The sequence below is a fragment of the Choloepus didactylus genome, chromosome 7, assembly GCF_015220235.1.
Source record: "Choloepus didactylus isolate mChoDid1 chromosome 7, mChoDid1.pri, whole genome shotgun sequence".
Classification (NCBI taxonomy): Eukaryota; Metazoa; Chordata; class Mammalia; order Pilosa; family Megalonychidae; genus Choloepus; species Choloepus didactylus.
The window spans coordinates 122,699,013-122,771,101 of NC_051313.1; the positions used below are offsets into that span (position 1 = coordinate 122,699,013).

Sequence of the window (72,089 nt, forward strand, 5' to 3'; positions counted from 1 at the left end):
TACTAGTGAATTTTTCTTACTCCCTTGAGATGCTGCTTGAGAAATGTATTCTGAATATTGACAATATTGGCCCTTCTTTTGAGTCAAGGTCAACACTTCAATTACTAATTTCATCATGTTGCAGATAATTCTTAGACATTCATTATTTATAATGATCTTTATTAACTCCCCAAATTAATTTGGAATATCATTGACTGAAGTTAAGATTTCCTTATCTGATGAAAATAATTGATCACTTTTGAATAAATAGGCTGACAATGATAACAAATCCACAGCTTGCTTTTTCTAGGTCTAAGCTCTGAATATCTAAGAATCATAAATATCAATAAAATTAAAAATATTGAAGTCACACCAAGAAATTTCTCAAATTACAGTGGAATGAAGCTAGAAATCAATAACAGAGGGAGAAAGGGAAAATTTACATGACATGGACATTAAATAGCACAATCTTAAACAACCAATTGGAAGAAATTATAAGGGAAATTAGAAAATACTCAGACATGAAAGAAAATGAAAAACAGAGTATACTAAAACTGATGGGATGCAGTGAAGGCAGGGCCAGGAGGAAAATTGATAACTATGAATGACTACATTAGAAAAGAAGTAAGATTTCAAATAAATAATCTAAATTCACATCTTGAGGAACTAGATAGTGAAGAGCAAAGTAAACCCAAAGTTAGCAGAAAGAAGGAAATAATTATCATTTGAGTGGAGATAAAAGAAATAGAAAACACATGAACTATTGAGAGAATAAGGAAAACAAAAAGTTGGTGCTTTGAAAAAAATCAATAAAATTGTCAAACTTTTAGCTGGACTAATAGAGAAAATAGGAAAAAACATGGAGATAGCTAAAATTAGAATGAAAATGCTGATATCACTAATGACCTCAAAGAAGTAAAAAGAATTATAAAATAATACTATGAAATACTATGAATGATGGTATACTGACAAAGTAAATGATTTAGAAAAAAAGGAAAAATTATTAGAAATAAACAGCTTACCTAAATTGACTGAAGAAGACTTAGAAAACCCAAACAACATATCACAAGGATAGAGATAAAATAAATACTCAAAGCTTTCACCAAAGAAAAGTTGAGGACCAAAGTGAATTCTATCAAATATGTTTTAAACGATTAATGCCAGTTCTTCTCAAACTCTTTCAAAGATTTCAGGAGAAAGGAACACTTCATAATTCATTCATAAGGCCGGCATTACTCTGATAACAAGGCTTTGTAAAGAAATCACAAGAAAAGAAAATTAAAGATCAAGCTTCCTTATGAATATATATGCAAAAATATTAGTAAAATACCAGCAACTGAATCCAACAGCATATTAGAAAAGATTAGACACCATGACCAAGAGGCATTCATCCAAGGAATGCAAGGATGGTTTAATGTACAAAAGTCAATGTAATTCACTATATTAAACAAAACAACAACACAGGATTATCTCAATACATACAGAAAAATCTGTATCTATTTTGACAAATCCAGGACCTTTTCTTGATTAAGAAAAAAAAAAAAACACTCAGAAAAGTAAAAATTGAAGGAAAATTTCTCAACTTGAAAAGGCCATTTATAAAAAGCCCACAGCTGACAACCTACTGAATGGTGAAAGACTTAAACCTTTCCCCTAAGAATAGGAATGAGATATGCATGCCTGCTTTCAGTGCTGCTACTCAGTATTGTACAAGAAGTTCTAGCCAATGCAATAGGCAAGAAAAATAAAAAAAGTTATCAAAATTGGAGCAGAAGATTTTATATTATCTCTATTTGCAGCCCACACGATCTTTTATATAGAAAAGAATCCCCAAGAAAACTCTTGAAGTTAATAACCAGTTTAACAAACTGGCAGGGCACACAGTCAACACACAACTGTGTCCCTATACACCAGCAATGAACAATCCAAAGAGAAAATTAAGGAAGCAATTTTATTACAATACATTCTAAAAAATAATATGTCTTGGAATAAATTTAACCAAGAATATAAAAGATTTGTACTATGTAAAAAACAAAACACCGGTGAATGAAATTAAGACCTAATTAAATGGAAAGACTTCCCATGTTTATGGATTAGAAGAATTTATCTTGTTACAATGTCAATATTACCCAAAACAATATAGAAATTCAATGCAATACTTATCAAAATTCCAGCAGCCTCTTTTGCACAAATGTAAAAAATGATCCTATGTAACTGCAGGGGACCCAGAATAGCCAAAATAATTCTGAAAAAAGAGCAAAGTTGGTGACTTACAATTCCTGATTTCAAATTATAATCAAAGCCACAGTATTCAAGACCATTTGGAATTGGCATAAAGATAGACAAATAGGACAAAGGAAAAGAATTGAAAGACCAGAAATAGACACACACATCTATGGCCAAATGATTTTAGACAAGGATGGTATGCACATGCAGTGGGGAAAGAATAGTCTCTTCAACAAATGGTGCTGGGAAAACTGGATATTCACATGCAGAGGAGTGAAGTTAGACCCTACCTCACACCATATACAAAAATGAACTGATTATGAATCAAAGACTTGAATATAAGAGTTAAGTCTGTAGAATTCCTAGAAGACAACATAGGGGCAAATCTTCATGGCCTGGGATTTGACAATGAGTTCTTAGATATGACACCAAAGTACAAGCTACAAAAGAAAAAATAGCTAAATTTGATCTCATCAAAATTAGAAACATTTTTTGCATATCAAAGGAAGTAGAAATTATCAAGGAAGTAGAAAGAGAACCTACAGTATGGGAGAAAATAGCTGCAACCACATATCATATAAGGGCTTAAACCAGAATTCAAAAAAAAAAAAAAAAAAACCAATTTAAAAAAATGGGTGAAGGACTTGGAATAGACATTCTTCCAAAAAAGATACACAAATAGCCAGTAAGCATATGAATAGATACTCAACTTCGTTAGCAGTTAGGGTACTGCAAGTCAAAATGCCACTGAGATAGCAGTTCACACTCAAAAGATGGTTACTAAAAATCAATAGAAAACAGAAAATACAACTGTTGGAGAGGATGCAGAGAAATTGGAACTCTAGTGCATTGTTGGTGGGAATGTAAAATGGTGCAATCACTGTGGAAGGCAATATGGTAGTTCCTCAAAAAGTTAAATAATGGAATTATCATACATTCCAGCAATTTCACATCTATGTATATACCCAATTTAAATGAAAACAGATTCTCAAACAGATGCTTTTTATAAACATGTATAATGTCTGTAGCAGCATTATTCCTAATAGCTAAAAGTTGGAAACAACCCAAATGCCCATCAACAAGTGAAAGGGTAAACAAAATGTGGTACATATAGATAATGGAAAATTATCAGGCCATAAGAAAGAATGATGTTATGAGGCATGTTGCAATGTGGAAGAACCTTGGAAACATTATACTCAGTGAGATAAGCAAGGCACATAAGAACAAATATTAGATGATATCACTTATAAGAGGTCAGTAGGAACAGCAAATTTGTAGAGAAAGTAGAATAGAGGTTACTGAAACATGGGGGGGGAGATGGGGAAGGGAAAGTGTTTGTAAATACAAATAAAATTAAAATGTAGTCCCCTCTAGCAACAGTATTATGGGGAAAAGGGAAAAAACTTTCCTAAATTGGCTTTTCTTTGGACTGCCAAAAAAATTAAATAATTTTTAAAACCACTCAGGAATATAAAAGGGTAGAATATTTGAAATGGAGTGCAAGACTTAAAATAAAGGAAAAGGAAACCAGTCTTACTCTGGTAATTCCTCTAGAAAGCATAGCCAGAATCAAGACCTTCATATCAATACTTTATTTGGGAGGTGCACAACCAGGTGCTGAGAGTGAGGTACAAAATGGGGAGCAAAACAAGGAAAATAGGGAAGCAATGTGAGGCAAGAACAAGCCGAGAGGAAGCATAGAAAGTACTCAGAGGACATATACAGAAGTGCGAAGAGTTACTTGCAAAAACAACAGCAAGGAAGATTTATTAATCCTAAAACACACAAATCTCTAAAATCACACAATAGAAAAAATGAGTCATGATAAAAACAGTCAGTTCACAGAAAAGAAAACTGGCCAATAAACAAGAAAAGTTAACACAGCCTCCTTGCTAATCAGTAAATAAGCATATTAAAATAGCAACAGGGAGGCAGGGCAAGATGGCGGCATAGAGAGGAGTGGAAGCTAAGTAGTCCTCCTGGAACAACTATAAAAAACCAGAAACAACTAGTAAATAATCCAGAATAACTGCGGAGGGACAAACGAGCCCATCCACTCATCATACACCAACCTGAATTGGGAAGAATGCCCAAGAACACAGCATAAAATCTGTAAGTAAAACCTGCAGATCCAAGTCATGAGACCCCCTCCCCCATAGCCTGAGCTGCAAAGCCTCATGGTGCCAGAGAGAAGCTCTCTCCCAGCAAGTGAATATAGCTCAGTTGAGCTCCAACTGGGGTTTTAAGTAGCGAGTGTGAACTGCTCACTACAGGTACGCAGCCCCAAAAAACAGACAGAAGCTTTGGGTGACGACTGACCTGGGAGAGCCGGAGGGTCGCCTTGGACTGGGTCTGAAGGGGACTATATGTTTCTTTTTTGGCTCAGTGGAGAAAGCCCCAGTCATTTTCAGTTTCCAGGGCTGTGAATCAGGGAAGGGTGGAGACAGCACAATCAGAGAGCGAGACCATTGAAATGCTAATGACCTCCACCTGGGGGGTCTGTCTTCTCTAGGAGAAAAGGGGTGGGACCCCTTCCATTCAGAACCAGACCCCAGAGCCTGGGGGAACACGGCCATACCTCCTCACACCAGTCAAGAATTACAGGCTAACAGGCATCACCTGTTGTGCAGAAAAGCACAGTGACCTGAGGCATCAAAGGGTAGAGCAATTTTCTAATACACACCCACAGGGAAACCAGATACTGAATATTTCTTCCATCTGGGACATGAGCCTGTTCTGTTCTGGGAAAACCTGATTTGGATAACCAAGGAAACCATGCCTAGACAACAGAAAATTATAACCTACACTAAGAAAAATAAAGTTATGGCCCAGTCAAAGGAACAAATGTACACTTCAACTGAGATACAGGAATTTAAACAACTAATGCTAAATCAAATCAAAAAGTTTAGAGAAGATATCACAAAAGAGATAGAGGCTGTAAAGGAAACACTAGGCATATATATGGCAGAAATCAAAAGTTCAAAAAAACAACTAGTAGAATCTATGGAAATAAAGGGCACAACACAGGAGATGAAAGACACAATGGAAACATACAACAGCAGATCTCAAGAGGCAGAAGAAAACACTCAGGAACTGGAGAACAAAACACCTGAAAGCCTACACAAAAAGGAGCAGATGGAGAAAAGAATGAAAAAATATGAGCAACATCTCCAGGAACTCAAGGATGAAACAAAGTACAATAATGTATGTATCATTGGTGTCCCAGAAGGAGAAGAGAAGGGAAAGGGGGCAGAAGCAATAATAGAGGAAAAAATTAATGAAAATTTCCCATCTCTTATGAAAGACATAAAATTACAGATCCAAGAAGTGCAGCGTACTCCAAACAGAAGAGATATGAATAGGCCTACACTAAGACACTTAATAATCAGATTATCAAATGTCAAAGACAAAGAGAGAATCCTGAAAGCAGCAAGAGAAAAGCGATTCATTACATACAAAGGAAGCTTAATAAGACTATGTGCGGATCTCTCAGCAGAAACCATGGAGGCAAGAAGGAAGTGGTGTGATATATTTAAGATACTGAAAGAGAAAAACCGCCAACCAAGAATCCTATATCCAGCAAAGATGTCCTTCAAATATGAGGGAGAGCTCAAAATATTTTCTGACAAACAGACAATGACAGACTTTGTGAATAAGACACCTGTCCTACAGGAAATACTACAGGGAGCACTACAGGGTGTTAGAAGACAGGAGTGCGTGGTTTGGAACACAATTTTGGGAGATGGTAGCACAACAATGTAAGTACACTGAACAAAGGTAACTATGAATATGGTTGAGAGAGGAAGGTGGGGAGCATGTGAGACACCACAAGAAAGGAGGAAAGATAAAGACTGGGACTGTGTAACTTGGTGAAATCTAGAGTATTCAACAATTGTGATAAAATGTACAAATATGTTGTTTTATGAGGGAGAACAAGCAAATGTCAACCTTGCATGGTGTTAAAAATGGGGAAGCATTGGGGGAGGGATGCAATCAGCATAAACTAGAGACTGTAACTAATAGAATCATTGTATTATGCTTCCTTTAATGTAACAAAGGTGATATACCAAGGTAAACGCAGATAAGAGGGGGGGATAGGGGAGGCATGTTAGACACTTGACATTGGTGATATTGTCTGATTCTTTATTCTACTTTGATTTAATGTTATTTTTCCTTTTGCTGCTTCCTAGCTGTCATTTTTTTTTTCCTCTTTCTTTTGCCTCTCTACCTTCTTTGACTCTCCCTCCTGCCTTGTGGAAGAAATGTAGATGCCCTTATATAGATAGTGGTGAAGGTGGTGAACACATAAATGTATGACCGTGCAGAGAACCATCGATTATTTACTTGGGATGGAATGTATGGTGAGTGAACAAAACCATATTAAAAAAAAATGGGTTGATGAGAAAACCTTGAGGGCAATATACTGAGTGAAATAAGCCAGACACATTAGGACAATTATTGCAGGGTCTCACTGATAGGAACTAATTATAGTATGTAAACTCATAGACATGAAATATAAGGTACCAAGATATAGGATGAGGCTTAAGAATGGGGAGTGGTTGCTTAGTATAAGCAGAATGTTCAATTAGGACGAACTTAAATGTTTGGAAATGAACAGGGGTGTTGGTAGCAACATGTGAGAATAACTAACAGTGCTGAATGGTGTGTGAATGAGGTGGAAAGGGGAAGCTCAGTGTCATATATGTCACCAGAAGGCAAGTTGGAGGTCAAAAGATGGGAATGTATAAAACTGAATCCTATGGTGGGCAATGTCCATGATCAACTGTACAAATACTAGAAATCACTTCCATGAACCAGAACAAATGTATGACAATACAATTAGAAGTTAATAATAGAGGGGCATATAGGGAAGAACTATATACCTATTACAAACTATATACTACAGTTAGTAGTATTTCAACATTTTTTCATAAAGAGTAACAAATGTACTGTATCAATACTATGAGTCAACAATTGAGGGGGGTTGATAAGGGATAGGGGAGGATTAGAATTCCCTTTTCTTTTTTCTTTTTTCATCTTTCACTTCATTTCTTGTCTGGAGTAATGAAAAGTTTCTAAAAATTGAACAAAAATTAAGTGTGATGGATGCACGGCTGTGTGAGGGTGCCCAGGGGCAGGTACACTTTGGATCTTTGGATAATTGTGTGGTATCTGAACAATCTCAATAAAAATGAAAAAAAAAAAAAGAAGAAAACCTCTGAGTGAGCACATGTTGCAATAACATTAATACAGTGGTGATTTTTTTTAAATTTGGTTTTGTTAGGATTTGTTCACATATCATACAATCATCCATGGTGTACAGTCAGCTGTTCATGGTGCCATCTTATAGTTGTGCATTTATCACCCGAATCTATTTTTTGAACATTTTCCTTATACAAGAAAAAGTAAAAATAAGAATAAAAAATAAAAGTAAAAATGAACACCCAAATCATCCCCCCCCCAAAAAAATAGCAACAAAACAGATAAATTTCACAGCCATCAGATTGGTTTAGATTAACATCTAACAAGAGCAATAGCTCCAATATGGAAAAGATACTTCTCACATATGCTACAGTGGGTATAAATGTGTTCAACTAATTGGACAGCAATTTGGCAATGTTCAAAACTCATACCCAAGAATTCTCAAAATTTTAATTTTGATGAAATCAGATTTATCAATCAAAGGGACCAGGATCACCTGGTGCAAGCAGGGAACCGCACTAGGTCTGCCACTGGAGCTGTGGCCAAAGAGGAGATGCTACCACTGCTAGAGAAACCTCCTGCAGCATAATGGGAAGGAAGAAATACCCTGGCTTCTTCTTCCTCTTTCATTTCAGTCTCTTGTCAGTGTCCCTCACTTGGGAACAAGCTGATGTGGGGGAATAAGTAAAGTAGCTTTATGAAGTCAACCCTCCTGCAATACTGAACAGATCTGGAAAAGGGCCATCAGTTGCTCTCAGGGCAAACAAATCCAGGGTCAGCATGCCTGGAAAATAATTTTACCATATTTGACACTATATATGAAACAACAAATTATAGAAGGAAACCAGAAGAGTCTCTGCACCCATTGTTTCCAAATGTTTACTGTCATGTACCCCATCAGGAAATAGATTGGGACATGGGACCTCAAAATATCAATATCTTTATATACAAATCATATGCAGGTATTACCCTATGAATATATGCAGAACCTTTGTAGAATGTAAACTAAAAGATAAACTATAAAAGATTGAAAATAAATGTACATAAAATTTCTAATATGTCTTTTTTACTCCAATGGATGTTTTTGCACAAAATCTGGAATACAAGCCATTTCCTTTGGAGATGACTTTAGAAAATCATTGCCTATTCTTTAAGAAATGATACAAATATTGCATAATTCCTGTGCAATGTGCATGGATTACGTTTAACAATTCTCAAAAAATTTAAATGAATTTGCAATTCCCTCCATCTTTTTATACTGGATAACACATTTCACTTCCTTTTCATCAGCTTCTTTTTCACAGTATCCTATAAATAGGTTCTTGGATCCTTAAAAATTGTATTTTAGCTTCATGCATTGACTCACAGATATGTCCATGTCTGCACACATGTACAACACATAGTTCACTAAAAAATGTGAAAATCACTTATTAAAAACATAAATATTTTAAGAGGCTATCAAAATAGTATTGACAATTTTAACAGCATATGTGATGGAATGTAGGTGAATGACATTAACTGGCTTTGTGAAATTCATTATGAGTAGTTCTCACTGTATGGCATTTTAATTGCTCATTTTGCTATGGATACCTTTACCCAAAAAGGCATGTGTGCATGTATGTGCATGTATGTTTAGAAGGTGGTATACAATTGTTTGCATTCCAATAGAAATGGAACCACAAGCCTCTGTGGTTCTTCTCTCTCCAGAGACCAGTGCCCTCTCCAATAGAGCAATGAGAAGTTGCCTGGGAAGGAGAGCTCCAGAGACATATGCTGAGTAAACAAACTAAACATCATCCACCTGAAGCTAGTTTGAACCATGAGACTGCAGGACAGAGTCTGAGCTAACAGGGTATCCACACATGGTCCTTCCACTGCCTGTCATCAAACTGCGACCATAATTGAACTTTGTACCAAAGCTTCCAATATCCTCTATGGCTAAATTGTCATTGTTCCTGGAAGGTAGGGTTTTATTTGTTATTTTATGGAAACATATAAAGGGAATTTTACTTTAAAAGTTAAGAAATCTAGGCTGTTTCCTTTATGCATGAACAGAAGGAGCTTTTCATACATAACCCAACGTTTTACTATATTCATACTCATGGAATATTGGCTACAGAAATGTGAAATGGAGAGAGTGGAGTTGCAGTGTAGAGCCTCCTTGAAAATATTTGTTTATTGTGTACACAAAAACACATGTGGAAAAAGTTATGAGAATGTAGAGTTATAACAGGCAAAATGAGGCTACTCCTCCATGGCCTTTCTTCCAGTAGACGTGGAAACCTTCAACAGCACAGTTCTTTCTCCCTTTACTGTGTAACAGAGGAAATTTAGCCAGCTAAAGTTAATGTCCATTAGAAGTACTTATTTCAATAACTGCATTTCTAAATCTTTGCAAGCTATTTGTTCAAACTTCACTCATAAATTCTACAGGACTTCCTATATGAAATTTCAGTGAGTTACATTGGTGGCTGACTTCTTGGACTCTTGTGATAAAAGACACCTGAAGCATGTGTAGTTTATGTCACTGGGCAAAATATATGGTAATTATGAGATAGATTCCAGAGAGTCACTTTTATTGAGATAATAGACCAATGACTCAAATAACGAAAACATGGCAGTTTTACCTATATTAGCAGATCTGCTTTCAGTAGTTTATTTGCTTCATAGAAAAACAATGAATATTGATAATATTAATACTCGTGTTTAAGTATTTATTAATCTCAACTTGCCTGTCTCCACTTCTATATATCCTCTCTGTCATACTCTTGCTTACTTGATGTATTTTTCAATTTATCTTTTGTATTTATTTTTAAATATCTATGTACGTATTTAGCAATCATTTTGCTTTCAGTTTATTTGTCTTTACACCCTATGCACATTGATGACCCATGTATTTCTTCTTCAGATAGTTTGATATATATCTCAAATATATTTTGTTTTAGGATTCTAACATTCTATGTTTATATATTTCCTTTTAATTCATTATATGTTTTCATGACTTTAGGTATTTGTTCTCTTTCTACATAAAAAATCACTGCATATTTTTATTTTGCATTATTTTGTCTCTGTCCGTTGTTTCTCTCATTATGATTCCATTCTCCACATGTTAAAACTGGAATCAGATTGTTATTTTCCTGTTGGTTAAGGTATGTGATTTTCTTCCCACAGGAATAAAGTAGGAATGACCAAGAAAGGTGACTCACAAAGAAGAAGCAATGAAAGGGACAAATTTGAGCAGCCCAGCAGGTTTTATCCTCTTTGGCTTTTCTGACCAGCCCCAGCTGGAGATGGTTCTCCTCCTGGTCATCTCTGTCATCTACATTCTGACACTGATGGGGAACACAGCCATCATACTGGTCTCATATCTGAACCCCAAACTCCACACACCCATGTATTTCTTCCTCTCTAATCTCTCCTTCCTGGACCTCTGTTTCACAACCAGTATTGTCCCACAGATACTTTGGAATCTCAAGGGCCCTGAGAAGACCATTAGCTACACTGGTTGTGTGATCCAGCTGTATGTTGCTTTGTGGCTGGGATCTATAGAATGTGTTCTCCTGGCTGTGATGGCCTATGACGACTTCAATGCCATCTGCCGACCCCTCCACTATGGTGTAAGCATGAACCAAAGTTTCTTCAGCAACTAGCAGCTGTGGCCTGGAGCAGTGGTTTTGTGGAGTCCACAGTTCAGACTGTCCTTGTTTTCCAATTGCCTCTCTGCAGCCACCACAGGGTGGATGACTTTATGTGTGAGGTGCCTGCCCTTATAAAAATTGCTTGTGTGGACACAACCTTCCTGGAAAACGAGCTCACCATAGCCAGTGCTCTCTATGTGGTTACACCCCTGGGGCTTATTCTGGTCTCCTATAGTTGCATTGTTAGAAGTGTGCTGAGGATAAAATCTGCTGAAGGCAGGAGGAGAGCATTTGGGACCTGTGGATCCCACTTGATTGTTGTAGTTGTGTTCTTTGGGACTCTAATTTCTGTCTACATGCAGCCCAAGAGCAAGTATACACAGAATGACAGTAAATTCTTCACTCTCTTCTATACTGTAGTGACACCCTCACTTAATCCTTTGATCTATACCTTGAGAAACAAAGAGGTTAAGTGGGCTCTGAAGAGCCTGCTTAGAGGAGACCTAGTTAAGGAAAAATGTGAAATATACTCAAGCAATCCCTCTGGTCTTGGGGACTTTTAGGTATTAGAGTATATAATTATGGATTCTCATTTCATTTAGTAAAGCACAGCTAATTCACCTAAATAAAAGTTGGGGTAAAATTTCTTTTCAATGGGATCTGAAGTTTCTACTCTAAATCCTTCTTATCATCTTCTGGAAATGTTACATATTTTTTGTTGGCTAGTTTGTAAAGACCGTATGAAGAAACAAATAAATATTTATAAGTATGTGCAGGTGTATATGTTTTTATATGCCTTTCTAAATCCTAGTTATTGCTCTAGTTACAGACCCAGTTATGTGACAAACCTACTTTTACATCACAGACACAAATCTACCTTTGGAGGCAGAGCTCAGATCATAGCTGTAGAAGTTTAACTGAGAATGTTTTCTACTGATGTCAGTTTAATAGTATTACAGGCAGTGAGAATTCTGTCCATCATGTACATGAAATGTTTAAGCACATTGGGTAGGCCACAATTTCCTGATTGGGAATTTCAGACTTTTGTTCATTAATAGAAGTACCATGTATTCTCAGAAATTTTGCTCATCCTTCCCAGCCACAGAGGAATCCCCAAAAGACTCATGCCCTGAGGATAATGTTTCTCTTTTATTCATCTCTTGTCAGCATAGAAGAGTGCTCAATACCTTTTGATTAACCCTTCATTCTATGCCTGGAATCTAAGCCAAATACGGAAGCATTTTTAGTGCTGTTATTATATCTGAAAATTTAATTTGACAAACATACATTAATTGCTTTATAAATAATAAAAGTATTTAAGCCTTGGTATTTATGTAACATTTATTTTTATTGATATTATAATTTAATAGAATTTGCAAAGTGGTCTTTCTTCACATTGAGTATAAGTATTTTCTCTGATATGTTGACTAACAATATTGGTAAGCTTTTAAACTTAAAATATTGTACTTGATTTCCATTTATTCACAATGGTTATTTATTTACAGAATACTATCAAGCTACTTATGACTTTAATTCTAGATCCTGTTCAGGCATACTTGCATCAAGTTATTTTACAACTATTGTTTTTGAAAAAACATGTATACTTTAACAGAGATTGAGCCTAGAGAATCATTTTAATACAGGTGAACAACTAGCTGAATATACTATGAAGCTGAATTGGGTGATGATAAACCCAGCAAACTGTAGAAGAAAAATATGATCTATTCAGAAGGACATCGACTGGTATCTTAGGAGTTGTCTGTGTATTGTATATTGAAATGATCTTAGTGATCTTGAATCCCCAAAACATTGGAAACATGTTGACCATAATTAAAATGGAAAGAAAATTTGAGAAAAATAACTTTGTGTAACACGTGATAACCAGGCATTTCTGTGAGGGTATGATATGGATGGCCTTGATGCCTCCCAGAGAGACACTGACTCAATAAGAAAGTGTTCTTATTTTCAGTAGATGACCAGAGATGTGAGGCATAAAAATCCAGTACAGATGCCACTTTATTGGACATCAGACAGAGGCAGACTAACATCCAGTTGCCCTGACTCCCAGCTCCAATGCCCATGCTGTGCAGTGAGGTTTGCTGCCATCTTCACCACACCCCAACCACTGCCTCCCACCAACAGCTTCAGACCCTCTGCTGATGCCATGTGGGACCAGCTCCCAATAACTCTCATTGAAAGTTCTCATTTGCCTTGAGTCGGCCTATTGCTCAACAGACTTTAGAAAATCTGCTCTCCTTCACCTTTAAATGTGTTGTGTGCTTTGACCTGGTTATTGCATATTGGTTGCATCAGCAGCTTGTGATTAAGTAAGCAAATAAATTGCATTAAGCATCCCAACTTTTGCCTTGCTGAATCTTCTTTCCAGTCCTGCCGAATCTGTTTTCCAGTCATGCTGAATCTGCTTTTGATTTGTAATGATGATTACATGGCACTAGATAGACCTTGCGTTTCTGTGTTCACAAAATATAATTTGACTGGCATTAACAATTATAAATGAGGTTTTAAATTAAAAACAAATTGAGGGTTAGGTGAAGAGAGAGTTTATTTAAAAGAGTATTCCAATAGGGAGAATGCTATGAACATAAGACCTACAAGTGGCTCAAGATTTAGGAGCACCATTTTTCTTTTTTAGTTAGAGCAAAGAAAGCTAGGAAGAGTTGTAACCGAGAAGTTAGGATTCAAGGTCTAATTATGATTACTGAATCATTGTATAGATATTCGTTTTTTACTTTTTTGTATATTGGGTCAGACAGAGGGAAATACCTGAAACCTGAACTGTAATCCAGCTACCTTGATCTCTGATAATGATTGCAGGGCCTTAATATTGTGCCCTTGTGATTGTAAAAACCTTGTGACTAACCTTCACTTTGCCCATTTATCTATTTTTTTTGGCTTTAAAGTCTTGTGATCACTGAAGACACCCCCTAATGTTTATTAATGAAGGGTCTTGAGTCAGCCCAGAACTAACCCACCACAAGTCCAAAGTTATCTAGATAACTGAAGCTGAATCTAATCAAAATGGGCCCATCTGACATGCGCAGCAACTTAGACTTTAACCTACAAGTCACCTTTACCTCATTACAAGATTAAAAATCATGCCCATCATCATATTACGGCAGCCATTTTCTTACATTCATTCTGTGGCTAAGCCTGCAATCAATCTGCACATTTTCAATAATTAAATCACTTCTAATTGTATCATCCGTGGCCATTGTGCTCATTATCCTAAAACCTATCCATCTTTCGATGCATTAAAACTGTCAGAATTATTGCAGTCCAGGGAGACAGCTTTAGTGCTGATAGGCCATCTGTTCTCCTGCTTCACACCTAGCAATAAAACTCTCTCTTTGAAACCCCAGTGCCTCAGGAATTGGTCATTTGAGCATATCGGGCAAAAGAATCCACCACCTTGGTCCAATAACAGAATCAGTTTTAGAGAAATGGATGAAATGGTGACAAGATCAGATAGTAGATCAGAGACTGTTTCTGCTGAGGCCGGACAGTTTTCTGCTGGCTCCAGGAGATGGTGGCCAAAATTCACGGATATGGGAGAGAAAAACTTAGCCGAGTTTGGTTAGCAATCTCTGTTTTTTTTTTTTTCTTTTCTGATTCCTCAGTGAGGCCACAGTTCAGCTAATCATTTATAAAACAAGAATGGGAATTCAGAAGAGCTGTGCCTGGCATGCCATAGATAAATGAGGGGCATCTGTGAGTCTTACCTAAGTTCTTTGCAGAATTTCTTTGCAGTGGACTGTCCACCCTCCCACCCATCCCACTCCCACCCCCACACCCATCACCCTCACGTACTCATCCACCAATACACACCCAAAGGATGGAGGGATTTCTTTAACCTTTGCCATTTTCCAGTATCTCAGGCTCTAGTGACGTTCAACATAAAGAGTGGCCTTATCAAACTTAAATTTTCTTTAGTGCATTTAGGACAGCTAAATTTCCAATTTCCAATTTCCAGAATCAAACAGACAAGAATAAAATAGTAAACACGATATCCTTAATCCATACTAAGATTAAAAATCTTAATATGTTCTTAACATGCCTTGCATTTTCACTAAGTAATTTAGTTTTTCAATTAAATTATTGTTGACATAAAGCAAACAAAAAAGAAAAGAACAAATCATAAATATAGAGCTCAATGAATTATCAAGATGAAAAGCACTTGTTGTTAACACCCACATCCAGAAACATGTATTGTCAGCACAGTGGAAGCTTTCGCTTTACATTTTAATGGCACTAAGCATGCCACATGTTAAAAATGTATATTAGACAAGGTATTATGTATGGGAGTTTATTTCAGCAGTTTATAATGAATGAACAGAGCAGTATCCCGGTCACACATGGAAAGGAGATCCACTGAGGGAGTGGAAAGGGGAAGTTTGTTTAAGGCAAATGCAGAAGCAAGTGAGGACATGTTCTGATTGGCCGACATTAATTTTCCATTTTACATGGAGGGCTCCTACAAAGTGGAGAGCAGATATGTATTGATTAGCAAGGTATGCTTGTCCATGCTAATAAGCTATCTCTACTGGACCAAAACTGGTTACTGCAGTTCTTTAGGGTGCATTCCATTGTTCCATTTTCTAAGAAAGCCCCTGCAAGTCAATTGCTTTTGCCTTCTGGAAAATCCTTTATCAAAAGGGGTACCTCCTGGCAGTGCACAATGCAGGTGGCTATTTTATTTTACCTAACAGTATATAATTATTTGGTCAAGACTTTCTATTGTTTATATTGTGTTTTAAACTTTTTATTTAGAAATTATTTTAGATTTACAGAAAAGTCCAAAAATAATGCAGCAAGTTCCCATATACCTGTCACCCAGCCTCCCTCATGCAGTAGTATTTACCAAAACTAGGAATTTAACATGGTAGAATATTATTAAATAAGCTACAGACCTAATTATAATTTCATCAGTTTTCCACTTCTGTCCTTTTTCTTTTCCAGGATCCAAACTGTGTTTGGTTGTTACCTCTCAGTCTCTTCCAATCTGAGATAGTTCTTAAGTTTTTCTTGTACTTCACTACCTTCAAAACTTTGAAATGTTCTGGTCAGCGCTTTTATAGAACATCTTTTAATTTGGGTTTGTGTAATTCTGTAATGTTTGCTCATTATTAGACTGAAGTTATGCATTTTGGCAGAATCCCACAGAAGTGGTGTGCCCTTCTCAGTGCATCACGACAGAGAGCACATGATATCCATATCTTAACCTTCAATAAGTGGTTAAGGAGGTGTCTTCAGTGTGAATCCACTGTAAATTTGCTAATTTTCCTATTGTAATTAATAAATAACTTGGAGGAGGTACTTTGAGTCTATGAATATATCCTGGTTCTCTTCAAAATTCAGCTCATTCATTTTAGCATGGATCTTACCTGCAAAACTGTAACTATGCTGTTTCCTAATGGTAATTTTGTATTTCTGTCATTCATTCTACATTTACTAATTGGAATCTTTCCTTCCTTCCTTCCTCTTTCCCTCCCTCCCTTTCTTCCTTCCTTCCTTTTTCAATTGTTTTTTTTTTTTTTTATCAACATGTGTGTTTGTGGATACTTATTTTATTTTATGGATTATAATCCAGTATGTTATTATTTATTTTGTTGTACAAAATGTTTCCTCTTTGGCCATTGGGAGTTCCTTCATGCTGGTTCTTGTGTCATTAGGACATACCCCCATACTTTCTCAAGCCCTTCTTTACTTTCTGGTCTCACAAGATTTTCCAGGCCCATATTATATTGTCCTTGGAATCACCACTTTTCTAGGATCCCTGGTTCCTTTTGTTGGAGAATGGTTTTTAGAAACCAGATCTGGACATAGGTGTTATCTTTCCTGTTGAGATGTCATTGCTTCTACAACCACTCAGGATTCAGATCTAGGAAATATACATATGTGTGCTAACCCAGGCACATATATACACTTATGTTGATTTCTATCTCTTTCTCTCTGACTCTCTATATATGTAATTTATATATATAGTTATATGAAATCTTGACTCATAGAATACTGTCAATTTCTATTCAATAATGCAAGGTTCATTCTAGCCTCCCTTCCTTTCCTTATTTGTAACTTCTTTGACTGACATTGAGAGATCTGGCTCTCCTCTTCTGCAATACCTTTACTTATTTTTGCAATTCCAATAAATACTTAAAAGCAGTTTCAGAATAGCCAACCACACACAAATTAGAAATACATTTACTAAATACATTTCCTAGCACAGTATTTGTGTAGCATTCTAATTTCCTTAGGAACTACACTTTCCAGTCAAAACAGTTTTCCAAAGTTACCCAGGTTAGCACCATTCTTCACCAACTTTCAAAGTTGCCTTATTTTTTTAAATTTTAGTCCATTTGTATTTTATTACAGCTTATATTCTATTTGGGTTCCACCCACATCCAGACTGATCTTAGTTAATTATTTACTTGGGAGAGAGGTGAAACATTACTATGAACCTGAGATCGGAGTCACACAAAAAGATTAACTCAGAAAAATATCACCCCTTCTTCATTCCTACTAACCTGACCCATTCTCTTTTTCTTCCCTTTCTCACTTACCCATTGAAGGAAAAGGCTCTTTTTGGTTTCTTGTTTTTCCTTCCTGTTTTTTTTTTCTTCCAAAATAAGCAGATATACATGCATATTTTATTTTATCACCTTCTTTCTTCCTTGAAGGGTAACCTACTATAGATACTCTTTTATACTTTGCTTTTTTTTAATTTAATGGCATATCCCGGAAAACAATGAAACTCCTTACATAGAGAACATTAAATAAAAGCACTGACTCATATCAGCCTATTATAAATAAAAAATATCTATTGTAATTTTTAGATTAGCCACCAAAAGAATAATAAATAATGTATTGAGAACAACCCAACAGTTAAGGAAGATGGAAAAATAAGATGATATTTGTTTAATAAAAATATATATTTAACTGCAGGAGAATAAAATAAACTACAAATTGGACAAATAGAAAACACACAGAAAGATAGCAGCTTCAAACCCAAGCACAGCATTATTTACATAAATATAAAGGCCCTCAATTCTCCAAATAAATACAAAGATTTTTCAGAGTAGATTTTAAAAAAACAAAACTTGGATACACTTTATCTATGAGGATGCCAAAAATTTTGAGAATAAAGGCAGAAAAAAAGAAAAGAAAAGAAAAGAAATATGTGGAAACACTAGCCAAAAAAATTTGGTAGAACCATAACATTTTAGAAAAGTAGACTCCAAGGGAAGAAAACTTACAGAAATGAGAAGGGACATTTCATAATGATAAAATATTTAGTCTATCAGGAACTTATAATAATTCTGAATTTATATGAATCTGATAACATAGGACATATAACATGAAGTAAAAACTGACAAATAAAAAACATAGATAAATCCACAGACATAATTGGAGATTTAAACACACCACTGAATAATGGATAGAAAAGACATAAATTACTAACATAAATGAGTAAAGATAGATAAAATGTGAATAATACAATTAATAAAAATTACATAATAAGTATACCTAGTATCTGCAGACAAAAGCTTTTCAGGCACAGAGAGACCATGTAGATAATGTTGTCCCTATATTGAATAATAAAGCAAGTCTGAGTACATTTAAAAGTCTAAAATCATAAGAACATTTTACCTTGATTTACATTGAAATCAAGATAGACATCAATAACATATAACAGACAAGGTGTTAGTGTTCTTAATATATGAAATTTTCAAACATAAATAAAGGAGAATGAATAATATAAAATAAACCCATGGGTATGATAATTTCAAATACTTGGCCAATTTTGTTTTCTCTATTTCTCCCCACACTATTGTGCTGAAATCAGCCCAAGTTCAGATTTTCCTATCTTAAAAATGCCTCTTATCTTTGGTTTGTTCAAAATCAGGATACAAAGTTCCATGAATTACATTTTGTCAATAAGTTTCTTAAGTTTCTTAATCTATAACAAGGGTCAGTAAACATTTTCTGTTAGGGCCAAGTAGCTAATATTTTAGGCTTTAAGGCCCATATGGTCTTTGTAGCAACCACTAATCTCTGCCATTGCACCTTGAAAGAAGTCATAGAAAATATGTAAATGACTGAGCATGGCTGTGTTCTAATAAAACTTTATTTACACAAAGAAGAAGCAGGTCAGATTTGGTGCATTAGTTGTAGTGTGCCAACCAAAACCTGGTTTACATTTTGTATGAATAGAGGTTAACCTGCAGAAGCTAATAGATGTTATGATTTCATAAATTTATAAGGTTTATAAAGTGTCTTCATAAGGTTTATTTGAGTGTCTTTGCAAACTCACTTCCTAGTATCTCTTTATTTTCAACATTCCTTTGTCCCCTGCTGCTTCATCCACATTGAATCAAATAAAACTTAGTATTTTCTAAAACTCTATTTGCTTGATAATTTTGTTTTAAGAGAGAACACATTTGTGACTGGATATTTCTGTAAGAAAAGGTAATAGGTATTATTTGGGTTTGATTTAGGATTATTCTCAAATATAAATAAAAAAGTTACTGCTTACAAATCTTATGCTGATTAAAACCAAACGAGAGGCTTTCAAAAGAAAAATAAAATCAGCCAATCCCACAAGTTAGAAAAGGGCCTAGTTACCAGGGCTATAACTTCTAAGCAAAGACCTTCTCTGTAGTCATTTGGTCCTTTTCATTCATCTATATTATGGACAAAAATGCAGGGGAATCATAAATAAAGAAATAAACCCTCTTAGAGACCTTGGGCCTGATGTGCTGGTCTGGAACCAGATGCCCTGGACTGAGTCCTGAGCCCATGTTTTATTTGTTGTGGGGCAAGTTATTTTGCTTCCTGTTCTTCCATCGCCACTTGTGTAGAATGAGGACACTAACAGCACAGGGCTGGTTTTGTAGGTCAAATTTGACAACACATCAGGCAGTTCCTTTACATAGTCAGACCACAATTAATGGAAGATTCATTGTTGCTGTTACAGCTGGTGTGTGAAAATCGTACACCAAAGGTTCTTTGAAACCAATGGCACAGTTCTGGAGGATCAAAGCTACTAACACATTTCCAACTATCTCCAATAATTTAGGAATGTTTAATAGTGAAAATATGGAGGGTAAGTTAGTAATAATGTAGAATTTTAAACTTTGAAAATATGCATGTTTTGTGATTTTTATGTTCACCTGTTTTCAAAACAGTGTATATTTTGCTGATGTAATCAAGTATGAGGAATTATCTCTGTGGGTATATGGTTAGCAGAAGAAAAAAGGCTAAAATAAAATAAATATTTGCATTGATTGTTGGGTTGTATAAATATAAGTTAATTAAATTGCAATATTTATACTCCTGTGTATTTTATCATTTTTCTCTGACAGATTGTTTTATATTTTTTTAAGAAAAATGCCAACAAAATATTTTGCTACTTTTATTATACATGGACTAATGTTTATTGAAGAAATCACACAAATCACTGAAAATATGACTGCATAAGAAAAATACTATTAACATTTCTTTTTTATTCTTTCAAGCTTATTTTAAAGTTCTTTTGAAAAACATGTGGGCACACTATACAAATTGTTTTCTAATATGCTGACTTGTTATAATGCTAAATAAAACATTTATGCCTTTCTAGATTAATAAACACATATAAATGTTCATCTCTAATGTCTGCATATAGTTCCTACCTAAAGCTGTATCATAATTAGTCAGTTATTTTATACTTAGGTTGGTTACATTGTTAATTACTATACACACATGTAAATAAAAACCACAAAGTACTATGTTTAAAGGAATTAATTTAATAAGTTTTGATAACAGGGATATTGAGCAAATGCACATCTTGTTCATTAGTGAGCTTCACTACAATCCAATGATAGAAGTACTACACCTAGAAATATGACATTCTGAGAGAAGATTAAGTCACTTTTTTGGGGGATAAACAAGTTAAATCACAGTAGCTATCAAAGAACTTTTTGTTATATTACAACTAATATGTCATATTACAACTTAAACTCTCACAGTTCAAGGGTTAACATGGAACCTTTCTGAGAATCAGATGTTCAAATCCAAGGCATGCATTTACAGATGCTTAAAACTATTGAACTGTGTTATAACCATGTTCATTTACATTAAGAGCAAGTCTTCGGATGATCTCCATATATATTGAATCAGGATTTAGCTGCACATACATAATGCATTTAAATTACATAAAAATCTTGAAAATTATTTATGTAATTATTTTCAGTTCAATTTTCTTCTTCCATCCTTGGATGTTAATATTCTTTTCCTTTCTTTTAAAACATTTTCACCATGAGATTTCTTTGTAAAGTTTTCCCATATTTTTCTTTTAGTAATCTTTAACAAATATCTCTGAAACATGAGTTTGCTTTTATTTGCATTACATATGTTCATGGTAAATGCAAATCACAAAAATAAATCTTTGACCGCATATTATGTACCAATAGCTAAAAGTTAAAAATAAATGACTAAAACATTTTTTATGGAAGGAAATAATGCACTTCACTAATTTACTAGGGAAATAAAATTATGTGGGATTCTTATGTCAGAACACGTCTGCTAGTGACCAGAGCAGAAGTCAAATGGGCCCCTTCAGAGCTAGAAAATGCCTGAGAGTGGTAGAGTGAGAATTTTCCAGGCTCCTGAGAGAAACAATTTATACTCTGATCCTAGACTAAAGTATTTTGGAATATCTATCATTATTAATCTCATAAAAAATTCCCTTCCAGAGTGTGTGAAAAAGCAATTTAGTACAGAGATGTCCCCAAAATTAATACCACTGTTAAAGTAGTTCTTTAGAATTGGTTGAGGAGTGCACAGTTTTTTGTTTGTTTGTTTGTTTTTTGCTTGTTTGTTTACTCTTGGGTAATGTGTGTATCTTTTCAAAGAGCAGATTTGCATGGTCCTCAAGTACCTACCCATGAGTCAAAATTTTTTTCTTTCCCAGGGTTCTCTGGAGGGCTGCCTTGACTTCCTTGTTCCGTAAACTGTAGATGATGGGGTTGAGCATGGATGTCACCACTGTATAGAAAAGGGCGAGGAGTTTGTCTGTTCCTGGTGAGTGGCTGGCTTTGGGCCTCAAGTAGGTGACAGATGCTGAGCCATAGAAAAGTGCTACCACCAGGAGGTGGGAAGAACAGGTGGAAAGAGCTTTATGGCGGCCCTCAGGTGAGGGCATGATGAGCACAGCAGCTAGAATTCTGCCATAGGAAGCAATAATCAGCAAAAATGGGCTGGATATGCAAACGATGGCCACAACGAAGACCGCAGCCTCATTGTGGGAAGTATCCCCACAGGCAAGTGCCAGGATGGGTGGGAGATCACAGAAGAAGTGGTCTATCTCACAAGGGCCACAGAAGTCCAAGAAGAAAATATAGTTGGTCTGGCCCAAGGCTACCATGCATCCCATCACCCAAGAAACCATTGCCAGATTGGCACACGCCCCACGACTCATTCGTGTTGCATAGTGGAGTGGGGAGCATATGGCCATATAGCGGTCAAAAGCCATGGCTGCCAAAAGGCTGCACTTGCTAATACCAAAAAATGTAAAGAAAAACATCTGCATGGCACAACCCCCTCAAGAGATCCCTCAGGCCTCACTCACAAGACTCTGCAGCATCTTGGGTATAACGAGCAAGTGTAGCCAATCTCCAAGAGAGACAAGTTGGCCAGGAAGAAGTACATGGGAGTGTGGAGGCCTGGGGTGGTCCAGATGGTGAGGGCTATGAGCGTATTGCCCATCAGCGATGCAAGGAACATGAGCAGGATGGGAGTGAACAGGAGGAAACACCATTCAGGGACCTCAGAGAATTTGGCAAATACAAAGCAATTGACATCCATGCTGTTTTCCTGCCACAAGGAGCAGTTGAGGCTCAGGACCTGGAAAAGAGAAAGGTAAAGTCATCAAAAAGAGTCCTACAGAGGAGAGACACAAATTCTCATTATCCTTTTAAAGAACTCTGGTATGTCAGGAAGGTAGTGAGCTTCACAGTTCCTTACCTGCAATTCTATAATTGAAAAAGTTCTGAAATTCCATTCATCATCGTATTTTTCAAACTTGATCCTCTTTAAACTTCACTTTCTCAGTTATTCTTTACTAAATGTACTTATAACCCAAGCATACAATGAAAAATAAATAATAGTTTTGGCTCAATTCTCTTTTCATGTCTCCTTTAATAATTTGTCAAGAACTACCAAATAAATTTTTCTTTATCTCTCATATATTTCCATTTCTCCCCAATTTCTGTTGCCACCTTATTTCATTCAACCATTCATTCAACAAGTATATGTTGAACACAGAGTAATCGGTATTTCATATTCCAGGACCTAAGATACAATAGAGAAGAAAGAAACAACAGTTCTCACTTAAAACTTAACATTTTAATGAAGGAAAGCAGAAGGTAAATAATTCTTCCTTAAATAAATAATTGGTGCAATCCAGAAAATTAAAACCAGAGTCTGTTCATATTGGGTGGTCAGAGAGACAATCTGAAGACAAAACCCTTGAACTGAATTATATGACTTATAAGAAGAGTGTTTCACAGTCATTCATAACATATTTATACTTTAGTACTAAAATAATTTCATCAATTTAACTAATTTCTTACCTTCCATATTTCTCACCTTCAATCCTGTCTGCATCAGAGTGGTCCTTACTAAATGAAAATTACCATTGCCTGCCAGTTAAAATTGAAATTTCTTAATATGGCTCATGAAAATCAAGTTATTGTCTATTACAAAATCTGATATCTCACTTGTTAACCAAATATACATCATGGTACTGCCATGTTAAGCAACTTGCATCTTTCACTTTGTGCCTTGCTCACACAATTCCTTTTTCTTTGTTCTCATTTTCCAGTGGGGCTTGAAATTTGCTCCCCATTTGTCCACCTAGTGAACCACCAATTTACAATCAATTCCAGGGCAGATTCTCCTCTCCAGAAACCCTTCCTAACCCCACTCTCTTCTGCCTCCATGCTGGTTAGTGACCTGCCCTCGCTGCTGTCTTTGCACTGTCCTATTACTACTAAGAAACCAATTATAACACTCTGATGACAACTGCTTACTCATTTCTTCTTGGGGAGTATCCTGATCACAAAGGAATTTTTGCTTGTTTACCTTTACATCCACCACCCTTAACAATTAACATGTAATAAAAAAAATTTCTCATGCTAAGCTTTTCTCTGACTGCCTGTTTATTCTTTCCTTGATGCACGTTCTATTTCTCTGAAGCCAATTACAATAATCTGATCTCCTTCAAATATCTGAAATATGAGTTATTTTCTCTCAATACAATGATTATCAATTCTTGACAAAATATTCCTAGATTTTCTATGGAAGTAGTGAAGTTTTGTTTGTACTTTTTGAACATCTTCAATCAGAAATCTAAGCAGTGTTTTCTCTGAAAAAGGGCTTTAGAATGAGGAGATTTCACTGCCATTGTTCTGGACTCCTTCCTTCTATTAGAATAATGAGAGATCAATATAATATTGTGTCTGACAAAACCCAACACTACTCATGCATTGTCCAAGTCCTCAATAAAAACACTTCATCATTTTCATAAATGTTCCTATGACTCTCCATCAAGGTCCTCAACTCTTAATATCTGTGTGAAGTTTTAGTCCATACTCCACGCACCATAACACATGTACCCATATATGTACTTAGCAATTAAATGATCTGTATTTAAGCATTGCTCATCACTTAATCCTTTGTACTTTTAAGGGATTCTGATTTAACATATATCATATATCATGCAATTCACATATTTGATCTTCATTTACATCTGCACATGCTTTTACAATTTTTTTTTTTAGGAAGTATAGATTTACAGAAAATCATGCATAAAACATTGAGGTTCCATATACTACCCTATTATTAACACCTTTTATTAGTGTGGTATATTTGTAACAATTAATGAAAATTTTTTATAATTGTACTATAAACTATTGTCCATGGTTTATATTAGGGTTCACTGTTTGTGTTGTACAGTCCTGTTTGTTTTCGGTTCTATTCTAGAAACATAAACAACCTAAAATTTCCCCTTTAACCACATTCAAATATACAATTCAGCACCAGTAATTGCATTCACAATGTTGTCCTACCAAAACCACCATTGATTTATAACTAATTTTTACATTTAAAAAATTAAAAATTAAAAACTAACATACATCTTCCTAGATAACAACTCTTTGACCCATACATTTTACGTAATTAAACTGTTCAATTTTCACCAAATAATAATCCCACAGCTAGCAGCCAAGGAAAGCAGATCAGAAATTTTCATTATAGATAAGAAAAAGGGCTTGGGTTTAGAGGAAATGATCTCTCTGAGATCAGAGAGATAACTAGCATGTAATAGAAATGGCATAGAAAACAATTTGCTGACTTTCAAACACTGTTTACACATTAACTACACATTTGAAGCTGGTATATGTAAAACAAAAGTATGCTTTTGAGGATCCAAACTATTATAAATAAACATTCAAAACATATGGATAAGAATTACTTTCTTGCATATACACATACATCTGAACATCCACAGAAAAAGAAATGCACATTCGTACGAGCATTCTGAGTAACACAGAGGTTAAGAGTAATTTGGAGATATTCTACATGCATTCAAATCCTAGTACAGCCATTAGATAGCTCAACTTGACTCACCAATAATAGTGCATAGAATATCATAGAAAGTTCTGGCTGTGGAGAGGTTTGTTATCCATTTGTCAGTTAAATTATCAATTTGTCTTATCCATCACAATCTTCCTGCCTTTGGGATAAATTTCAGCTTCCTTGGTGACACTGACACTAGGACTAACATGTGAGACCAGTCAGGAAAGAATAGACCCTTCTTATCTAGTGACGCCATTAAGATTTCCTTTCATGGATATCCTTTTCTATATGGATTCTAGAAGGAAAATGCAAATGCCTGTGTTGGGAACAGGGGTCAGGGATGTTGGGGAATGGGAGGAACCTACTGGTGGGTGACCTGCAAGGGGGCTGACTACAGGGAGACAAGTGCCTGCTGCCAATCATTTCATATTTGTAGGACTCACAGGATCAGTAAACACTTTCACTTGTGATAGGTACTTTCTGCAATCTCACAAAGTACATTTACCCCAAGTGAAAAAATAGGGTTCAGAAGTAGTGAAGATCTATATTTCTAAATATTTAAACTGATAAAGATTGGTATTTTGTTTAGAAGTAAATACTAAATCATATAAAAACAAATGTATAAGGCTCATTCAAGGCTAAAAATAACAAATGTAATAAAATTCTCCTCTCCCTTCCTATCTCTTGATATATTACTAAACTATGTGTATTCTGACTTTTTATTATGCTTTCTATTGATTTTAGGATTTCTTCATCTGCTGACCTTAGTCTGAAAGCCTCAGATCCACATAGAAGAGGTCAGGTTTGTGTATATTACATGAAGGTTTTAGTTTTATCACTGCCCAAGGAAGGAGACCGAGATGCTCAGGGTGAGTTTCAGGGATCTGCAGAAAGGATCACTACTGGCAGCAAAAAAATTCGGCAGTGACATTGCTGCTGTCTCTTGCCTGTAGCATCTTCTTGATTTAAACTTTCTGATCCATCAATTCCTTACAAATGAAGGATAATGAGGCCCTTCCTATCATTCTTGTTCAGTTGTTCTGAATTAGAAATGCACATTGCAGAAGCAAACCATAAATACAAAGTAAGGAATAGCATTTAAATTGCAATTTGTCAGGGTCAAAATCTCCTGCCCTTTAAAGCCTCACATTAAGGGATTCATAGGACACTGTAGGGAATATTCTCTGCTATTATCAATGAATAACATAACCTACACGAATAGTCAGCAATCTAAGAGGTACCATGTACACATGAAGATACAGGCATTTCATGTCAAATATTAATTGGAATAAATCATAGATTCCTATTCAAAATTAGAAAAGATTAAGTGGTCACTGAACACTGGCAAGGTTCTAAAGATAGTTTAATGTATGAACAAAATTGAGGAGGGAGATGAGATTTATATCTCACTGGCTTGGCTTCACGTGCCAATTTACACAGTCCCAAGATCTAAGACAAACACACTCCAAATAGTTCTGCTTTGGATATAATCCAGTAAAAGTGATTCACTTTGGGTCAGCCCCACATAATTAGAAATGTTATTTTACTGGCTCAGTCCATTATTCATCTGTTCTTTTTTGTGAAACGTATCTTTGTTTTCTATCAGCCAATAGAAAACATGCGATGCATCATTAGATATCGTATATAAAATACTAAGCACAGTGCTAGACATGTAAGAACACATGATAAATGTTAACCTTTATTCTTAAGTAATAATTATTTTAAAATGCTTTAATAGTAGATATAATTAGTGTAAATTCATTCTTAATAGTAGAGTGGATTGTCCACTGCTTTCCGCAATTTCCCCAAAGCAACTTCATCAAGGACCTCATACTTAATTGGGTGATACCGTAACATAATGCAAAAGAGATTATTTTACCATTTAATCAGATCACCATGGAGAAAATAATCTGGGTATTTATATTCCCCAATAATCAGATATATCAATTTCCTGTGAAAGAATTAATTTTAAACAATTTACAGTAATTTTATGACAGGAACACTAGGAGATTGAGTGAATTGTTACTCTCTTCATAGATGGAGAATGCGAAAGTCAACTAATGAGAGGAACTGAAATGTCCTTTGGGTATCAGCTCTGTATTTGCACACTTTAGGCCACTGTCTTTCACAACCCTCTTTACCTAAGACATCAACTCTTTTACATACCTTTCATCATAACAGTGAGGAAAAAAAGTGCATGGTAATTGCTTCCGGTGAGGCACTCCCTGATATCCTCTGTAACCTTTCCTTGTAATCTCCAAACATTCAGAGGATGTAAACCTGATCCATCCTGAACCCAAGATGTGTACTTAGAAGCCTTTTTTGTTGTCAGGAGCTGGGTCTGATCTCAGAAAGATTGTGTGTCTCAAGAGAGACCATCATGGCCCTCCTCGCAATGCCCTCAGGTCCATTAAAAATAATAAATAAATAAATAAATAGATAAATAAAACCAAAGTAGGCAGGCTGTGTTGGTTACATGATGATGCATTCGAGCCTTCCTTCCTTCTGAAAGATAAATAGGCATGCATATGCTATATTTCACTTTCCTCCTTGTTCTGAATCTTTATCCTTCTCCCTACCCCCCACCCCCTCCCAGGAGACATATTGTCTTCACACTGGAGAAGGTCAGGAAGAAGTTGGATTCTTTCTCCAAGGAGTTGCCATGGGCAGGTCTATCTCTATTTGTAGGTAAAAGCTAACATTTAGGAGGAAAAGGACTGTGAAAAGGCAGATAAATCAACAGTTAAATATGATGAATGAACTGCATAAATGTAATGTAATCTAATGTCAATATAATGTAATGCATAATGTAATGTTATGTATAAGTGTGATATGAATAAAATGAATGACAGATAACTGCTATCAAAGACTATGCACATAATACAATGTGAATTCAAGTGAAATGTACTATTGTAACCATTACCATTCTGAACTGTTAATATTCAGATTTTAATTTTTGTACGAATTGACCAAAATAGTTAACAAAGTAGTATAAAAACTATGTAAGTGAGTTTTATGTCATATTATGTTGAGTCCTTTAATATTTCTTCTGATTTTCCTAAATATTCAAAATCCTAATATCTTCTAATTTCTCTTGATTTTCACAAAGTACCTAATTATTTGTATCAAACTTAACCACAAAAAAATGAAGAGTCAAAGATATATGTTAGTGTAGTGACAGAAGAGGGTAAGGTACTCAATGCTTATTATTTAAATGGAATAAAGAAAAGAGGGTAATGTACTAACTGTCCAACATTTATACAATATACTGTAAAAGCAAAGGAGAAAGAGTAAGCATGGCAAGATGTCATTTGGATAAAAATTCCCCTTATTGCAATCTTCTTCAATGAAATAAGCACAGATGTCCTTTTAGGAATTCCCCATAAAGTACTTATTGCCCCAATCTCATATATGCTTGCATAGGATTAAAATATACTTCTTACAAGGATTATTCTCAGAATCAGCTAAAGATCTAAAGAGATTTTGATTGGTTTTATGAGGATTGAACAAGACAAGTAGTTATCTACTCCAACATTCTCCACTGCTTTATTAACAGAATATTGAATTCATTGACTGTGGCAAATGAAATCAGTTAAAGACTATAGCTCCACTTCCTGTGCAGACAGGTGCACTCTACAACCAATTCTGGTCCATGAGATATAAATTCAAGTAGATTGGGATATCCAGAAGTTCTCCTGAAATGGAGGGGCATGCCATATTTTGACCCTCCAGCCTGCCAGCTGCCTTAGAACTTAATGTGATGCTGAATCTCTAGTCTATTGCATGTAGTATAGACAAATGGAGCTAAGGAATGTTGGAGCAGAAGGATAGATGCAAGCTGAATTCTTAAATTTGTGTAGAGTATCCTTGGACTTCTCTATTTGAAGGATATGAAATTTTAATTTTTAAAAGACACTAATATTTGGAGATTGCTCAGTATATACCCCGGAGACTAACTCTTTCAGGGTAGGTAGAGAGCCTAAAGCAGGAAGTTCAATTAAGTTGAGGAGAGCTACTACAATTATGCATACTTTCTATCCTTGACTCAAGAAGTACAGGTATAAATTAGTGTGTAGAAGAGAGTCACTACCAGTAGGTGTGATGAACAGGTGGAAAGAGCTTTATGGCGGCCCTCAGGTGAGGGCATGACAAGCACAGCTGCTAGAATTCTGCCATAGGAAGCAATAATCAGCAAAAATGGGCTGGGATGTGCAGAGGATGGCCACAACAAAGACCATAGACTCATTATGGGATCTGTCCCCACAGGCACATGCTGGGATGGGTGGGAGGTCAAAAGAAGTGTTCTATCTCACAGGGGCCCAGAAGTCCAAGGAGAAAATATAGTTGGTCTGGCCCAAGCCTACCAGGCATCCCATCCCCCAAGAAACCACTGCCAGATGGGTTCACACCCCACGATTCATTCATGTTGCATAGTGGAGTGGGGAACATATGGCCATATAGTGGTCAAAAGCCATGGCTGCCAAAAGGCTGCACTTGCTAATACCAAAAAGATGCAAGGAACAACATCTGTGTGGCAAAACCCTCTTGAGAGATCCCTCGGGCCTCACTCACAAGACTCTGCAGCATCTTGGTTATGACCGAGCACATGTAGCCAATCTCCAAGAGATTCAAGTTGGCCAGGAAGAAGTACATGGGAGTGTGGAGGCCTGGGGTGGTCCAGATGGCGAGGGCTATGAGCGCATTGCCCATCAGTGATGCAAGGAACATGAGCAGGATGGGGGTGAACAGGAGGAAAGACCACTCAGGGACCTCAGAGAATTTGGCAAATGCAAAGCCATTGACGGCCATGGTGTTATCCTGTCACAAGGAGCAATTGAGGCTCATGACCTGGGAAAGGGAAAAATAGATTCATCAGAAAGATTGCCTCAGAGGAGAGACATAAATTGCCACGCTGCACTTAACCATATCTGGTAAATCAGGAAGGTAACGAGATCTACAGTGCCTTACCTACAATTCGAAAATTCTGAAATTACACTCTTCATATCTTTTCTATGTTCACTGTCTGAATGTATGTCCAAAATATACTTAGAGCACTATGAAAAAAATCATTTTATCTCATTTCTCTCTTCAATCTGTCTTGTATTATTTATCAAATAGCTCAAATAAACATTTTTTCTGTCTCTTACATCTATCCATTTCCATTTCTGTTGCCATTGACATTATTTCATTTTTCACTCATTTATTTAAAAGTATTTAGTTAGCACAGAGTTTAGCCATTATATTTCTAGGCACTGGGATATAACAATGAGCACAATACAACACCACTCCTGATGTAGAGCTTACATTTTAGTGAAGAAAAATCTATATTAAACAATCATTCAATAAACAAGTAGTGCAATATGGATTTACAACTGGAGACTGTGCATGTGATTGACCAATTTAGATTAGGCAGTCAGAGAGGATGTTCTTAATGATGAAATGCTGGATCTGAAATATAACTTATAAGAAGGGGTGACCATGTGAAAAGTGTATCACAGTCATTCATATCATATCTATTCTGTAGTACTGAAACAATTTCATCATTGTAACTAATTTCTTTACCTTCAATATTTCTCATCTGCCATCCTACCTCCATCAGAATGTTCTTTTTACTAAATGAAAATTACCATTGCCTACAAGTTAAAAATAAAATTTTTTAATATAATTCATGGAAACTCATGATCAAGTCACCGTCAATTGATGAAACCTAATATTACAGCCCTTTCCCAAATGCACACATGATACAGTCATATCCAGCACTTGTATCTTTTACTATGTGCCTTGTTAACTGCTGTGGATTGAATCTTGCCTCCCCCCTCCCCCCACTGAAGACAGAATCAAGTCCTACTAATCCTCAGTTGTATAGAAGTGAACCTATTTGTAAATAGGATCTTTGAAAATATTATTAGATAAGGTCAGGCCAAATTGAATCAGTGTAGGCCTTAATCCAAAATGACTGTAGTCCTTAAAACCAAGGATGTTTGGACACAGTGATTAGGGGATTGAAGATACAGAGGGAGACAAGTAGCCATGTGAAGGAGGGTTGTGCTGGTTTGAATCTGTTATGTATCCCGGAAAAGCCTATGTGCTTTTAATCAATCCCTATGGGTGCAAACCTATTGTGGGTAGGGTCTTAATTCCCTTGCTGGAGTCCTTTATAAGAGAAAAAAGGCAGATGAAACTCAAAGACCACAGAGAGATATTTTGGAGAGACATTTTGGAGACAGCCGTTGAAACCAGAACCAGAAGAGAGAACTTTCATCTCTACTTCAGCCAGCCAGCCCCTCCTGGGGAATTTACCAAAGACCTTCAAGGGAGTGACAGCTTGTGGCCTGCCCTATGGAATTTGGACTCTTTCATTCCCCACAGTTGCATGAAACACTTTTATAAAAATTTTATACTATTTACAGATGTCTCCTGTTGGCTCTGTTTCCCTAGAGAACCCTAACACAAGGTGTTCCAGTTTGCTAATGCTGTCCTTTCACAAAACACCAGAAATGGATCAGCTTTTTTAAAGGGGACTTATTTGGTTACAAAGTTACAGTCTTAAGGCTATAAAGTGTCTAAGGTAAGTCATGAACAACCAGGTACCTTCAGACCATTGGCGTCTGGAAAACCTCTGTTAGCTGGGAAGGCATGTGGCTGGCATCTGCTCAAGCGTTCTGGTTTCAAAATGGCTTCCTCCAAGGGTGTTCCTCTGCAGGCTGCAGCTCCTCAAAAATGTCACTCTTAGTTGCTCTTGGGGCATTTGTCCTCTCTTAGCTTCTCAGGAGCAAAACTGTTTCAAAGGCCATCTCCAAAATGTCTCTGTAAGTTGCAGCTCCTCTCTCAGCTCCTGTGCATTCTTCAAAGAGTTCTTATAGGCTATAGCAAGCTTGCTCCTTCTTTCTGAGCTTTTACAGGGCTCCAGTGAAATAATCAAGACCCAAGCTGAATGGGCAGGACCAAACGTCCATGGAAATTATCCAAACAGAGTTATCACCTACAGTTGGGTGGGTCACATCTCCATGGAAACACCCAGTCAAAGAATTACAATCTAATCAACACTAATATGTCTGCCCACACAAAGCTGCATCAAAGATAATGGCGTATTGGGGGACATAATACATTCAAACCAACACACAAGAGCAGATAGAGATTGAGTTATGGATTGCCAACAAGACACCAACAGGACACTACAAACTTGAGAGAAACTGTGATCCTGCCAGTTCCTAGATTTTGGAGTTCAAGCCTCCAAAACTGTGAGACAATAAATTCCTGTTGTTTCAGGCAAATTCCATGGTATTTGTTATAGCAGCCCTGGAAAACAAAGACACTCACACTTATATCTGTTTCTATGTACTCATTTTCCCATGGGGATTGAAAGTTGCCTCCATGATTATCTGCCTAAGAGATAGATAAACTGTATTCAAGTTCCAGGGCAGCTGCTTCTCTCCCTGGGCATGCTTTCAAGCCTCTCCTCCTCCTTCTCCCATGGTAATTCCTTACAGGCCCCTCCACTCTGCTCCCTTGGCCTTTTCACTGCTAAGTCTGTACCAGTCCAATGTCAATGACTTAATAATTTCATAGCTTGTTCCAAGATAACAACTCTTTGATCTGTACAATTCAGGTATGATTAAACAGTTAAACATTCAGTAAGCAATAGTCCCACAGCTATTGGCAAAGGAAGACAGAGCAGTAATTGATGTTATAGAGAAGAAAAAGGGTTCAGATTAGATGAAGTGAGATTTCTGATATCTGACAGAAAGATAGCAAGTGGTATAAATGGGATACAAACAGTTGTCCTGACTTTCAAAACACCATTTATACCACAATTACTAGATATTTGAAGCTTACACATGTAAGCCAAAGGTATACTTTTTTTTAATTAAATTTGGTTTTATTGAGATATATTCACATATCATACAATCAACCATGATGTACAATCAACTGTTCACAGTGCCATCATATAGTTATGCATTTATCACCTCAATCTATTTTTGAACATTTTTCTTACATCAGAAAGAATCAGAATAAGAATAAAAAATAAAAGTAAAAAAGAATCCCCAAATCAGTCCCCCATCCCACCCTATTTTTCATTTAGTTTTTGTCCCCATTCTTCTACTCATCCATCCATACACTAGAAAAAGGGAGTGTGATCCACATGGTTTTCACAATCACACTGTCACCCCTTGTAAGCTACATTGTTAATCAATCATCTTCAGGAGTCCAGACTACTGGGTTGGAGTTCGATAGTTTCAGCTATTTGCTTCTAGCTATTCCAGTACATTAAAACCTAAGAGTTGTTATCTGTATAGTGCATAAGAATGTCCACCAGAGTGACCTCTTGACTCCATTTAAAATCTCTCAGCCACTGAAGCCTTATTTCATTTCATTTTGCATCCCACTTTTGGTCAAGAAGATATTTTCAGTCCCACAATTCTGGCTCCAGATTCATCCCTGGGAGTCATATCCTATGTTTCCAGGGAGATTTACACCCCTGGGAGTCAGGTCCCACGTAGGGTGGAGGACAGTGAGTTCACCTGCAGAGGTGACTTAGTTAGAGAGAGAGAAAGGGCCACATCTGAGCAACAGAGGTACTCAGGGGGAGACTCTTAAGCACAATTATATGCAAGTTTAGCCTCTCCTTTGCAGTGACAAGTTTCATAAGGGCAAGTCCCATGATAGAGGGCTCAGCACATCAAACCATCAGTCCCAATGTTTGTGACAACATCAGCATCAGTCCAGGTGAGGAAGTCTAACACTTCTGCATTTTCCCCCAGCTCCTCAGGTGGGCCTTGCAAATATGTTTTTATTCTCTGCCCATATTACTTTGGGATGTGTCACTATTTCACTCTAACCTATACTAGCCTACCACATCTCACTTCCTATTCAAAGTTCCATGTAATTGTGTTTGAACAAACTGACTATAGAGTTATACTGTTTAGAAAATACAGATCCTGCACCAAATAGACATCTCTTCCCTTGGTCCCACATGGAAGTTGAAGTTTTAAAACACAATCAGTTTCAACCTTTACCCAAAGGCATACTTTTGAGGATCCAAATTATTAGGCATAAACAATCATTCTAGATCATCCATAACAACTATGTACACATGTGTGCATTCTTAAGCTTGCACTTCCACCACAGACTGAAGCACACACACTCATATGCATACTGAGTAGCTTTATGGTTAAAAGTATTCTGAAGATATTCTATATGAGTTCAAATCCTCGTTCAGCTGGGTCAAATTTAATATTTCCTAAAACTATCTGTTTCTCTGTTTGCCTATTTCTAAAAAGGTTGTACTAATAATATTTTCCTCATGGGTTGCTGAGAGGTTTATGCTGAATAGTTCTTGTATGTACTTGGAAGACTGACAAAGCTTTCAGTTAGTATCAGGCATAGCAGGACCTGGATACATGGGCACAGACAAGGAACGTCACAATAGATTTACCCTGTGTTTTACATGATATTCCCCAGTCATTCCTCCCATTCATCTTCATCTCCATTTCATGCTTTTCTACTCCTCTGCTATAACAGCGAGAGGCAAAGCAAAAAAATCCATCCATCTATCCATACATACAAACATACAGAAGTGTTATGCCCTCAGATAGTTTTGTATTATAGATAAATTTATTACTAATTTGGAATCCATTAAGTTATGCAAAAGTTCAAAGAGAGCAAGCATACCAATTCAGAACACACTTAAATATGAAATCAAAATTCTTCATGGCTACATGGACCTTCAATATAATTGGCTCTTGTAAACATTTCTTACAAATCTAGATATCTATTAGAGTGGGCTTACACTTACATCAAAGCACTTATACAAATTTTCTTTGGATTACAGTAATTTCAATATTAATATTTCCCTTGATACTAAATAATTAGGTGAATGCTCAAGCAAGAAAACAATGTCTTACTTATCTTTTTTATTAACAACAGATTTTCTTAAATTTCTTGACTCCTCAATAAGAGTTTATGCAGTATCATAGAAAGCTCTGGATTTGGGGGGATCTCACCCATTTAACAGTTAAATTTTAAAATATATCTTTCCCATCATATCTGCCTGACTTTGGGATGAACAGCAGTTCCGTCTGTGATGATGATGCCAGGACCAAGGGGCAGAGCCCAGCCAGAACAGAAGAATTCTGACTGTGTCCTAATTAATGACATCACTGAGGTTCCCTTTCATGAAATAACCTTGTCCATTTAGATTCTAGAAGGAAAATGCAAGTATCTGTGTGGGGATGGGGAACAGGGGTGCTGGGGAATGGGAGTAACCTACTGGTAGGTGGCCCACAAGGGGGCTAATTGCAAAGGCCAGTGCCTGCTCTCAATCATTTTGTATTTGTAGGACCCACAGGATCAGTAAACACATTCACCTGTGACATGTACATTCCCAAACCTCACAAAGGTTATTGGCCACAAGTGAAAACATGGGGTTCAGAGGTAATGAAGATCTGTGAGTGTTTCTGCATATTTAAATTGATATTGGTATTCTGTCTAGAAATAAATACTAAATCATATAAAATAAATGTATAGGACTAACTGTAAGAAAAATACAAATGTAGTGACATTTTCTCCTCCCTCCTGATCTGTCACTTGGAATATTGTGAACCATATAAATAATCACTTTCTATTATGCTTTCTATTGATTTTATTTGGGGAGCCTGAGATTCACGTAAAAGCAATCAACTTTGTGAACATTCTAAGAATGTGTTATTGTCATTACTTGCCTATGGAAGGAATGAGATATTTGAAGCAAGTGTCAGCGGTCTGCAGAAAAGAGCATCAGCAGGCAGTAGAACAATTTGGCAGAGATTTTGATTCTGTCTCTCACCCCTAACATTTTTTGACATAAACTTTCTGATCCATCATTTCCTTGTGTAGAGAGGATAATGAAGCCCTTACTATCTTTCTTGTTGGATTCTTTTGCATTACAAATGCAACTGTTGTAGAAGCAAACCATGCATAAAAAGAAAAAAAAAGTTAGGAACAGCCATCAAAATGCAGTTTATCTGTGTCAAATGTCCTGCCCTTTAAAGACTCACATTAATGAACTCATAGGAAACTGCATGGAACATTCTCTGTTATTATCAATCCATAAAATAGCCTATATTATAAAGTCATTAATTAAGCCATTCTAACAGACAGCATGCATATCATATCTTATAGATCCCTATTCAATGTTATAAAAGATTAAATGAACACTGAACAGTGACAAGATTCTGAAGATATAAATCATAAGATAAACTTTCAAGTATAGTTGGATATATGAAAGAAATAAAGGAGGGAGTTTTAACAGCACAGTGGCTAGGCTTAAAAAATTTTCCCCATGGCAACCTTAATAAGCACTTAGTACTTAGCTGGGGGATACCTTAAAGTAACACAGCAGAAACTATTTTATCATTTGATTGGATCACTATGGAGAGAACAAACTGGGTACTTCTACTCCCCAACAATGAGAGATACCAATTTCCAATGAAATAATCAATTTTGAACAAATTTCAGCAATTTTACAAAAGAGATACCTAGGAGATTGAGTGAATTTTTATTCTTTGCAGAGAAGGAAAAAATAACCAATTCAAACGATGACCAGAACCAAAATGTCCTTTAGGTATCAATTGTCCATTTTCACACTTTAACCCACCATTTTTCACAACTCTTTTTTTTTCTTGAGATTTCAGCTAAATCACATACCTTATCATAATATTTGAGGGGGGAAAGTGGATGGATACTGGTTCAGGTGGTTTACTCCCTGGTTTCCTCTGTTCCCTCTCCTCCTTTCCTTATAACCTAAGTATTCATAAGATATAAATTTGCCCCATCGAAGACTGTGCACTGAGAAATCTTTGTGTAGTCAGGAGGCTTGTCTGAGCTCAGGAAAATTGTTTGTCTCAGGAGAGAACATCATGTCCCTCCTAGCAATGCCCTCAGCTCCACCCACACAGACACACAGATACACACACACACACTATATATAATGTGTGTTTGTTTCTGTGTGTGTGTGTGCATATATATAGGCTGCAATGATTATGTGATAATTTGAGCCTTCCTTTTTCCTGAAAATCAATGAAAGCAATGGGACATGAATATGTTATATTTCAATTCTCTTCATTGTTCTGAATCTGATCCTTCGGCCGGCTCCCACCCACCCACCCCACCCAGGAGATTTAATATTATCTTCTTACCAGACAGTTTCAGGAAACAGTTTGATTCTCTCTCTCAGGATTGTTGTGGACAGACCTATCTCTAACTATTTGCAGATAAATATGTGGAGTGAGTTGCTACAAGGTGCATCATAGGAACACAGGCTCAGGCACAACAAAGACTTTCAGCAAATGTCCAGTTTATTACTTACAGAACACACAGGGTCCGAAAGAGCAGGGGAAGAGATCCGTGCGGCCACTCCCCAGGGAGGCCAAACTGCTAGGGTCAGTGTCGGTGGATGGCAGCTCTGCACACCCAGCTTGGTGCTAGAAAGGAGGAACACATTTCTGCTGCCTGAAGGTGGGGTATGTAAACAATCCAGGGTCCCCTGCGATTGAGAGTTCCTGACCTGATCAGCACCTGGAACTTCTTGTTCCTGGTTTTGGGTTCAAGGTAAGGGCAGGTCCAGTCCATTAGACTGAATGTTCTCCCCTGGGCTGTAAAATTGAAACATATGGAAACATCTGCACACAATTAAGCAAGAGGGGAAAAGTACAGGTAGACAAAGACTGGGAGATGGCTGATGAGGATGTCTGTGACTTCCCCAACAAAATGCTAACATTTAGGAAGAAATAGAAGTGAATGTGAAAAGGCAGATGAATTGACAGTTAAATTTAATGAATGACTTGTATTACCAGTAGCTGCTAGCAGACCATGTACTTAGTGCAATATGAATTCAACTGAAATGTAGTATTGTGACCAATTCCTTGTACACTCTAAACTGTTAATATTCAGATATTAATTTTTGTCTGCATGAAGGAAAAGATTACCAAAAATACTTATAAAAACAGCACAAGTTAACTTTCATGCCATATTATGTTGATGCAGATAGTATTTCTTCTGATTACTCTCTAAGTCTCAAAATCCTAATAAACATCTAGTTACCTATGATTTTGAAAAGTACCTTTTTGTTATCAAAAGTAAGCACAAAAAAATGGAGAGTCAAAGGTATATGTTAGGATAGTGAAAGAACACAGTAAGATACTAAATGATTATTACTTAAATTATATAAAGAAAGTGGGTAAGGTACTGAATAGTCAGTATTACAGTGGCATAAGGGTGCAGGAGGAAGGTGTCATTTGAGTAGAAAATTTCCCTATTGCAGCCTTTTAAATGAAAAAGCAAGGATGTCCTCTTTGGAATTCCCCATAAAGAACTTATTGTTCCAACCTTATGTAATCTGGTTTATACTTTTTGCTTTTAATACTCATAAATTAGAACTTTTTTGCTTGGATATCCTTTAAACATTGTTCTTACAGTCATCAGTCTCTGAATCCGATATAGAGCAAAGGGGATTTTATTATTTTTATGTGGATTGGGCAAGACAATTAGTTATTTTCTCCATTTGCAAAGTCTTTGGTAACTGAATACTGAAGTTCTTCAACATGAAAAATGCACCCAGCTAAAGAACATATTTCCCCACTTCCCTTGCAGCCAGGTGCACCCTGCAATCAATTCTGGTCAATGAGATATAAATTGAAGTACTTTGGGATAGCCAGAAGTCTCTTTCAGAGGAAAGAGAATGACTTATTCTTATCTTCATTCATGTATGTGGTTACCCTGGAGCTTAATGTTATAGCTGAATTTCTAGTATACAACTTATATAATAAGGACAAATACCAAAGCCAAGGGATATTGGAGCAGAAGGATAAAGTGAACAAGTCTGAATTCCAGAGAAATCTGTGGACACTAGCCTTTTAAATTTGAGAGGTAGAAATTTCTACTTTTTAAAAGACACTGGCATTTGGGTGTTTGTTTGTTTTTAATTATAAGCCCTAGAACCTAAAGCTTACAGGTTTATGTGCAACCTTTCAAGCAGGTGGCTCACTTAAGTTGAGGAAAGCCATTAGGTTTATGCATACTTTCTATCTTTGACACAAGAAGTTTCCTCTGTCCATCAGTCAGCATCAAAGAGCAAACATACTTGTCAGGTCTTTCTAAGACAAGTAAATAAAATGTATCATCCTTGCTCATGGACTATTGCAGAGTCGTCCGTTTTTTTCAAAGTACAGGTATGAATTACTGAAAGTATTAAATTACATACTATTAAATAATTTGCCAATGTACTGAGTTGTTCTAAGGAAAGTGATCAGTAGCAAGTTGAATTAATAAAGGAAATTTTTGTTGAATGGAGAGACAGCTGAAAGAAGAATGATGAGAGAGAATAAGAAAGGCAAATTTCCAGAGCTGCTGAAAATGTTTGTGCAGTTTGTGCATTGCACAAAGTTGTCTAATTAAGAGAGGCCTGGCTAGAATTAAATTTTTTTTCTTTTATAGTTCAGAAAACAGTTCAGGAAACAATGTGTACTGGAGCCAGCTAACAGTAGTTCAAATAAACCTGATTGTTAAAATTTCAGGAATTTTATGGGCCAATTCTTAAAACATAGGTAGCTTGAAATCAGACATGTTTGCAGTATGAAACCTATTAGATGTAGGAAAAACATTTTGCAGGCTCTGAGGCACCTTTGGACTTGGTGCAGAGAAAGGGAGCATCTGGTGAAAACACCTGAGGAGGTTGAGCAAAACAGGATACATTGTTCAATCAGGAGGCATGGAACAGTCACAACAACCCATTCACAATCCTTACCTTGAATGCTTATTCAGCCTGTTGCAACAGCTTACTTACAAGGCTTAATTTACATGTTTACTAACCAATCACAAGGATGTATAGACAACCAATCACAGCATCCTGCTTACAAAACTTAATTTAAATGCTTACTCACCAAAAACAATGTACCAACACCTCAAATCCCACTTCCCTTTGTTTCGTCTGTTAAAACCCGTGTGCCAAACAACGTGTGCACATCTCTCTCTCGAGCACACCAGCACTCGCTGCTTAAGCATGTACTTTCTTTCTCTCCTCTGTAAACTTTTCTCACTTGCTTATACCTACTTGTCCATCTTTCTTGTGACTAGATGGCGAGCCTGGAACAGAGCTCCAGTAACATCTTCCTCCACAAGAATGGCGCTCCGGTAACAAAGATACTTACAGAGTGACTTATTGGAGCTGAGAATTAAGCCAAGGCTATCTGCTTAAAAACGATCACTTTGTAGCCATTATCAAACCTCTCCAATAGATCAAGAATTTACCAAAACCATAGGTCTATGTAAGATATTAGCCATTTTTAGGTATCTATCTTTTCTTTCCCTAAAATAATCACCAAATTATTAATATTATTTATCAAATAATTATTTAAATGCTTAAAATAAAATCAATGTTTCTTCTCCCAGTAATGTTAGACTAAGTAATTGAGACCAGTCATCCCTATGAGAGCAGTCTGAAAGGCCGGCAAATCTTTGAAGGGATGTGAGAACTATCAACGCAGTTACAAATTATATGACCAAGATTTGGGAGAAGAAGAAAACTCATAGAGATAACTTTGGGGACTTTTACCTTTGACATACCTGGCATCACAAAAAGGATCAAATAATGCTTTGGAATTAAGTGGTGGGATTAGGAGGCTCTTGATTAGGGGAACCAACCCTTGAGTACAGAACCACCCCCAGCTTTCTCCTTTGGATCCAGAAAGTGTCACCCTATGACTGAGGGTGAAATTAAAATAGACCGCACTTCACAGGGAATGAAGCCAAGCTTTAAATCTTCTCTGTGCTGGATGAATTAAAGCAATCTGCAAAGAGCATAAAGTTATTCATAATAATCACTTTATTGTTTTAAATATTTGTAGCACACTGCAGTGATGTCCCCCTCTTTCAATACTGATACTTTATAATTTAATTTGCTTCTTTTCTCTTATTTCTTGATCAGCCTAGCTAGAGGTTTTCAGTTACCAATCTTTGCAAAGAAACAGTGCTTGGTTTCTAAATACTCTCTCTTGTTTATCTTTTTGTTTCATTGATTTCAGTGTCTGCCCTCATTATTTCCTTTCTCATGTATACTTTACTGCTTTAGATTTTTTTTAGATTTAGATTTAGATTTTAGATGTAGATTTTAGATTAGTATTGCTTTAGATGCATCTCACACGTCTTGATTCATGGTGTTTTCATTTTCTTTCAAATAAAACATTCTCTAATTTCCCTTCTGATTTGTTTTTTGATCCTTGGATTTTATAGTTTATAGGATTTTATATAGAATAAACAGAAATTTATTCAATACCAAAATGTTTGAATATTTTCCACATATCTTTCCATTAATGGTTTTTAATTTAATTCTCTTTTGGTCAGAATCAAACTATGCAAATTTCAATGCTCTGACATTTCTTGGGACTAATTATATGACACACTATATGGTCTGTTTATGAATATCTTCTATGTATACTTGAAAATATTTTGTATTCTACTATTTCTTGCAGTGGGCTATAAATGCCAACCAGGTCAATTTGGTTGATAAGGTTGTGCAAATAGTCTATATTGCTTTTGTCTTCTCTCTTTCAGTTACTGACTGGGAAGTATGAAATTTCCAAATGCAATTGTCTATCTGTTTATTTCTTCTGTCAATTCTGCTAGTTTTTGTTTCCTGTATTGAAAGGCACTTTTATTAAAGGCATATATAATTAAAACTATTACATCTTTTAATGAATTATATCTTTATCATTATTAAATGTCCCTCTTTAACCTTTATCTACTGTCCAGCTTTCTTATGAGCAGTATATGCATGGTATATCATTTTCTATCATTTAACTTTTAACTTTTGTCTGTATTTACATTTAAAGTGATTTTCTTGGAGATATCATATAGTTAGTAATTTATATTTAATTACAAGGTACATAAAGAGGGAAAAAGGGAACAAAGAATAGACATAACAAATAAACAAATACAAGATAGTAGATTAAAAATTCCTTTCTCTGAAAGCTGTTTGCTGTTTCTGTAAGTCTCTCAAAATCTCTTTTTAATGTTCTCTTAATACCGTTACCAGGTACATCTCATTTATACAGTCTAAGTTGCAATTTTGCACTGTGTATATCATTCTTTGACTTATTATCTTTCCTCCCATTATGCTATAAATGCATATATTCCTTCTTCCTCTTTATATACATATATCATATATGCATAAACATGTATATGTGTATGTGTTTACATACACATATACAGGTATGTATGTATTACTCTGAAGTAGCTATGCTCCTATGCTAACTTCCAGGCTGTGTTTTATGACTACAAACTCCATAAGCAATATAGAATATGGTTTCCACATTAAGTACAAATGGCTTGTTGTAGTAACATGATAGTGATTCATCATTGCATGTTTTTAATATTTTTCCATGTTACAAGATATAGATGAAGGTTTTGAAAAAATTATGGTGAAATAAACATGAGATTAAAGTCATGATTTTTAAGAGTAAAATTTAGTGGAATTTAATATATTCAAAATGTTGTGCAACTACCACTTCTATCAAATTCCAAAATATTTTGACTGCCCCAAATGAAACCCTCAACACATTAAGCAGTAAGTCCCCATTTCTCCCTTCCTCAAACCCTGGCAACTACCAATCTACTTTATATAGTTATGGTTTTACGTATTCTGGATATTTCATCCAAATGGAATAACACCATATGTAACATTTTGATCTCATTCTTTCACGTAGCATTAATTGTTTCAAGGTTCGTCCATGTTGCAGCATGTATCAGTACTTCATTACCTTTTGATGGCTGAATAATATTCCATTGTATGGATATATCACTTATTGTTTATCCATTCATGCCTTGACTTGAGTGGTTTCCACCTTTTGCCTATTGAGAATAATGTTGCTATAAACATTCATGTGCAAGTATTTGTTTAAATACCTGTATTTAATTCTTTTAAGTAGTTACCTAGGAGTGGAAATTCTTGGTCATATATTAGTTTTATGTTTAACTTTTTCAGTAACTGCCAAACTGTTTTCAAGTGTAGCTACACCATTTACATACCTACCAGTACTGTTTCTCTATGTCCTGTCCAACATGTTTCAAGTTTTTATTATTATTATTATTATTATAACCATCCTTGTGAATGTGAAGTGCTACCTCATTATGGTTTGATTTGCATTTTCCTAAGGACTAATGGCGTTGGGCATCTTTTTATGCACTTTTGAGTATTTGTATAATTCTTTGGAGCAATATCTATTCACAGTCTTTGCCCATTTGTTTAAATGCAATTTTATTGAGATATAGTCACACACCATAAAATCCATCCAAAGTATGTAATCAGTGGCTCACAGTATCATAATATAGTTGTGCGTTCATCACCAAAATCAACTTTAGAACATTTTCATTACTTCAAGAAAAATAAATTAAAAATTAAAATTCAAATAAAAAAGAACACCCAAACATTCCATACCTCTTCTCCCCCCTACCCTCCAATATTTATTTATTTTTTTGTTTGGAACTTTACAAATTAGGACAGAGGTACAAACACTTTGAACACCTCAGTGACTAAGAGGTAAACTACATGATACTTGAGCAATCTATGAAGGTCTGTCATAAAGTAGAGAGCGTATTACATGGTGGAGGCTACTCATGGTCATTCAATTAAACTCAGCTTTTGAAAACAAAGGTTCCCATAAACCCATTTGCACCGCAGAGGAGGAAGAGGTTTGATGAGTTCATCAGGACACGTTGTGGAAGATTCAAAATTTAAGCAGTTCCTTAAGAAGTAGATATGGTGTAAAGTGATGAGGTTAATAAGAAAAACATTCTGATATTGGTGGGTACCTAATTATTATTGAAAGATAGAATGACTGAGGGCATGTTGTAAAAGCTCAGCACTAGATTAGATCATGTTGGTGGAAAAGGTGTACATTTTTACATTATTCTCTGAGCACTGGGAACCACTTAATAGAAGGGTGTAGTCATATTTGAAAGCTCATTTTTGTGAAATAATCTGTTAACATGTTTTGAAAAACAAGATTTGAAGAGAACAGTTTAGAACTTTACAAATTAGGCTAAAGGTACCAACACTTTAAGGCCTCAGTGGCTAAAAGGTAAATTACATGGTAACTTGAGCAATCTGTGAAGGTCTGTCATAAAGTAGGAAGCATAATACATGGTGGAGGCAATTCATTAAATTCAGCTTTTCAGAAAAAAGGTGCCCATAAAACCATTTGTGCCCTAGGGTGACAAGTTTAAAAATATATTAGGAGTAAGAGGATCATAGGATTGAGGTGGAAAGAATGGGTGGGTGGGGAGTACTATGATATGACATTTATATTCACGTAAAGGTAGGTAGATATAGATATATGGAGGGTCCACATTGAGAGCTTATGCTGAGACCCACATTTAGAACTTTATGAAAGAAAGTGAATATTGGGGTATATTTGACGGTTAATGGAAGAAACTTGGAAGTCATTAAAGCACAAAGTGATAGATCATTGAATGGGTAAGGGCTATTGAGTTATGGTGAGACTAGTGACCACTTAAATGGCATTGAAGTAGAAGAAGAAAAATTATTGGTGGTTGCTATTCTTATGTAACAGAATATGTACTGAACTTTACCTGGATTAGCAGAGTTAATACTCACAGCAGTCAAATAAATTAGGAATCTTCCTATCACTCTTGTACAGGTGAGGAAACTGTAACTGGACACAGCACACTCGAGTACATAAGTATTGCCCTGGATAATCATCTAGTTCTTAACAGAATTGTACTTTGAACTCATGTACTCTGACTCAAAGAGCCTTCAGCCAGAACCAGTGCTTTAGAGCAAAATGTATGGTCAAAATGGACAGTTGTGAAAATTGGTGATGATAGAGTTGTGAAGTTGAGAAGAGGGATTGTGGCTGATATCAGTGTTTCCAGGAAGATAAAAAAGAACAGAAATAAATACAAATCAACAAAGTACAACTTGAGAATGATGGAGGAAGAGTGAAGAATTTGAAGATTAAGACACTATACAATTTTTGAAATTATTGTAGAAATTGTAGAGGTTTTTTTTTTTTTTGACATTTACCAGTGCACTATGCATGAATTGGTTTATTTAATCCTCACTGCAAATTATGAAGTTCTTGAACATAAAGATTAGGTTAAAAGCAGAAGCTTAAGCACAAATGGAGAGTAGAAGAGAAAAATTTCAAACTCAGACAGTCTGACTCCAGAACCTATGTGTTATCTACCACAAAAGCCCCAGAGAAAGAAAATAAAGTGAAAAATAGGAATACATACAATGTTTTCCAAGCAGTTCCAGGGGCTGGCTAACTGAATATTAAGATGAATGTTTATTGATATAAATATTTTTCTTAATATGTATATGTAATTTTTCCTTCAGAGCATTTCCAGCAGATTCATCTACAATTAATTACTACAACCTACCTTACACATATTTTCAAGTTTTGATTGGTTGTACATTTTTCTTGAAAGAACTGGGATAATGTATACAAAATGTTCTAAATAATATGACATCAGGGATTTTTTCAAAATGCTATAGTAATTTCCTCATACCAGTATATATTTTTCTATACTGTGTTAGAAATTTAAATAGTGTTTTAATTCTATAACCATATATGAAGGCATAAGAGAACATGTGAAAAGATTTGTTCACCCAAACACACATACTCACAATGGAATTTCATGAGTTAAGTTGAATCTGAATTTTTTTCTTTTTCAGATCATTTTAACTTTAATGTATATACACACAGAGAGGTAAATGACACACATGCTATATATTTGAGAGTAGTTATCTAACATTATGTGTCTTAAATAAATTTCCAGAACTGAAAGTCACTGGTTCATGATTTTTCCTTAGGAATTTGGCTCTCTCCTCAGCAATCTCTTCAGGGCTCCTTTCATTCCTTGTTCCTCATGGTGTATATGAGGGGATTGAGGGTGGGAGTCACAACTGTTAAAAGAGTGTGAGGAACTTGCCCTGGTTATGGCCGTAGGATCACTCTGGCTGAATGTAGATGGCCGAGGTGGACCCAAAGAAGAGGCACACCACTAAGAGATGGGAGCCACAGGTCCCCAGGGCCTTGCGCCAAGCTTCAGCTGACCTGATTTTTACCACTGCTTGAACAATGAGTCTGTAGGAGACCAGTATCAAGGTCATAGGAAGAAGGATCAGCACTAATATGGCCACAAAGAGCTGGACTTCATTAGTGTGGATGTCGACACATGCCAGCTTGATCATGGCAGGCACCTCACACAGGAAGTGGTGGAGATGGCGATGCCCACATCGGGGAAGCCGAAGGGTAATGGTGCTCTGGATGAGAGTGCTTCCTACCCCACAGAGCCACACTCCTCCTGCTAAGGCCCTGCAGAATGATGGGTGCATGATACAAGTGAAGCTGAGAGGTTTGCGCACAGCCACATAGCAGTCAAATGCCATGATAGTAAGGAGCACACATTCAGAGGAACCCAACGAGAGGGACACATAGAGTTGTATGGCACAACCAGTGGATGAGATGGTCTTGGCTGGTCCCTTCAGGTTCCACAATAGCTGGGGGACAATGCTAGTAGTGAAGCAAAGGTCAAGAAAGGAGAGAAGAGTGAGGAAGAAGTACATAGGTGTGTGGAGTTTAGAGTCCAGTCAGGAGACCAGGATGATGGCTGTGTTGCTGTTGAGGGTTAGAATATAGGATATCAAAACTACCATAAAAAGGACCTCCTCCAATCGTGGCTGATCAGAGAATGCAAGCAAAATAAAATCTCCACCAGAAGTTAAATTGGTTTTCTCCATTGGGGCCTGTTATAGTAAAACAGAAAAAATGGGCATTAGGAACTTGTTTGAGGAAAATATCATTATTTTGATTTACTTATTTGAAGTATAATTGAAGTAATATTTGATGTGAACTTCTAGATGATGTTTTTTGTGGGTCTTCACAGAGAAGGAAAAATAATTAATTATTTTAAATAGTGTCCTTTAACAAAGGCATTTTTTTATCTTAATAAACATTAAAGTCATCTTTTCTTCATGGGACCTTCTCTATTCCTCAATTCCTTATAAATATTATTGAAATAATCTACTTAAAGTACAAGTGAAAACATCCCAGCTTGAGCACCTGTACAATACTCTTAGAGGGAGGGACAAGAGGGCATGAATACTGAGACTATAAAATATAAAATATCATGAGTGATCATTGCACTTTATGACAGAAATTAGATTAGAGAAATATGGAGAGAAATGAGTACTGGGTCAGGAAAATAATTGGAATACATTTTGTGTCTTCCCAGTAGGTTGTCTTCCTTGTAATTAATTATCTGATCAGGGATTAATCATGGTAAAACACAGGCCAATTTTTGTATAGAGGGGAGTTAGGTGGTAATATAATATTCTTTAACAACTGGTTTATGATTATTCAGATGCTAATATCTCTTAATGTTGGTGTAATGAAGATATCTCTGGTACATTGACATAAGAATATGTAAACTAACTCAGACAAGCATGCATTTCCCCAGATAGATAACAATAAATTGCATTTGATGAAAATAAGGTAAAAACTCACCTACAAATACTCAATAGTTAAAGACCAGTTACCGCATTTAGAAAAGTCATGAAAAGAAAAACGTGTCTTAATGTATTCTTTTTACATTTTCTGCACAATAAAAAACCCAGATAATATATTCTACCACACCTCTTTACTCTATTGTATGATGCCATCACTTTGACCCAAACTTCTCTGCATTGTTATAAGGAACAATGAAAGAAGGACTAACTTCTCATTTTATTCAGACATGTTGATATTTCACAAATATAATTATACCTTAAATAGAGAGAATAACGTTTAAAATTTTAAATTCTGGAGCTAAATTCAGATTATTTTAGCTAATAAAAAGAATTCAGATTCTTTTAGCTAATAGAAAGTTCTTCTCAGAAAACTTTAACATCATCCTATAGAGATTCCCACATGCTGCCTATTTCTAATGCTGCTTAATGTAAAATGATAATTTATCTCAGATTGTTGTGTTTTTGTTTTAGTATTTAAAATTGTATTTCAATTAATTCAAATATTCTACTCCTGAGATCAAATGGGAACACAAGAAGTTATTTCCATCATTCTAGAAAATAACACAGTTTACATCCATTAAAAATGAAAAATTAATCTTCAAATTGAACTTTTTCAGAATGGAATGTCTCTCTAAGTATGAATTTATATATTACCTAACCTTTGTAATCAGAACTCTAGTAAATACCAATTTTCTAATTTGCTATCAAATTTCAAGATCACTTAATCTAATACGATGTTAGATTTGAAAGCAGCTTGAGAAATAACCTTCATAAATTTTCAGATTGCACAAAGAAAAATAACATTAATCTAAGAGCTGATAAGTGCCCCACTTATATCTGAATCAGAAATGAAATCAAAATATTGTGATTTATCTTCCCATATCTGTCCATTGAAATAATCTAAATTAGTTTTAAAACTTTTAGCTATGAGGAATCATTCAAGGGGGGCCTACCACTACAGCCATTCCTTGGTTTATATTTTATCCTGTTTACATGGAAGAGTAACTACTCTCTCCCACCCAGTAGAACCACTTTATTAAGTTAAATGAGATGAGGCGGCATCAGCCTTTTCCTGGTTCAAGTCTGAGAGTTGTAGCTTTACAGATTTGAGGACACTGATCAGAGATAGGAGTTTGGTGCTTGAAATATGTGTGTGTGCCTGTGTATAATATTTTAACCCAGCAACAATTTAAAGAACAATTTTTCCCTACCTGACATCTTACAAAATCTGAAACATGAACAGCAGCTTTTGAGTGCTGTGGGAAGAGGAAGAAATCCCTAGAGGAATATCCTTCTCCTTTTGACAAAAAGATCAAGAATTTTCTTTTTCCCCATGCTTTTTTGTAATTCTTCCTTTGTTATGAACAATCATGATTTCTTCAGAGGTAGATTCATAAAGGTCAGACGTCAGAAAGAAATTCTGAATGATTTGTTAAAGAGACAAAGTGAGCCATCGATGGAAGGAGCTGTCAGTCAGTGTTGATCAGTGTAACTAGGGGCAACACACCAGGGAGGAAGATGAGATGAGATGAAAAAGTAAAACAGGTAACAATCCTCTAAATTGTCCCCTTCTCCCTTTTACTTTCCTGATGTGTAGAGAAGAGGACCAATGATGTGACGTTAGTGTATTAGAGTTTCTCTCCTGAACCCAATGTCACTGCCCAATACCCATGAGCTGGAGGCTCAAGTAAGTATTTCATTAGCAATAGTCCCTGGTGGAAAACATATCATGAAAAGTCAGAGGTACATATGACACAGATTCTCTCAAGACCCTGGGGATCTGTATCTCCAATTTTCTAATTAACATGGAGTTGTATAGTGTCCAGAACAGGTTTCCCTCATGAAAAATCCAGAATGAAGGCATTTCTCAACTGGATTTTTGCCGTCAATTTCATAAGACCAACTCTCTTACCCATACCCAAGCCCCTTAAGTATATATGTTCTGTATTCACTTCTTTGGTGGAGAAAAGGAAAAAATGCAATGTCTTTGCTATCAGAAGTAAGCTATATATTTAAGTGAAAGATATTTGTTTCTATTTTATACTCAAATATTTTAGTAATAAGCATAACCATTTTTTCTGTATCAATACATATTAACCATAGAGCAGTGATTGAATAGTATTTCTTTACGAGGATTTAGCAAGTTATTTGAATGAATTCCAAATTATTGGTCATTACTTTTGTTTGTAATTTGACTGTAAATTCTAAAGTGTACTGATTAATAGTTTTATAATTTGAAATGTGCACATATTATGGTATTTATATATACTTGTGTACTATGAACGTTATGAGCCAAGGATATAACATTGTGTTATTTAAAGAAGTTGGGCAATAGCCCATCTATTTCTCAATTTGTGTAAAAGAGTTCCCCCACCCACCCATTCCAATTTGGTGATGGTATTTGTTTATTATCTGCTAGGTGAAAAATTATAAATCATTCCCATTTTGATTTGTTTTGTAAAAACTTTCCTAATTCCATGTTTATGAAAGTATGCATCCTCATTTTCTCCCCATTCCCCTATTAAGATTTATATTTCATAATGAATTCCTTACATATTTAATCTTCTCAGGTATTTTTTAGTTAACTAGATAATCATAGATTTAATATTACCATAATTTAGTGAATTTGTGAATTATTACTTACTGTATTAAATAATTTATCATTTCCTCACTGATTCACAATATCAGATTTATGACATTTGATCATTTCAGACACATGTATTTGTATTTAAGTTCATGTTTTTTCAGTTAAATATCTCCTAGATATATATTTAATAATTGCATTAATTTCTGCAAATTCTATTCTGCTTTTATGACTGTTACTTTTTCAATGTTTTAATTTCACATGAGAATTGCTATACGAAAGTTCTGTAGGCTTATTTTTTCAAAATTGTTATCCAATTGCTGTTTTAAAATTGCATATGATAGTGGTGATTGTTAGTTTTATGTTTCAACTTCACTAGGCTATCCTATGAAGTAATTAATCCAAACAGTAAATGGTTGTTGCTTGAAGGTATTTTGTAAATGTGGTTAGCTTCCACATTCAGTTGTTCCCAGAGATGTCACTCAATAATATGGGTGGCCATTATCCAATCATTGGAAAGACTTAAGAGCAAAACTGAGGATTCCCAGAGGAGAAGAGATTCTTTCTCAAGATGGCAGCATCAAATCTTACCTGCCCTACAGATTTTTCACTTGATAGCCCCCATAATTGCATGAGTCAATTTCCTTAAATAAGTAAGTCTTATATATGTACATTGTGATATATATTCTTTCTCTGATATATATTCTTTCTCTCTCTTTCCATATATATATATATATATCTCCTATTGGTTGCTTTTCTGGAAAGCCCTAATGATACAGTAAAAAATCCAAAAATAATGACCCTAGATTTCATTTTTAGCTAAACATTATTGCTTTACTGGTTAACTTTTCCTACTGTTTCCTACTATCTCAAAACTGTTTTCAAAAATCCATAGTGTATATTAAATTTTAAACAATGTTATTTGCTGAATGTCTCCTTCCATTTTTCATCATTTGGAATTTTTATCTGTTGTAAACTCTTGAATTCTAAAATAAATTTCACATGATGGTGCTTTATTCTTTAATTTCTTCTTGAATTTCATATAAAATATTTCCATTATGATCTGCATTGATATGCATAGGAAATATTAGACTCTTTTTGTCTTTTTGAACTATTTTTTCAGTTTCCATATCAGTATAATACTCACAATAATGAGATTTTCCATTTTTTTTCCAGTTAGACAATGTAATAGAAAATGAGAAGAATTTACAATAGTAGTTAATAATTAGAAGTATCTAGGAAGTAGGATAATAAAACAGAAAACCTAGAAAAAAAGCACTTTAAAATTCAAGAAAGTACATTAGATTGCTCCTCTCATCATATAATCATACACTTTTTCATGTATTAGCAATCTAAGTTTAGTCAAGACAAGGATTTTCTACAAAATATTCAATATTGACACTTCTTATTGAGTAATAAAGTATGTCTTCCTATTATTTAAGCTGTCTTTACAGAGTTCTTTTGTAAAGAAAATGTTTTGAGGCATAATATAAATGTAGCTAATCTGCCCCAAGATTGTGGACACCTCAATGATTGCCAATTCTCCCTCAATCAAACTATGAAAAATGTGGTTTCCAGAAAAAATATTGTGGTAAATACAATTTGTATTGAATGTAATTAAAACAAAACAAAAACAAAACAAAGATAGAATTGAGTTTAAATCTGTTTCTGAGATAAAATAAGAAAAATATAAAGTAGAATAATAAGGATTGCTTTGAGGAAAAAAATAAATCCACCATACAGATCATAGGAAATATGAGCAAAATAGACTTCATCCTTAGCACCTTCATCTTCCCTGATTTGGGTGAATTATGTTACAGTCCTACCTTGGCACTCAACTTCTTTGAAACTCATCGCAATCTAGAACTCATTGGTGTCGGTTGCCTTGTGACTTGCTACCCTTTTCAGCTGAAGCAGAATCACACATAAGTCATGTGCTAGCTCTCGCACTGTGCCCATCCCCTTGTGCTCTTTTCTTACCTTCTGTGGTTATTTTCTGTATTTTTGTGCTTTTTTTCTCATGATGGTTCCTAAGAAAATGAGCATTGATAGCACTGAGCAGAAAAGAAAATTACTTTGCACCACCATTGAGCAAAAAAAAAAAAAAAAAAAAAGAAAAGAAAAGAAAGAGAAAAAATAGGCAAATATGAGAGTGGTGTTCACATTACTGATCTTGATCTTCCTGGGGAATGTGGTATGCCTAGACCAATGGTCTCCACCAACAATAAGAATAAAGAAAAGGCTGATGTTGTGAAAGGAGTTAAAGCAGTATCGAAGCAGTGTTTGCAAACACTTGAGGAAGTTGAAAAGCTATTATTAACTTGGGTAAACGAGAAGCAGTTAGCAGGCGACAGTGTATCAGAAGCTATGATATGTGAAAAGGCAAAAGTGTGGCATGTTGATTTTTTGAAAAACAAACCAGGACTGAGTGATGAGAGTATTGAAGTTCTTAAGGCCAGCCACAGCTGGTTTGATAATTTTAAATAGAGGACCGGCATTCATTGCGTTGTGAGGCATGTCATGTGGCTCGGTGAGAGTTGTGCAGGATATTGTATCTTTGGGTGAATCTGTGGGTCTGGAGGCTGATGCTGCTGATGTGGAGGGGTTAGTGGAGGAACATCATGAAGAGCTCAGCACTGAGTTGCTGCAGTAACTACAGAAGGAGCAGGAACAAGAAGTGGCTGAAGAGATTTCTTCAGATGAGGAGGAGATAAGGGAGGATGTCCCCAGTTCGTTGATAAAAGAAATGTGTGCAAAAGGGGCAGAAGTTCAAAACTTTGTGGAGAAGTACCATCCAGACAAAGCTCTGATGAGCAGAAATGTGAATTTATTGAATGACCAATTTCACATTTTTGATGAATTCTGAAAAGAAGATGGAAGCAGTTCTCATTGAATAAGGTTTTAGTGAATGTGACAAAGAGTGTGTCAGAGCCTGTGGTGCAAGTTGAAAAAAGGCAGAAAAGAGAAAGAACACCTGAACTGCAAGTGCCCGATGCTCTGTTGGAGGGAACTCTCCTTCCAAGCAACACTCCGTGTAATCTCCCCTCCTCACCACTCTCCTCCCACCAGCCCACTAGGGCATGGACTCTTCTCAGTACAGGTAAGCTGAAGTTTTTATTTTATTTAATCTAAGTATTTGTTAATATTTAGTTTTATTTCTCATGCAAAGTAATGATACACAACTATATCTTTTTACATGTTGCCTTAAAAATGTGCATTGTCTTTGGTTTAGGAATGCATTAAATTTATTTATGTTATTCTTTATGGGAAAAATTTGTTTGGTATTTGTGGTTTTTGGTCCTCATCACACATCCCAGAACCAATTAGCAATGCGTACCGAGGTACCACTGTATGCTGAATGGTTTACTTGCTTCATCTCCCTAGTCCCATTTCGAGCTTTTGAGGAAGTTATCTCCATTTTACAGATGAGGAAACTGAGCATTATGGTGATGGTCAAGGACAATCATTTTAATAAGTGCAATAAAATTTATACACCAGAATTCTGGTTTTCAAAATAAGTATACAAAATCTAAAATGAATTGTGTAATATTTATTTCATTTTAGAAGTCAGAGAGGTAAGAAAAAAAGAGCTGGGCAGAAAGATGAGAAAGTATTTATTATTCTGATGAGAAAGCACTACTTAAATCTGTAGCATGCAATCAAATTTATGCTCAAATTTATCCCCTCATTTAATTTCCAAATTCCATATTCTGAATATTGATTACTTTTACACAGAGATTAAGATAATAATCTGGAAAAGAGTGTTTAATTTTTCTTTATTTCTACTTTGAAAATTTTGTATAATTATGATATATTAATAAGATGAACTTTAGTTCTTATAAAGCTTTTCCTGGAGATTAGAGAAATGTCTGTTTCCATGTTATTCATTTTTTCTTTTATAGTATGAAATATTTACATATGCAGAATTAGCAAAAGCCATAGACTCACCACTAAAAACAATAAAGGTTAGCATTGCCATGGATGTAAATCTCTTTTAAGAATAAAAGTTCAGATACAGTGAAAGTGTTCTTTGTTCCCCTCCATAATCACTTGCTCACCTGTCATCCTCCAAAGCAACTATTGTCCTGAAGTTGATGTGTTCTCCTCCCAACCATTTTTAAAGTTTCATCATAGAGGAATATGTTCACAGTGATACAGAGTAATGCCTTATGAGTTAATAAAGTTTGCATATGCTGTATGTTTTGCAACTTTTTTCACACTCATCATTATTTAGCAGTATGTGGAAAATGCTCTTTTTCCATATCAGAGCAAGTAGTATTTTTAAAAATTAAATTTAACCTTACTGATGAGTATAAATTTTACCTCCCTGTTTTTTAAATATTCTTATTTACTAATTATCAGAGTTATTTTCCTCTTGTGTTTTTTGGCCATTGAGTTTTCCTTTTCTATAATTGACTGTTATTACTGTGGATCCTGTTGCTATTTAATGATATTAGGGATTCTTTCTTTTTTTATTGCTCATAAAATTTGTTGGCTGTCAGTTTTGCAAATAACTCCTCCCAGGTTTGCATTTTGACATTATCTTCATTTATTGTGCTGCTAACATATGTACAGCTTTTAAAAGGTAGTCAGATTTGAAAATAATTTTTCAAAAGTTTTTTCTCTATTTTTGTTTATATTATAAAATCATTTTCTTGCATTTCCTCCCAAATCTTAAAGACGGAGCTCTTCCAAATCTGGGTTCATCACTTGGCGTGACATAATACACAGACACACCAAACAGGCTATGGAGGAAAAGAGGGTTTATTTACACTGGTGGGAGGTCAGGGGGAAAATCTCAAATCTGCTTGCTTGTAGTGACTCTTCATATAAATTTTATACCCATTAGAAAAAAAACAAGTTAATTATCTTGGGTAACATGTAACAGGGGTCTGGAGAACTTCATTAGTTCCTTAATTCAGTTATTTACTAAATCCCTTTGTATTACATCCTTTAAGATACACGGTGCATGATGCCTCCAAGTCTAGGGTGATAGAACACAAATGATAATGATTAATGTATAGCTTAACTGGTGTCTATATGTGCCTGGGAGTATGGCCCATATTTTGCTTCTCAGGGAGACTAAAAGTTAAATACATAGTTTCCTTATAGTTTCAAGGCTACATAGCTTGGTTACAGTATCAGTTACATTTGAAATACTAACATACAGTCTAACACATTGTTTTACATGTTTAGGGTATAATCCACAAATATATGGATTTTGTTACTTTCCATAAGGCTAAACCTAATTTTCATATACATTCATTGAATTAGAATTAATATAAATCCCATGCTCTTAATCTCTCTTATATTTTCACTTCAGGTAATCTTGGCTAAGTGAGCCCTGTATACCTGGCTTTGAAATTTAGTATTATTTTGTTATATTCCTAACAAAAAGTCCTGCTGTTAGTTTATGAATCACACTGGTAAGTACTGAGATCTTTCCAAATCTGAGTCTTTTCATCCATGTAAATGGCATATCTGTTTGCACATTTCAGTGTTGTATTAGACACAATCCTTGTGAGGCTTCTCAGCTTTCTTGACTGTCTCCTTCTTTTCCTCCTTGATCAGTGCCTTCTGTGCCAAGTCAGGTGTTCACTTTGAAATGTCACACTGACATGGGAGTCTATGTGGAAATTATCTCCCCAGTGGGTAAAAGCTAACCCACAGGAAGATGAAGAAAAGGGTACCAGTTAGATAGGTCCTGTCTTCCTTCTCCCCTCTATGGACTGTTTGAGGGATATTTTCTCCTTGCAGAACTTAAGGGAAGTCTCTCCTGCCAAGCAAATATATATATATTTGGTCTCATTCTCCCATTTATGCCTCATTTTTAGCACCTGGTCTTACACCTCCCAAATAGAGTATCAGTGCTTAAATTCTTGTTTCAGACTCTGCTGTCCAGAAGACCCAGCCTAAGCTAGGTGTTTACTGAAGTCTTTAGTTTAGGTCTTATAACTCCATCTCAAATATTCTACCCTATAAATTTGATTGTCTTTGATCAATAAAAAGAAACATTTCAGGTTGTATTATATTGGTATGTACAAGTGAAGTCTTTTGTTATCTGGGATGTTTATTTGTTTGCCTAAGGCCAAGAAATTCAGGGTTCTTCCTGGAAGTTTAAGTTCTACTCATTCAACTCTCTTTAAGTAAGCTTAATTTATTCACACATTAAATAACCAATTTATGGTTTGATGGCAACCAAACACAGAACCAGCACACCTGGTAAATAATTTTACCTCCATTTTGCAGTATAGTTGAAATAGTATCTTACAGAAGGAGGTATCGTAAGGAATCTATCTACCTGTTTTTTCTAATTCTCTTCAATCAAATACCTCAACAGAAAATGTTTTTGGATAAGCAACCCCAAATTATGAATTTCTGTATAACCAAATTAAATGCATGTATAACTCTATACATTATTTATCTCCTTTATAAACTGAAAGAGAAAGTATAATAGCACCAAAATGAATATATTGATGTTGCCTAATTTCTTTGTGAGATGAAGGTTTATTTTTAATGACTTCACAACAGTTAATGAATTTGCAATTGTCTCTCTCCTTTTATACTAGATATCACAGTTCACATCCTTCTCATCATTTACTCATTCTCAGTTCTCTATAGAGCAGTTTTTATCACCACAGCAATTTTTTTTAACTCCATCCATATATACATGGATAAGTGCATATGTGCTCACATATGTACAACACAGAGAACTTAATTATCAAAACATTTACAAATGAATATATTTTAAAACTGAAACTTTTAAGAAGCTACCAAGATAAGATTGGCCATCTTGCTAGCATATGTGATGGGAGGTAGGTGAATGACCTTAACAGGCTTTGCAAAGTTCATTATGAGTAGAACATAAGATATTCTCACTAACTATGATTTTGAATGCCCTTTCTGTTAAGGATACCTTTCCAGTAAAAATGCATGTGCTTGTGTTTGTTTAGAAAGTGGCATACAATTGATGGCATTGCTGTAGAAAAGGAAGCCACAAACCTCTGTAGTTCTTTTCTCTCCAGAGACCCACGTGTGTCCCTCTCCAATAGAGCAAGGAGAGGTTGCCTGGAAAGAAGAGCTCCAGAGACATGTGGTGAGTAAAAAGCACCATCCAACTGCAGATTGTCTAATCCAAGAGATTGCAGGAGGGAGTTTGAGCAAACAGGTTACCTCCACATGGTCCTTTCACTATCATCAAACTGTGACCAAAAGTGAACTTTTTATCAAAGCCATCACCATCCTCTACTGCTAAATTCTCACTCCTCCTGGAAGGTAGGGTTTTATTGTTCATGTAATCAAAAGAAAAGGACATTCTGTTTTAAAAGTTGAGGATATCCAGGGCTGGTTCCTATTTGCAGTAAACAGAAGGAGTTCTTCACAACCTAACATTCACTGTATTCATAGTCATGGAAATTTGACTACTTCCTCCTTTTAGAAGACATAGATCTCCTAATCTTCATGTAGAATAACCGGAATGGGAAACAGGAGGCAGGACTTCTGGGGGGGGATCTCTTTGGAAAATATTGGTTATTCTAGGGCACAAAAACCATGAGGCAGAGAATTGTGGCAATGGACAGTCACACCAGGCAAAATAAGGGCACTCATTTATTGCTTTTCATCCAGCAGACTTCTAATCCTTCAACAGCACAGTTCTTTCTCTCTTTACTATATAGTAGAGGAAATGGAGCCAGCTAAAGTTAATTTCAATTCTGGTACATCACAGCATCCAGGGTTTTTACTCACTACCAAAATACTTAGACATAAGCTAATGTGACTACAAATGTCAATTTCTTTTTGTTATTATGTCAGTTTTTTTTATTATAATAATTCTAGAAGGGTCTTATCCTCCACTCAGACCACACACTAGTTTGGCAAATTTCAGAATGCATTTGACTATTACCACCAATGCAAAAGAAAATAAGCCACATATTCTCTTTAAACTGTACTATGCAATAATTGCCCAAGTCCAAACCTCAGAATCAAACAAGAATGTTTTGGGGTTTTGTATCCTAGTTAGGATATTTTAGGGCAAACAAAAAAATTCCATTGGAGAATCCTCTCTGTTAGCTTATTTTTGTTTGTAAGAACTAGTTTAGACTTTGATTAAAAGAAGTCAACGTACTATGGTCAACATTCAACTTTCAGAACAGATTGCCATAACATATTTCTTAATCTGTGCAAGGTAATAGTTTGAACTATATTTATAAATCCTACAAAATTTTCCTAATGAAAGGACAATGAATTACATTAGATGACTGAATTCACAGATTCATAATAAAATTCTCCTAAAGTATGTTGAGTATTGGGAATGCTGGGGGAAATAGCTTGCTAATTGGAGTCAGTGAATTGGATTCTAGAGGGTAATATTTATATTGTGGATCAATGCCTCAAATAGGATGAGTACAGTAATTTTCCTAACTAGATTTTTCTATCTAGAGTGGCTGTTTGCATTTCTAACTATTCTTATATTGCCTGTGTCTCCAGCCCTGCTTACCCGCTCTCTCATATTTTCTCAATGTCTTTCAATTAATATATTAGTTCCATTGTTTATTATGTATCTATATTAGTAGCAATCTTTAACTTTTAATGTTTGCCTTCCATAGCATGCACATTGATGGCCTATTTAGATCATCTTCAGAGTGTTTGAAATAAGCCTCAAATAAATTTTGTTATATGATTACAACATTTATTCTTTGTTCATGTGTCTCCTTTAAATGAACTAGATATTTTCATAACTTATTTATTTGTACTCTTTCTACATAAAAGATTACCTTATACAGTGTTTGCATTATTTTATTTCTGTTGTTTCTTTCTATGATTCCAGTCTTCAAATGTTCAACCTTGAATCAGGTTGTTATTTTTCTATTGGTTAAGGTATCTAATTCTCCCTACAGGAATAAAGTTGGAATGATCAAGTAGGTGACTCACAATGAGTAAGCAATGAAAGGGACAAATTTGAGCAGCCCAGCAGGTTTTATCCTCCTTGGCTTTTCTGACCAGCCCCAGCTGGAGATGGTTCTCTTTCTGGTCATCTCTGTCATCCACATTCTGACACTGATGGGGAACACAGCCATCAAACTGGTCTCATACCTCAACCCCAAACTCTACACACCCATGTATTTCTTCCTCTCTAATTTTGCCTTCCTGGACCTCTGTTTCACAACCAGTATTGTCCCACAGATGCTTTGGAATCTCAAGTTCCCTGAGAAGACCATTAGCTACACTGGTTGTGTGATCCAGCTGTATGTTGCTTTGGGGCTGGGCTCCACAGAATGTGTCCTCCTGACTGTGATGGCCTATGACTGCTTCAGTGCCATCTGCTGGCCCCTCCACTATGGCATAATCATGCACCCAAAGCTTCTTCAGCAACTGGGAGCTGTGGCCTGGATCAGTGGTTTTGTGGAATCCACAGTTCAGACTGTTCTTGTTTTACAATTACCTCTCTGCAGCCACCACAGGGTGGATGACTTTGTGTGTGAGGTGCCTGCCCTGATGAAAATCGCCTGTGTGGACACAACCTTCCTGGAAAATGAGCTCACCATAGCAGGTGCTCTCTATGTGATTACACCTCTGGGGCTTATTCTGGTCTCCTATGGTTGCATTGTTGGAAGTGTGCTGAGGATAAAATCTGCTGAAGGCAGGAGGAGAGCATTTGGGACATGTGGATCCCACCTGATTGTGGTAGTTTTGTTCTTTGGGACTCTAATTTCTGTCTACATCCAGCCCAAGAGCAAGTACACACAGAATCACAGTAAATTCCTCACTCTCTTCTACACTGTAGTGACACCTTCTCTTAATCCTTTGATCTATACCTTGAGAAAAAAGACATTAAAAGGGCTCCGAATAGGCTGCTTAAAAGAGACTCAAGTTAAGCAGAAATGTGAAACGTACTCTAGCAATCCCTCAGATACTGGATACTTTAGGCATAGATTCTCCTTTCATGTGGGAAGGGACATCTCAATCATCCACATAAAGGTATTTCCTTTCAGTGAGGTCCTGTAGTTATGTCCTATAAATCCTTCTTCTCCTTGTTTCTGGAAATATTGTAAGTCTCCTTTGTGGGCTACTTTGTAAAGGCTATGAATAAATAAATATTTATTTATTTGTTTATACATATTTATCTATGTATATTTTTATAAATCTTTAGGTTATTGCTCTAGTGACTGACATAGATAGGACAAACCAGTTTTCACATCATAATAATAAACCCTTGGGGTATGAGCTGGGATCACAGATGCATAAGTTTGGGTTTACCTGAGAATGTTTCCTATTGCTTTCTATGTCACTCATTTAATAGCGCTACAGGCAATGTGTGTTCTATCCATAGTTTACACAAAATGTGAAGGCCCATTGGAAATCCCACAATTATCTAACAGTTGGCCTTACTTGAGGGATTACTGATTCTTGTTCATTCAAGAAGCAACCTGTGAGATGAAGTACACCCAGGGATTTTCTCATCACTCATATCCACAAAGGAAACCCCAAGAGAGGTACCGGAAGGCTCTTTTATGCTTCTCATATCTCAGAACAATTCTCAACTCTTTTGATCCACCATTTAGCCCTATACCTGGAATCTAAGACAAATTGCAAACAGAATATTAAGCATTGTCTTTAAGTCTGAATATTTAAATTTAACCTACATACAAATTGTTTTCCAAATAATAAAAATATTTGCTTGGCATTTATATAGTATTCATTTTTATTAATATTGTGTTTGATAGAATTTATTAAGTTGTTTTCTCCATATTGAATATGAAGTTTTTATCAGTTCTTAAATCATACTTAACAATTTTGGAAGTTTTTTCAATTAGAAAGTTTCCCTTATTTTGCATATATTCACAATATTAATTATTTACAAAATATTATCAAAATTCCTACTGACTTTAATTTCAAACCCTGATAAGGCATATTTGATTTGATTATTTTATAAGTTTGCTTTTATAAGGAATAAATGCTTTTAACAGAGATTGGTGACAGGGAAATTATTCTAATAGAGATAAAGAATTGTAGCTGAAGAGAGTATGAAGTTTAATGGGATGATAGAGAAAATATCATATTGGAGTAGATAAATGTGACTGAGCCAGAAGGACATTCACAATGTGAATTGGGGGGTGTCTATGTAGACCTTGCATTTCTCTGTTCACAAAATTTAATTTGATGGGCATTAAGAATTCTAAGTGTATGCAAATCAGATATAGGTAAGGAGTAATTTTATGGTAACGAGTATTGCAGACAGGAGAATTCTCTGAAAATAATATCTGCCAAGTTTCTTGAGATTTAGTTAAAAAGGGTTTTCTTTCATAGAGAGGAGTAAACAAGGCTAGAAAGAACCAGGTATAGAGAAAAGGTATGAAAGGATTGTGTGATCAGGTGGTAGTTCAGAGAATAGTTTTTTCTTTTTTTTTTTTTTTTTGGCCTAGGATTTCTTTATTGGCATTCACTTCAGTAACTTGAATCCACAGATATAAGCAGAATATAAGCAGAAAGTTACAAGTAAACACAGATTATACATGCAAATTTCTTTTCACAAAGGTCACATGTGCAGGTACATGTATTAGAAGAAGCGTGCGTCTAGAATCATGGCCAAACATTTTAAAATGCAGAAATGTAAAACTACATCTTGAAAATAAGAAGAGATGATTTACACACTTCAAAACTCAAATGTTGCTTATACCTGAGATTTATGACAGCTACAGGATTCAGATCAATAAGATCTCAAGAAATTAATACTGGTCAAACAGAATGGGAATATTTTTTACATTTCAACATTTCACTGAAAATACATTGACTACTAGAATACAAAATCTAGCAGGAAATTAGGCAAAAAATTACAAAATCTAAAGCCAATTACTTAAGTTTTTCTCATTACCTAAACAACAGCATGACATTAAAAGAAAACTGCACCTGCATCTTAATGCCAATCTCACATTAATGACATTCTCCAAAAATGAAATGCAACCCAAAAACTTCAAACTCCAAATAAAGTCTGCAAGTCTCAGATTAAAATATGGAATTTTTCAGATGAAAGTAATAAAAATACAATTGGTTTTGTTCTTTATTGAATGGAATCCAAAGTTGACATTTCTTTGAAAACTGGAACTACTAAATTTAATTTCTCTGAATGTTTCTATGTATTTTTCTTAGTGGTGCAAGTTATCTTAAGTTGCTTATGGAGTCAGTCTCTACAAAGTACTTCTGTCTGTTGCCATTCTGATAAAACAAAAAATGTTCTTCATTAACTTAACTGTATCTGCATTTTTGCTATAACACTTAAACACATGAACAGACATGTATTATTTTTTCCACTAAAACAAGAGTACAATATTTTTCTAACAGTACTGTATTTAAAAAAGGTTAACATTAAAAACAAAGAACCATTATTTTCTTTTGAAATCATTAAGCTTCTTGAATATCTTAAGCTTCCTTCTTCTGCCTGCATTCTTCTGCCAATTTATTCAGAAAATTCTTCAATTTCTGATAATGAGGAAGGCTGCTGCAATGAGTATTCTTTGCAACTTCTTCATTTGTATAAAAGAGTGAACACAGCTTACAGTAAAACCCTGTTTTAGGTATCACATAGTCTATACCTAAAAACACAAACATATTCTTACAAATTAAGTAAACTCAAGATTTTAATTAGTATTCTCAAATCTTTTTTCCTGTCAATATAATTTGAATGAAATGATACATTTGTGAAGTCCAATGTGGGTCAAGCTAAACAACAACAACAAAAAAACCAAAACCATGACACTATGACGCTATTGTTGAGTTTGTACCCACCTAAATATACTCTTAAAAAGACAAAAAAGTAAAAAAAAAAGCAATGCTAAATTTTCAGAAACCTTTATGAGGAGAAAAGAGAACATATTGTGGCATGGTAACATAATAGAAGATCAGGAGACATGTATGAGGGAAAGAAAATATGATTTAAGGTTTACAAATAGTTGTGCACAGAAATAAAACTAATTTAAAATGCTACCAGAACTTGTAAGACAAATTTTCAAATCTTATTTTAATGGGGGTGTGTTTGAAGGGAAGAAGGAAGTGGAAGAACAAAGCCTTAAATCTCACCAACAGGAACATTGGGCTGATACGGTCCAATTCTATACTCATCTGGGATTGTATAGTCCTTGTTTTCATCACTTTGGTCATCTGCATTTTCACTTGGATCTTTGTTGGGATCATCAGCATTCTCTGCAGATTCAGCACCTGGTTCTGTATTTTCCTCATTTTTAATTCCATTTTCCAATGCTGCTTCGTTTTCTTGATCAAGTTCCTCCATCTTGTCCACCTTAATTTCAACCAAACCATCATCATTTTTGTCACAAGATTTAAATGCCATGCCCGATTTACAAAGTTTCTGTAGTTCCAAATCTTCCTCATCATCAACCTCATCTAGAGTGACAAAACCTTCCATACTCCCTGGGAAACGACACTTTTTAAGCTTTTTCTTCGCTGCTGCTGAAGAACTTGCATTTGCATCTTCTTTCACAGCTTTGTCTGAAGGCTTCTTTTTCCCTTCAGAAGACACATCACCTAAATTTGCAAGATCGGTCTCATCTCCCACTGAACTCCCACTTTCAAGCAGTGCCGCTGCCTCTTCTTCATCTACAAGTAGCTCATCTTCAGATTCAAGAAGCATGTTAGGTTCTTGTTCTGTCAGGTCATCTTTCATATCTTTCTCTCCATCTTCACCTGACTTCTCTTCTTGTTCTTTTCCTTCACCTGTACTTTCAGTCTTCTGGGAACCATCAGTTTTGGATTTCTTATCACTTGGAGATTCTTTGCCATCTGGAGAATAAGATCTTTTTTGGGATTTATCTTTTTTCAGTAAGTCCATGCCTCTGTTGGGAATCCTCAGTACCAGTTTTTTATATTTCTCAGACAGATCAAGCTTCACACATCTCCCCTGAAACCAAAGGGCCTTTTTCAAACAATGATCAACCATTGCCATTGCATCTTCTCTGGTCTCCATCTCAATAAAGGCCTGACTTTTCATCCTCATCAGTATACAATTCTTTATTTTCCCATAGGGCTCAGCAAGTTTGAGGACAGCACTGTCAGAGTAGCCAGAATGGGGTAAATTGCTGAGATGTATCACACATCCAAGCTCTTGCTTTTGATCAAACTTCTGATCTGGCTTCCCTTCAGGTTTCTTTATTCTTTTATACTTCTGGGACAAATGAACTCTCACTGGCTTGCCAAATACTAATGCTGGTGTGGTTGTATAATAATCAACTGCAGCCTAAGCATCTTCTGTGGTTGCCATTTCAATAAATGCCTCATTAATTTTATTTAGAATCAGATGATTTGAAATAACTCCAAATGGTTCCACCAGCTGTAACAGTTGGTACTTCAAGTTTTTCCCTCCCTGAAAATCCATGATGTGAACAACTCTGCTAGTTTCCACTCAGCCTTTTTGCATGTGTCTTGGTCCTTGCAGGTTTCCATTTCCAGCACCCAGATTTCCTCTTGGTCCAACTGCTGGTCCCCCAAGATGAAATGAGGGAGGTGGAGGTCCCAGAATTCCTGGTGCTGGGTTTGTAGATTGTTGCAACATGAACGGATCCCCCATTGTGTGTCCTGTATCATTGTCAGGATTCCATTCTGGGTAGATTTCAAGAAGAAGCTGGCATCGACGACTGTGACTTGCTCCATTGATATGTTGACTCCACTCTTTACTTATCTTGGTGTCACACAGGTCCAGACATCTGAGATTCTGATGGAGGCAGATTTCTCACTCAGGTCAGGGCACCTGAAAATTCCAGGCAAAGACTGCCTGCCTGCCAGCCACTACTTCCTTTCTTCAGGAGGCCAAGGATGCCTTCCTTTCAAATCATCCAGGCAATACATCTGCCTGAAATCCATAGCTGGTCCCTCGCACGTGTCCGGAGCTCTGCCGGGGGAATTCCGCCTGGGCAGAGGCCGCAGGGGAAAGGGCAACCAAGAGCGGAGGAGAGCCCCGCCCCGGAGCCACTGCTGGGCGGAGCTTTGGTGGGAGGGGGCCTAGAGACCCGCCCAGGAAAAGCCCCTGAGAATAGTTTTATCCGGAGGCCAGGGTATTCCTGGGAGGGAATTTAAGGAGAGGCTCAGGCTGAGGGTAGGCCAAAGTTCAAGGACCTTGGGGAAGGAGCGAACTGTAAAGTTAGATTAACAAGCATTTTGTTTCTATTAATTATTTGGTACATGCAGTTTGGCTAATCATTTATGAGATAAAGAACAGGAATTTGCAGGATCTGTATCTAGAGTTGCCACAGGGAACAAGGGAACATCAGTGAGTCTTACCTAAGTCTTAAGGGGAAGGTTATTTTTCTTCAATAAGCTGTTTTTTCAGGCACAAAAGTATGGGGCATTTCTTTAAACATCACTAATTTCCCGGATCACAGGGTTCGGGTACATCATATTAACACTAAATTTTTATTGGTGGAATAAGACAGTTAAATGCCTAATAAGCAATATGATTAGCCCCCAAATTTTAAATCTTGTCATTTCAAACAGACATAAATGAAGAAAATAAAAATATCCTTGTTCCCATGCTAATTCTTAAAATCTTAATATTTTCCATATATTCTTTACATACTTAGTAAACGTTTTGGTTTTTAGTTATCTTTCTATTTAAATATAATGTACATATTTTAAGAAAAGCACACATTGTTAAGTGGAGTGAATTTTCACAAAGTGAAAGCACACTTGTCACCAACACCCACACCAAGGAAGGAACATTATCAGCACAGGGTGAGCCTTCCGTTGCATCTCTAAAGGCACAAGGCATGCCTAGCAATTATTTGGGTGAGATTTTTTATTGCTTCCATGCTGTTTTAATGTTTTTATTTAGAAATTATTTTAGATTTACAGAAAAAAAATTACAAAAATATTTCAGAGATTCCATGCACCTGTCGCCCAGACTTCCTGATGATAACATTCCACATATCCATAGGAGTAATTATAAAAACCAAGAAATTAACATGGATACAATACTATTAAATGAACCATTGACCTAACTAGAATGACACCAGTTCATCCACTATGTCCTTTTTTCCTTTTCAGGATCTCAAATTGCATTTAATTATTATATCTCTTAAGCTCTTCCAGTCTGTGACAGCTTCTCAGTCTCCTCTTGTCTTTCATGTCCTAGACACATTTGAAAAGTTCTGATCAGTGTTTTTGTAGAACATCTCTTGATTTGGATTTGTCTGAATTTTCCTCACTATTGCACTGAGGTTATGCATTTTGGCAGAATACCACAGAAGTGTTGTTCTCTGCTCAGTTCATCATAAGTGAAGGCAAATGATATCCATATCTTGGCCTTCAAAGCTGGATTCAGGAGGTGTCCCCACTGTGAACTGTTTTTCCAGGGCAATTAACAAATACCTTAGGGGAGGGACTTTGAGACTATGGAAATGACTTTTCTCATCAAACATTAGCTCACTGATTTTAGAATCCACTGGTGAATCTTGTCTGTGACAAATTTTGTGATGTTTGCCTAAAAGTGATTTAGTATTTCCCTCATTGTTTTTATATTTATTAATTATAATTCCTCTGTGAGGAAGAGTTCTTCCTCCTTCCCTCCCTTTCTTCCTCTCTCCTTTCCTTTTGCCTCCCTCCATTCCTTCCTTCCTCCCTTCCTTTCTTCCTCCCTCCCTCCCTCCCTTCCATCCATCCTTCCTTCCTTCCTTCCTTCCTTTACTTCTTTTTTCTTCAGGTGTTTATATTGGCGTGTGCCTGTGGATATTCATTTTATTTTATGGGTTATATTCCAATGCTATAATATTTTGTTTCATTTATCAAATTGTTTCAACTTTGGTCTTTGGGAGTTTCTTCCTTTTGGCTCCTGTTTCCTTCAAATGTGCCCTCATTCTTTCTCAAGTACTTCCTTATTTTCTGGCACAAGATTTTCCAGGCTTCTTTTATTTTCCTTGCTTTGATTCAGGAATTCATCACTTCTCCCAGGAGCTCTGCTTCCTTTTGTTGGAGAATGGTATTCAGAAACCAAGATGTGGTGCTAGAAGTGTTCTTTGGTATTCTGATATCAATGCTACTAGCCTACTCAGCAGAGAGAGCTAGGAAAAATATATATTTATTTATTTATTTATTCTGTATGTATGAATATATATGTATATGTATGTGTGTTTGTAAATATATCTGCCAATAATTCATATACACCCATTTATGTTTTTACATTTATCTTTCCCTCACTCTGTGTCTCTGTGTGTGTATGTTTTTGTGTGTGTGTGTGTGTGTGTGTGTGTGTATGGCCATGAAGATCTTACCAATAATACTAATCCCAATTTAAGACCATAGAGTCCATTCTAATCTATCTCTCTTCTTTATTCTCACTTCTTTCTCCTACAGTGAGGAAAAAACCTAGCTGTCAACCTCTACAATGTATTTACTTATTTTTTAAATCTACTAAGCACATGAAGTAGTTTCATAATAGCTATGAAAATAGCAATGGAAATGAATTTACTAACTAGAGCAACAGTATTTGTATGGTTAGTTTATCTTTAGCACTATAGTATACAAAGTAGTTTTCCAACATCACCTGTTAGATTATTCTTCCTCACCCTTTCAATTGTAGTTTTTTATTAATGTTATGCACTTCCCATTTTATTAAAGATTGTATTACACTTGGTTGCCACTCACATTCTGGTTGATTTTAGTTTATTTATTTGGGAATTATGTGAAACATTACTGTGGTTCTAAGAGTCACAGAAACGTAAAATGGAAACCTAGTGAAGAATCACTTTCTCCCATCCTTACTAACAAGTTCCCACTCATCTCTTTGTTTCATTCTCACTCACCCCTTGTAGGAAACCACTCACTTTAGTTTCTGTATTTCCCTCCTGTGGGTATGTTGTTGTGTTTCTTTTTTCTTGGTACCAAATAAGAAGATACACATTTCATTTCATCACCTTCTTTCATTCCTGAAAAGTAGCATACTATAGACACCTTTCATACTTTGCCATTTTAACTTGCAGCATATCCTGGAAACCACTAATTATCCATACATAAATGACACAAATTGGTAAAATCACTAACTTATATTAACCTATTACAAATCTTGAATCTTTCAATTTCTAGTATAGCCACAAAATAACAATAATGTATTGCAAACAGCTACTAGGTGATAGATAAATGAGTAGAATAAAAGCAAGCAATAAATTATACAAACACATATGTAAAAATGGTAGCCACAAACTCCATCATAGCAGTAATTATATAAATATAAATGGCCTAAATTTCCAAATAATTGCTAATCATCAGAGTAGAACTAAAGAAAAACAAAATTGGATACACTTTGCATATGAGACTGCAAATAGTTGGAAAGTAAAGGATAAAAGATACAGCAAGCAAACATTGGCTAACAGAAAGTTGATCTAGCTTTGCTAATAGTCAAACACAGTAGATATTGAAGGGAACACTATTATTTTAATGTATTTTACATGTTTTCTCTGAAAAACAACTATCATGTATAAGAAAAATGCTCATAATTAAACATTCTATTTTTATTACACATGAGCTAGATTTTATTGATGAAATCTTAGAAATAGAGATAAGAAAAAAAATCACTGACAATATGACTGCCTAGAGAAACTAGCATTTCGTTTGCAAACTATGAAACTTATTTATAAGTTATATATAAAGTTATTATAAAAACAAATATGTTGGTTTGAATCTATTATGTACCCCAGAAAAAGGCATGTTCTTTTTCTTTTTCCCGTCAATATTTATTGAGAATTTACAGTGTACTAGGCACAACGGAACATACAGAAACCATTGTCCCTGCTCTTGAGGAACTTACATTCAAAAATAAAAAAAAAAAAATACACCTCTTTTAAAATGGTATTTTTGTTTAGTGTTTTGTGCAAAGTACTGAGGAAATAGTCTCTAGGGTGAGCTTTGGGTATAACTTAGCCCCATCATTATTTACAGAATAGAGGAAGAGGACAGATTTAAAGGCAGACAATGACAGACCATTCAAGATAGGTAAGGTTAAGAGGGAGACAAACACAATATCATCAACTAAGGAGAGATTTGCTGCAGTAAATTGGATGAAGGAAATAGTTTATGGGATGCAAACAAAGGAAGTAGGCTAGTGTCCTAGAGACTGAGTGGAACCGGAAACATCATGCAGCCATCTTCCAAGTACACAACCACCAAGTAGGAATGGTTGGTGATGAGGCAGAAGAAGGCTAAAAAAGGAAGGTAATCCTATGCACCTGACAAATAGGAGGAATAAAGGATCAAAATTGAAGGCAGTCTACAAAGGTATCAAGAAGTTCTTAAAAACCAAAAATAGAAGCACAAAACTTAGAGTTAATGCTACCCAACATCATCATGGGCCAAGAACATTGTGGCTTGTGGCTTTCTAAGTTAGAAAATGCCACATCCAAAAGTTTAAATGAAACACATTGTCCAATTGATGGCCCTTCCCAACAGAAATTGATCGGGATGCAGGGGGGGAGGGGAGGAGGGAGCGAAAGGAGAATGGGACATGGTTGGGAACATTAGCTACATGAATAGTATTTTGGTCATCATAAACTTCTTGGTTAAACTTGGTAAAAGCCCATTAGCTGCCAAAAGGGAATAAGGAATAAATTTCCAAAAATGTACAATTTCTTTCAGAGAAGTTTCAGAAACCAAAAGACTAATTTACATGAAAACTGTATAGAAAGTAGTTGAAAAGTCCATTCATATAAATTTTATTCCACTTATATCAACTTAATACACATGATCTTAACAATTATGCTTGGATTGTTCATGAAGATTTCATAAGATACTAAACAAATCTAGCCATCATCAAGTTATTTCCCTGTTAACTGTTTTTACAGCACATGCATGTTAGGGAACTGTCAAAAAAATCGCAAGAGCAGAAAACCTAAAAAAAGTTAAATGCATGTGTTTTTTGTTTTACTGCGGTGCTTGATATACATGAAGTAATGGATATCAAGCAACTTATTTTTACTGCATCATTACTTGTACATTTGTTCTTAGGTTGTCTAAATCATTTAAATACAAATGAAATCAGTGTAGTGAAAATCTCGAAAGCAAATGGCTGGCAACTTTACAAATAATGGAATGTGAACCATATCTGCCCTTCTTTAGAGTAAATTGGGCCATAACTTTGTCTAAAGGAACACTTCTGCGGCTGGAGTCAAAGATGTGCACACTGAGACTGTGTATTCCACAGATACACATGGTTCAATATGTAATATTCATGGGATATCTTTTCTACCACAGCCTTGAACGTGCTCCAAACCTTAAAGTATCCACAATAACTACACTTGTGACTGGAACCAATTATCCCTTTTATCTCCTACTAGGACAAACCAGTTTTCTTTGCTTAGATGTGGAAGCAGTTTCAGCACTGGCCCTTGTAAAACCACAATGTACCAAAAGTACTATGCCAAACATTTGAAACTTGTATAAAAATTCCACTTCTCCATTTTGGCCACCTGAAGATGAAAATGGATAACTCTCTAATGTTAACTGGCTCTACTCTCCTAATATTAAACATAAAAACCATATGGAAAACACAGATATTCAAACAGAAGTAACATAAACCTGTCATAAATTATAAACAAAAAACTATTTGTGGGACAGAATGGATGACAAATGGTCTACTGTATAAATTTTAGAATGAGGCAGACAAATGTTGGAAGGCTGGTTAATTTTCCCCTCACTCTCCTGCTTCAGCTTTGTCTCCTTGGGTATCTGATGTTCACAATGTCAAGTTGTCTCTCAGAAATTATATTATCAGTGTGCTGTCTTTTTATGATTTCACTTAATGTATCAAGGTCAGCAATGGCTTCATCAAAAAGCTGTCTTTGCAAGAGAGCAGACTTTCTCCAGGAAGTTCAGAATCTCATGATAGAGCACAGAAAAGTTAAGGGCTAGACCAATCTGATAGGATGCATTGGTTGCATTTCCATTTTGCCAATTTCAAATGCTTCTTGGTGTGCTTGCTGTGACTGACCCACAATCCCTTTCTGGTCATCACCAGCAGCAACCTCAGCCAAGTAACAACAGTGGGCTCCTTTCTTGTGGGGGTAGACCTATTGTGGGTGGGACATTTTGATTAGGTTGTTTCCATGGAGAGGTGATCCTGCCCATTCAAGGTGGGTCTCAATTAGTTTACTGGATCCTGCATGAGGAGATAAAAGGTAGAGTTATTTTGAAGAGAGCTCAGACATCCTTAGAGAGAAGATGCCCAGGGCCAACACAGTCCAAAATGCGAGGTGGCTGAATGCACAGA

At 35.8% G+C, this 72,089-nt stretch overlaps 3 protein-coding genes and 3 pseudogenes across 3 annotated transcripts; 2 read left to right on the top strand and 4 right to left on the bottom strand.

Moving 5' to 3' along the window:
• Positions 1–10,625: 10,625 nt before the first annotated feature.
• LOC119540744 (olfactory receptor 2G3-like) lies at positions 10,626–11,608 on the top strand. The gene is given in 2 exon segments (XM_037844708.1): positions 10,626–11,031; positions 11,034–11,608. Coding segments are annotated over 2 exon segments (981 nt in total).
• A 10,373-nt stretch (positions 11,609–21,981) lies between these two features.
• Positions 21,982–23,681, bottom strand: LOC119540745 (annotated as a pseudogene).
• A 5,586-nt stretch (positions 23,682–29,267) lies between these two features.
• LOC119540746 lies at positions 29,268–30,524 on the bottom strand (annotated as a pseudogene).
• Positions 30,525–46,588: 16,064 nt separating this feature from the next.
• LOC119540747 lies at positions 46,589–47,478 on the bottom strand (annotated as a pseudogene).
• Positions 47,479–59,773: 12,295 nt separating this feature from the next.
• Positions 59,774–60,835, top strand: LOC119540748 (olfactory receptor 2G3-like). The gene has a single exon (XM_037844710.1). It carries the CDS (start codon positions 59,774–59,776, stop codon positions 60,833–60,835), a length of 1,062 nt encoding a protein of 353 aa, XP_037700638.1.
• A 2,342-nt stretch (positions 60,836–63,177) lies between these two features.
• LOC119539891 (matrin-3-like) lies at positions 63,178–65,543 on the bottom strand. Its single transcript, XM_037843732.1, is given in 2 exon segments — positions 63,178–63,420; positions 63,905–65,543. Coding segments are annotated over 2 exon segments (1,677 nt in total). The 5' UTR covers positions 65,409–65,543; the 3' UTR covers positions 63,178–63,247.
• Positions 65,544–72,089: the final 6,546 nt, after the last annotated feature.

Bases quoted from the DNA above. Each gene is read 5' to 3' on its own strand.
- LOC119540748 (XM_037844710.1), top strand. From the start codon at position 59,774: ATGAAAGGGACAAATTTGAGCAGCCCAGCAGGTTTTATCCTCCTTGGC.